Below are 60,948 nucleotides of genomic sequence, written 5' to 3'. Positions count from 1 at the left end.
TATCCAAAAACAAGCAGAAAATTACTCTATTACTATAGTTTAGAGAATGGCATTACAATAAACAACTATTGGGCAATGAACACAATTATTTGTCACTTTCAGAAGGCATTGCTGAATTATCTTTTATGTCCTCTATCTTTCTAATTCTAAAAGCAACATTATTCAATCTATTCATTTATTTTGATCATTTACAATGTGAAGAGTGGTATGCTCTGCAAACTGCTTTGATCTGACAATTCTTTTACACTGATGGATGGAGATCAGTTAAGATTTCCTTTCTACTATTGCACAAATAATCATAATGACATTCAAGGAAATTAAATTTTATCAATTTTTTTCCTGGATATAATTTTGCCAGCTTTTCTAACAGAATCTAAACCTATAGGCATTTTAAAACATGGTATGGCCCATCTGTTTATCCCTGCTGTTGCTTAAGGAAAGATTCTGTAGACAAGACAGTTTCCAGAGTTTGTGCAAAGCACTTTATGATTTGTGCAATGTCTAGCTATTGCTGTTTTTCAGCAAAATGATTAGGTGGTAGTTTTAAAATTTGCAAATATGTCCTGAAGCTTCAGCAATAGAAACACACATCTAAATAACTAAATTTAAGAATATGCTAAAAATCTTCACTTCTGAAGGATGCTTCTTTTTCCTTTTGCCAGTTGCTCAGAGTGCAAAAAGATATTTTATTATATATGATTCAGTGGCACTCATCTATAAAAGGATGATGATACACCATTTCTGCATTCTTCATTTGAATAAAGTTGTCTGCAGAAGAAAGGCATCCTAGGTTTACACACACAGCTACAAAAACCAGTTACCTTTATCGTGAATTGTTCAACAACACAAATTCTATGGAAATGATTTTAAAGTCGATTTTTGTTTAGCATTTAGTACTACAGAAAGAGAAAACCTTATATAATTCATTCTAATTCCCAAAGTCAATCAGCCAATTGCACAAGTTTCTTACTCTCCAATTCTTTGCTATCAGCAGAATAGTGAATGCTTTAAGAAAAGTTACAGAATAAATCTAATTATGATAAGGTATTGTAAAAGATTGGTTTCTGTTAGCATGCACATCTACGTTATAATTCTGAATGAGTGTTTTGCTATGAGGTATCTGAATAATATTCCTAGTTAGTTAACACAGAGCTCTTCAGATACCCACCAAATGCTTTAACCTTTATTGTAGCTCTTTGTTGCCAAATAATTACATGAAAAGGAAATCTGTCTAAAAATAATAAGAAACATATTTGGTTATGTCTCTGTGTATATGTTGTTTTGTATTTGAGTTATACTTTCATTTTGCTATGAGGTGAAGCTCGGTTGCCTTCAGCAGGGAAGGAAATGTAATCTGCGTAATTCCCATTAGTTCTTCATTGGGCAAATGCATTTTGATATTTTATAGTAGGTTAGTTTGTGGCTAATCATTTTTGTACTTAGCAGCAGGTATTGCTGCTATATTGAAAAAAAATTACACATTTTAGAAATTACGGTTATAATTTAGCCATAAAACACCTAAGTTTCAATATCCATCAGTTCATTAGTTCAGCTCATTGAAAATATAGGAAATACAATTAGTTGGCAATAACATCATTGTTTCATTACCTTGGTTAACCTTTAATACTATCCAGAAACCATTTTAGAAGAGTATTTATTTTTGCTGTTGCTGTTGTGGCATTATAGAACTATATGGCATCACAGACTCAGAAGGAACTTTATTTTCTACATCTTGGTTTGGAGAAACTTTAAAGAAAGGGCACTATTATTAACAGATGAAAGCATAAGATGTTGGAAACATTTTGTCTTATGGGTTTTGGCTAAGATTTAAAAAAATTAAATTAAAAAATTTTATTTAAAAGGTTCATTTAAAAGTGGATTACGCTGGATTTCAAAGTAATAACCCCTTAATAAAATTTAAAATTGGATGAATTTATAATTGCAAGCATGAACTATTCGTGTTTATGAGTTAAAGTGCCTATTTTTTTTTTTTATCCTGTTCCTCAGACCTTCAGGGGTATGATCTAGGAAAGTCACAGAACAACTTCTGTTTTCTCATTTCCAAGAAAAGAGAAAATGATAGACCTATCTGCCTAAAAGATTTGTGAGGTTTGAATGAGAAAAAGGAATTAATATTGCTTTGAAAAAGTGTCAATTTGCCAGATAAATATAAATTTCTATTGTTATTGTGTTATTAATCCAGATCTCTTTGTCATATTTGGGACAATAGTCATTCAGCTAAAGGCTGAGTTTCCGGAATTCAGTTGCCTAGTTCCTTCACATTGTTGTTCTCCTTATGGACAGAGTAGACTTTACCAAGTGACTTTACTTTCCTGTACCTCATTAGATAATGATACCTGAATCATAAGGTTATTGGGAGAACTAAATGAAGTAATATATATACTTTTAAAGTCCTGAGAACATAAGACTAAAAAGCTGTTTTATTGTTTTTGTTGTTACTGTTGACATTATTAGCCCATGATCCAGCCATAATAGTAATAGTTGACCATATTCTTTTTTATTTCACTCAAATTCTTGTGATGTAAGCTTCAGCCAGTGACAAAAGAAAAATGGTTAAAATAGGCTCTCCAAATAGGTTTTAAAAACATAATTCTTATTTGCCTGCATAGTACTGAACTCTTTTTCAACAATAGATGCCTCAACAGGAAAATGGAAATTTGAAGTAAAATTCATTATGGCTGTTCCACAAAATACACATTTCTTCCTCCAAATGTTTAGTGAATGGATTATTTGTTTCCTGGGAAGTAACTTTATAATTAGGGCAATTCTAACCTTGTGGCCTGTATCTATCAATGAATGTGAAGTTAATTTGTTCTTCGCAAGGTTCTAATGTTAGTCAAAACTGTACCATCTAGAAAAGGTAGGTGAATCAAGAAAACTGAAACGTGGTTAAGAAGTAATTCTGATGAAATGTAGTCACCTCATTAGCTGTTGTCCTCTAGTCAATTGATAGATAAATCAGGATTATCAGACTTTCTGCTGAGACAGGAAATCTACCAATGTAGTTTACTGTGAATGCCCTTGAAATTTATTTATCCACAACTTTACTTTGCTAATGTCTTCTGGTCAAATGCATGGCCTTTTTTTTCCCTTGTGGTTTTTGATATTCCTTTCATTTTTAATATTAAATGTTATAGTGACCAGAAAGTTCTTACGGGTAAAAATCAAGGATAATGGAATTATCTCTTATGTTAAATATGTATTTTTTCCCAAACCAACTTTCTTTTCCTAGAAATTTGTACCTCCTCCATATACTTGAGAGTGGAAAGGGCTGACATCTTGGGAATTATTTTAATTTTTCAAGAGTATAGAAAATCACATTTCAACTTTCCACTGGAAAAAAATCTAATTTGTTTTTTCAGTTCTAAATAAAGGAAGATTTTTTCTAAGATGTATATTTAATTTCACTGTTGATAGCCCTGCAAATCTATCCAGTGGTAAAACAGGGAACATTTAGAATAGTGGACAAAGGTAATTGATCAACAAAGTTATGGTCACAGGTAAATAAGATGGGAAAATAACAACCTCATTGAAAATTGTAGAGACTGACTCTAGTTTCCAGCAAGTAAGAAGAAAAACCTTATCTTTCTGGTGACTTACAAGTGTTTCTTTCATTGCATCAAAGGAGGGGAGGAAAGATGAAATTCTTAAATATTAATCATGTAATTGAGTTGTAATATTTAATTACTAGGCTTTATCTGTTAAGATTTAGAAATAAAAATAAAAGACAATTTTAATAGCATAGGTTTATTTAAATATTTCTAAAATGCTCTTAAGTTTGTAAACTCACAGAAAATTTTAGATTCTTACACAGGTATACCTCAGAGATATCGAGGGTTTGGTTCTATACTGAATATCATAACAAAAATAAGTTATAGATTTTTTTTGTTTTCACAGTGCATGTAAAAGTTATGTATATACTATACTGTAGTCTATTACACGTGCAATAAGATTATGCCCAAAAAATAGACACACCATACTTTAAGAAGTACTTTAGTGCTAAAAAATGCTAATACTCTTCTGAGGCTTCAGTGAGTGATAATCTTTTTGCTTGCGGAGGGTCTTGCCTCAGTGTTGATGGCTGGCTGCTGACTGATCAGGGTGGTGGTAGCTTGAAGGTTACAGTGGCTATGGCAATTTCTTAAAACACCATAACAACAAAGTGTGCTGGATTGATGAACTCTTCATTTCATGAAAAGACTTCTCTCTGGTATATGATGCTGTTTCATAGCATTTTACCCATTGTAGAAATTCTTTCAAAATTAGAGCCATTGCTTTATTAACTACGTTTATGGAATGTCCTAAATCCTTTGTCGAAATAATGACCTAAACAGTGTTCACAGCATCTTTGTCAGGAGTAGATTACATTCCATGAAACCACATTCTTTGCTCATTCATAAAAAGCAAATTCTCATCCATTAAGTTTTATCATGAGAATGCAGCAATTCAGTCACATCTTTAGGCTTCACTTCTAATTCTAACTCTCTGGCTAATTCCTCCATATCTGCAGTTACCCCTCAAAGTCATTCATGAGGGTTGAAATCAGCTTCTTTCAAACTCATGTTAATTTTGATGATATTTTGACCTCTTCTCATGAATCAGGAATGTTATTAATGACATCTAGAATGGTGAATCTTTACTAGAAGGTTTTTAATTTACTTTGCCCAGATCCATCAGAGGAGTCATTATTTATGGCAGCTAGAGCCTTATAAAAAGTATTACTTAAATAATTAGGCTTAAAGTTGACAATATTCCTTGATCTATGGGCTACGAAATGGATGTTGTGTTAGCAGGCATACAAACGACATCAATCTCCTAGTGCATCTCCATCAGAGCTCTTGAATGACCAGGTACATTGTTCATGAGCAGTGACACTCTGAAGGAAATATTTTCTGAGTAGTAGTTCTCAACTGTGGGCTTAAAATATTCAGTTAACCCTGCTGTAAACAGATATTTTGTAATCCAAGCTTTGTTGTTCTATTTATAGGGCGCAGGCAGAGTAGATTTAGCACAATTCTTAAGGGTCCTAGGATTTCTGCAATGGTAAATGAGCCTTGGTTTCAACTTAAAGTCAACAGCTGCATTAGCCCCTAACAAGACAGTCAACCTGTGTTTTGAAGCTTTGAAGCTAGACACTGACTTCTCCTCCCTAGTTGCAAAAGCCCTAGATGGCATCTTCTTCCAAAGTAGATGTAAAGTTGTTTCATCTACATTGAAAATCAGTTGTTAGCATAGCCACCTTCATCAATGATCTTAACTAGGTCTTCTGAATAACTTGCTGCAGCTTCTCCATCAGCACTTCTTTCTTTACCTTACACTTTTATGTTACGGAGATGGTGTTTTTCCTTAAACTTCATTAACTAACTTTTGCTAGCTTCTAACTTTTCTTCTGCAGCATCCTCACCTCTGTCAGCCTTCATAGAATTGAAGAGAGTTAGAATATTTTTTCTGGATTAGGCTTTGGCTTTTAAGGGAATGTTCAGACTAGTTTGATCTACTCAAACTACTGAAACTTTTCTCCACATCATCAATAAGGCTCTTTTGCTTTTTTTAATTATTAATGTGTTCACTGGGGTAGCACTTTTAATTTCCTTCAAGAACTTTTCCTTTGCATTTACAACTTGACTAACTGACACATAAGTCTTATTTTTTGGTCTATGTCAGCTTTTGTCATGTCTTCCTCACTAAGCTTAATCACGTCTACCTTTGATTTAGAGTGAGAGACATGCATCTCTTTCACTTGAATACTTGGAGGCCACTGTAGTGCTTTTAATTGGCCTGATTTTAATATTGCTGTGTCTTAGGGAATAGGGGTATCTAAGGAAAGGGAGAGAGATGGAGGAATGGGCAGTGAGTGGAGTGCTCAGAACACACACAATATTTATCTATTCAGTTTTCTGTCTTACGTGGGTATGGTTTGTGGTGCCCCAAAGTAGTTATAATAGTAACATCCAAGATCACTGATCACAGATTATCATAACAGCTATAATAACAATGAAAACATTTGAAATACTGTGAGAATTACCAAAATGTGGCACAGAAACACAAAGGGAGCACATGTAGTTTGAAAAAATGGCACCCAAAGAATTGCTAGTCACAAGGTTACTATAATTCCTCCAATTTGTTAAAAAAGTAATATCTGTGAAGTAAAATTTAAACAAAAATAAAGCACAATAAAATGAGATATGCTTGTGTACACTTTTCAGAATATTGTCTGTGGCATCTCTGCATTCAGTGTAGAGCAAAGACAGCTTATAATATTTATTAATTTTTTTAGCACAAAAATGTCATCTATTCCTTTTTTTGAGATAAATTATTTCAATAATCCATCTACCACAATGTTTCAAAAGTCAAGCAGATACATCAGGAATAGGACAGGTGAAAAGGTAGTCACTGAAGGAACTTCAATGGCTGGGGAAAGGAGGAGAGCTCTCTACGAGCATTGCAGGTAAGTTGTCTCATTAACATTTATCACAATAAAATTAACCGATTGTATTAGTACAGAGCATTTTCCAAAGCTTCTCGCTGCATGTGGCTTACTTATTTGTTTTTATTATAACAACTCTGGAAGGCAATTACCCATAATGCTGCACAAAGAGAAAGGCACTTGTTTAACCTTGCCAAATGGAAATTGCAAGCAGAAGGAGTTAGAAGGAATAGGAACAAATACAGGGGCCAAGACTCTTGCCTTCCACAGAGAATTTATGTCCAGTCATTCAAATTGAATCAGGGTCATTATGACACAAATAAACAGAAGTAAGTCAGGTGCGGTGGCTCACCCCTATAATCCCAGCACCTGAGGTCAGGAGTTCGAGACCAATCTGGCCAACATTGTGAAACCCCATCTGTACTAAAAATACAAAAAATTAGCTGGGCATGGTGGCCGGTACCTATAGTCCCAGTTACTCGGGATGCTGAGGCAGGAACATCACTTGAACCCGGGAGGCAAGGGTTGCAGTGAGCCAAGATTGCGCCATTGAACTCCAGCCTGAGCAACAAGAGCAAGACTCCATCTCAGTAATAATAATAATAATCAGAAGTAAAAATCTCACCTATTATTCTAGAAAAGATTTCTTCTTTTTATTTGGGACAAAAATGTTTATTGAAATAAAAATAAGTTAATTTTTTAAAGTACTAATTCTCAGCACTAAGGAATAATGTTTATGTTACCAATGATCACAAGTACAATTCAATTATGTGTTTTTATTCTGTGAGCATTTAAAAATTACTAACACACCAGAAAAAAAGTTATTAACTGTCATTTTCAGCTGTGTGTTTCACATATACGTTTTCTTTAATTTTCATAAGAGCCTTATTAATTGGGAAGCAATATCTATATTTTACAGACTAACCATAGTTCTGTTAATCAAACACATATCACTTGATTCCTAAATTCGTGCTCTCATCCTTCTCAGCCTTCAGACTATATTTAAAAATAAAAGAGCAATGAATATACAAACTGTTGTGGAAAGTTGTGTTCCTGGAAAATCCACTAGTTTTATTACAATTTTTCATTGAATGAGATTCTATTTTTGACTACTCTCCTCTTCCTCCAAACCATGTTGTCTTTTCTTTAAATGCACTCAATACAAAACAATTTTCTTAATAAAAGTAATTATGTTACCTTTACTTAGAAATAAAATTCTTCAATTGTATGCTTCAGTCTAAGAGAAATCCCCAGGAAACATACGTTAATAAGTCATTTTATTAAGTTAGGCGTTTTTGTTATAATTTTTTTTTAAAAAAAATATGTTCTGCCTACTCTGTTTTCATCTACAATTGAAAATTAAATTTTATAAATTTTATTCTGCATACCTTGATAGAAGCATAATGTGTCTTTCTTCTTGGATTTTAAATTTGTTTGTTCAAAGAAAAATCAATATAAACCGCAAGCTAAGTGAGATTGTTACAGCTCACTTAACTTGTGGAGTAGGAACAAAGATATTCCATTGCCTCATTACTTAGGCACTCACAGCCATAAAGGGACACGTTTTAGATCAGCTTATAGGTGAGCATGTCCCTATTACAAATAATGCATACAGGAACTTCTTTTTTTTTCACAGACACTTTGAAAGAAAAAGATATGATTTAGATATTAAAATGAAGTTTAGTTCACATTCCATTCTACTTTGAAAATAAAATATATGTGGAGTGTACAAAGATATTCAATGACAAGCCTTAATTTCTTTTATCAATATTCTTTTACACTCTATTGGTTTATTTGTGTTTAGTTGAAACATATGAAATACAATTTGCAAAGAAATACTGTTATAACTGCAGCCACAAGCCTCCCTGTGACAGCATCGTCATCCATGAATCTTGCTGGGCTCTGATCTCAAACTCAACCTATAAAACCCTTGAATGTTTACTTAATTATTGCCAAGTAAAAGTTTAATTTGCTTCAAAATTGCATGGTGAATACAGTTATAATTAAGTTTATATTAGAAATTGGCACTAGAGGGAGCTAAGTAATTGTATCATTTATGTGTTTAGGGACAAATTGAACATTCATTTAAAAACTTGTATTTTTTTCCAGAACCTGCTGATTTCACAAATATGGCAGCTATGCCTCAGCAAATTATAAGCAATAATGAATTAGTTAATTTTCTTTAGTGAAAACTGCTATGGTAAGATTATTAAATTACTGTATTTCTACTTAGTGAAAGTAGCTACCAGTCAGTAAATTAGGATTTCTAAGACTCTTTGGGGAAAGAGATTATTACTATTATCCATGTTTATCATTATTTTGGCCCTAACAGAATTAAAATGTTTATAGTACCTGTTAGAATACGATATTTTGTTCTCAAATGTATAGTTTGATAAGAAAATGGCCTTATTGAATAGGATCTCAGTGAAGATTAGAAAACAATTTTACTCTTATGGAATATTCTAGGAGTTTAGTTGGTTTGATTACTTTGAAGGACTGACTCAACTGAACAACAGTATTATTTTCCAGCAAGCAGAACCTACTATAAGTTGAATGAAATTACGTTATTTTCCACTTTTACAGTTGTATCTAAAATGAACAAAAGCTAAACGCTGCAGGACATTTTTATTTACAAAAACTAAAGAATTAAAGAGCAAATATACAATCTCATGCATTGTGCATGTTTAGTCCCAGGAAAGGTTCACAGTTAAACAGAGCTTGCATGAAGTCAATGCTGGTGCCTGTGGCGGGTGTGGGAATGGGAACTTTTACTCTCCCCATTGCCTCATTACTTAGGCACTCACAGCCAAAAAGGGACATGTTTTAGATCAGCTTATAGGTGAACATTTCCCTATTACAAATAATGCGTACAGGAACTTCTTTTTTTTTCCACAGACACTTTGAAAGAAAAAGATATGATTTAAATATTAAAATGAAGTTTAGTTCACATTCCATTCTACTTTGAAAATAAAATGATGTTGGAAATATTTAAATAATACCCATTATCTTCTGTGGTAAAATCCTCTTAGTTGATTTTCAGTTATTTGAATTTATGCACCAATGTCCAAAAGAAAGTTTCTTGCTTTTCTTCTAATGCTTTGAGTGAGGAACCCATCTGCCGTTAACTACATGTGATTAGGTTTAGATTTAATATAGAAGTGAATTTCAGGGAAAATAAAGTACAAAGTAGAAAAAAAAATTACAGTCAGGCAATATATTATTTGTTAAACCACAAAACTGATTTCTACCTGTTGGCCTCATTTATTTTTCCATAAAATTGAAACATTCCTTAACTTTTATATTAATATTTTATTTTTACTGTTTGAATAATTAGCACATTTTCTCTCAAAGGAGTGCTATAATCCAGGTTAGCCTTGCAAATGACGTTAGCAAGTGATATTTCAAAGACAGGACTTGGGGAAAAAGAGAGGGTTTTTAATACTGAATATAACTAGAACATCTTTCAGGTCTCCAAATTAGTGTTTCACAAACTTTAATGTACTTGCTAATCACCTGAGGTTTGTTAAAATACAGATTCTAACTCAGAAGATGCAGGATTATTCTGCATTTCTAACAAGCTCCCAGGTGATGCTGTTGTTGCTGTCTGTGGTCCACACTTTGAATAGCAACACTCATCATTTTCTTTAATGCTGCTAAGGTTCTCTGGCTTGAAATTAGACTTGAAAGCAAAAGAAAAGTAAGAGTTAGGGCAAAGTAATTTCAATCTTGGAAACCTGAGATGCCGACTATGTTTGTTCTTGCCCATCCTGAGCTGTGTTAGATGCTCAACATTGTCCCGGTACAGAAACAGTGTAATTCATTCTGCAAGCAGGGCCAGAATGTAATGTCCTGAGCCTCAGTTTCATTATCTGTAAAATGGAAATATAATACCTATCTCCTAGGTTTGTAGTTTGCTTAATTGTTATCATTTCTCATTTGCTTGGCATTGATCACTGAGCTCCTAGAATTTTGATACACCTTATTTAGCATCAGAATGTGTGCATATGGCATACTCTAGTGAGTACCAGCTGTCATTACTACAATTATTACCAGCAAATTGGGATATTGGGCCATCAGTAGTTGAATATAGATGGAATAAGTTGTTTGTGAGATGATAAGATGAGCAAGAACGCTAGAAAGAGACAGGGAATACTTCCAACAACACTATTCACAACAGCGAAGACATGGAATCAACCTAAATACCAATTAATGATAGAATGGATAAAGAAAATGCGGTACATATACACCATGGAATACTATGCAGCTGTTAAAAAGAAGATTAGCCTCAGTGTGTGTTGTTCCCACAATCCATGTGATCTCATTATTAGCTCCCACTTACAAGTGAGAACGTGCGGTATTTGGTTTTCTGTTCCCATATTAGTTTGCTAAGGATATTGGCCTCTAGTTCCATCCATGTCCCCTCAAAGGAAACAATCTTCTTTTTAAGAAGAAGGTTAGGAGGAGGGAGAGGCTCAGGAAAAATAACTAATGAGTAATAGGCTTAATACAAGGATGATGAAATAATCTGTACAATAAACCCCCATGACACATGGTCACCAACCTGTACATTCACCCCTGAACTAAAAAAGTTTAAAAAAAGAGGAGGCCAAGTGCTGTGGCTCATGCCTATAATCTCCAAACTTTGAGAGGCTAAGGTTACAGATCTCTTGTGCCCAGGAGCAGGAGTTTGAGGTAAGCCTGGACAGCAAGGCAAAATCTCATGTCTACCAAAAATACAAAAAATTAGTCCAGTGTGGTGGTGTGTGCCTGTAGTCCCAGCCACTCAGGAGGCTGAGGTGGGGGTATCTCTTAAGCCTGGGAGGTGAAGGTTGCAGTGAGCCAAGATTGCACCACTGTACTCCAGCCTGGGTGAGAGAGAGAGATTCTGTAAAAAAAAAAAAAAAAAAAAAAAAAAAAAAAAAGGATAAGATAACAAAAGGGTTTAAATCTACGCTAGGAATTTGAAATTTATTATTTAAAAAATGGTGAACTACAAGAAGGACGGGCGGAGACACCGCCTGATCATCAACGAGGCCACGCTGGAGGACACGGGGCACTACGCGTTGCGCACCAGCGGGGGCCAGGCGCTGGCTGAGCTCATCGTGCAGGAAAAGAAGCTGGAGGTGTACCAGAGCATCGCAGACCTGACGGTGGGCGCCAAGGACCAGGCAGTGTTCAAGTGTGAAGTCTCAGATGAGAATGTGCGGGGCGTGTGGCTGAAGAACGGGAAGGAGCTGGTGCCCGACAGCCGCATAAAGGTGTCCCACATCGGGCGGGTCCACAAACTGACCATTGATGACGTCACACCTGCCGACGAGGCTGACTACAGCTTTGTGCCCGAGGGCTTCGCCTGCAACCTGTCAGCCAAGCTCCACTTCATGGAGGTCAAGATTGACTTCGTACCCAGGCAGGAACCTCCCAAGATCCACCTGGACTGCCCGGGCCGCATACCAGACACCATTGTGGTTGTAGCTGGAAATAAGCTACGTCTGGACGTCCCTATCTCTGGGGACCCTGCTCCCACCGTGATCTGGCAGAAGGCCATCACGCAGCTGCTGTGTGAGACCGAGGGCCGGGTCCGTGTGGAGACCACCAATGACCGCAGCATCTTCACCGTCGAGGGGGCAGAGAAGGAAGATGAGGGCGTCTACACGGTCACGGTGAAGAACCCTGTGGGCGAGGACCAGGTCAACCTCACAGTCAAGGTCATCGACGTGCCAGACGCACCTGCGGCCCCCAAGGTCAGCAACGTGGGAGAGGACTCCTGCACCGTTCAGTGGGAGCCGCCTGCCTACGACGGCGGGCAGCCGGTCCTGGGCTACATCCTGGAGCGCAAGAAGAAGAAGAGCTACCGGTGGATGCGGCTGAACTTCGACCTGATTCAGGAGCTGAGCCACGAAGCGCGGCGCATGATCGAGGGCGTGGTGTACGAGATTCGCGTCTACGCCGTCAACGCCATTGGCATGTCCAGGCCCAGCCCTGCCTCCCAGCCCTTCATGCCCATCGGTCCCCCCAGCGAACCCACCCACCTGGCAATAGAGGACATTTCTGACGCCACGGTCTCCCTCAAGTGGCGGCCCCCAGAGCGCGTGGGAGCAGGAGGCCTGGATGGCTACAGCGTGGAGTACTGCCCAGAGGGCGGCTCAGAGTGGGTGGCTGCCCTGTGGGGGCTGACAGAGCACACGTCAATACGGGTGAAGGACCTGCCCACGGGGGCCCGGCTGCTCTTCCGAGTGCGTGCACACAATATGGCAGGGCCCGGAGCCCCTCTTACCACCACGGAGCCGGTGACGGTGCAGGAGATCCTGCAACGGCCACGGCTCCAGCTGCCCAGGCACCTGCGTCAGACCATTCAGAAGAAGGTCAGGGAGCCTGTGAACCTCCTCATCCCTTTCCAGGGCAAGCCCTGGCCTCAGGTGACCTGGACCAAAGAGGGGCAGCCCCTGGCAGGCGAGGAAGTGAGCGTCCGCAACAGCCCCACAGACACCATCCTGTTCATCCGGGCCGCTTGCCACGCGCATTCAGGCACTTACCAAGTGACCGTGCGCATTGAGAACATGGAGGACAAGGCCACCCTGGTGCTGCAGGTTGTCGACAAGCCAAGTCCTCCCCAGGATCTCCGGGTCACTGAGGCCTGGGGTCTTAATGTGGCTCTGGAGTGGAAGCCACCCCAGGATGATGGCAACACGGAGCTCTGGGGGTACACAGCGCAGAAGGCCGACAAGAAGACCATGGAGTGGTTCACCGTCTTGGAGCATTACCGCCGCACCCACTGAGTGGTGCCAGAGCTCATCATTGGCAATGGCTACTACTTTCGTGTCTTCAGCCAGAATATGGTTGGTTCCAGTGACACAGCGGCCACCACCAAGGAGCCTGTCTTTATCCCCAGACCAGGCATCACCTATGAGCCACCCAACTATAAGGCCCTGGACTTCTCTGAGGCCCCAAGCTTCACCCAGCCCCTGGTGAACCGCTGGGTCATCGCAGGCTACACCACTATGCTCTGCTGTGCTGTCCGGGGTAGCCCCAAGCCCAAGATTTCCTGGTTCAAGAATGGCCTGGACCTGGGAGAGGATGCCCGCTTCCGCATGTTCAGCAAGCAGGGAGTGTTGACTCTGGAGATTAGAAAGCCCTGCCCCTTTGACGGAGGCATCTATGTCTGCAGGGCCACCAACTTACAGGGCGAGGAACAGTGTGAGTGCCGCCTGGAGGTGCGAGTGCCTCAGTGACCAGGCTGGCTCCTGGGGATGGCCAGGTACAAGATGCCAGCCTCATACCAGGAGCCTGGAGGGAAGTTGGGGAAACTGCTCCCTGCTGTTGGATGTGTGTGTGACAAGTGTGTCTCCTGGGCTGTGGTGGGGGATCAGCAGGACAGCTATGTTGGGCAGGCCTGAGTGGGTGTTGCACAGACTGGTCCACAGGGCTCCTGAAGGAAGCTCCTGGATCTTTGGGGTAAAAGGAGGGTGACCTCAAGAAAGGATGTCTGGGGACAGGCCTTTCTGGCCTGCTGTGTCTTCCCAATGTGTACTGGGCAATAAAAGATTAATGCAGTCACAGAAAAAAAAAATGATGAACTATTAGAAGACTGAAAATTGAAGAGTAGTAGAAACAAAATAGTATGTCTTTTTTGAATTGGAAAATGGTTTAGATGGGACTCAACAATTTCTTCTGTGGTCCTGGTTAAGAGAGCATGACAGCTTGGGCCAAAATAGGGGAAACAGAAAGGGATAAATTGAACAATTATTTGCAAATCAAATTTGCAAGGATAAGTGACCATTTGAACATGGGTATACGAGTTAGGATATCTTCAGCCAACTCGGCAGACTTTAGGAAATTTATTATATTTCACATAACAAGAAGTGCAACAGAGAGTGATGCTAGTTTTTCTGTGATTCTTTTGGTTTAGTTTGCAGATAGCTGTACATCCAGACATAACCATCCCCAGAGACAGCATAAAAGATGATCTCTTCCTGTGTCTCCTTTCCAAAGTAAGCTTCCTAGAAGCTCCCCAGCCAACATTTTAGGTCTTGCCTAGAATTATATCCTAAGATTAGTCATAAACCAATCACTGGCAAAGAGACCACTAGAGATGACTGTGTCTCTAAGAACCCTCCTCCTGATACACCAAATAGAGACAGGCTTTCCCACAGTATATGGCTTGGAAAAGAGTGGATTGCTCTTTAGAGTTCTTTAAGAAGGTCTGGGGCTATGTTTGAAGGAGTGGTGAAAGAGGGGTGTGTGTGTGTGTGTGTGTTTGTGTGTGTGTGTGTGTGTGTAAAAGAGAGAATGTTGAAAAGGTAACCAAGAGTGGAGGAAAGTTATATGCTAATAATTATCTAATTATTGATAAGTCAGTATATATTTAATGTCTCTTTCTAGAATAGACTATAACATATGAGAACTGGGAACATATAAAACCCTGTATATTTTAAAATTGATTATTCTATCATCTAGAGCAGTTTCAAACTGATGGTTTTCCAGAAAATTGTATCTGACAAACTACTCTTGAAGCTCATAGGGCTCCTATATACATAATACATTGGCTTCTCTTAGCAATATTTCTTTCTCCATGCTCAAGTATTTCTAGAACCAAAAAAAAAAAAAAAAGTCCTCCTAATGCCTAGTTCCTTCTTGTTTTTAGTTTTAATTTTATATATTCCCTCTATTATTAAACAGAATAACAGATAACAGGATAACAATTCTGTTATCTAAATTATTTTTATTTTAGTAACTTTCATAGCCCCAGTATAGTTTTAATAATTAGTAAATAGCAATAGTATGTATGGATGTAGCAAAATATAGGTATCTGTGTGCTTTTCATGAGGACAGTTTATGTCTCTATTTTCTTCACCAGTGTACCTGTGGGTCTCAGTAGAGTACATTGCACTTACCTGTGGTCTATCAATATTTGCTCAGGGAACAATGTGGTTGGAGATCTTTATTTCTAGATTAAGTGACTTAGAGAATGTTCTTAACTTGTTTTGAAATTTTAGAAAAGGTGGCATTTTAAATGGAAGCTGATGAAACACTAAATTCAGATACCAGTGAGAATAAAGCAGAACTCATTCCAGAATTTTAAAAATTTGGGTCTGTAGCGCAAGAGAGAGAAAATGATAATGGAATGGAGCTCTGGCTAACAGAATCTATGCCTTCATAGAACTAAATTATTTGAGCAAAACATAAGTTGGTATGGTATTGCAGTCAAGAGTATTTTGTGAGCCTTATGCTGTATTTGTATAGTGTTTATTTATTTGAGTGTCTGAGTTTCTGAAAATTTTAAGTCTATGAACTTCATGAGGAGTTCACATGTTTTTTTAGGTGATGTTGAAAATGAGCAGGAACCACAGATTTTGACTTTGGTGTCATTGTAATAAGGATATACAGGTGTTAAGGAATGATTTTCAAAAGGTTAAAAGGCTTGGCTGTTCTGCAAATATAAAATGAGCACATGGCAAGGATTTTATTCAACTTATTAATTAATGAGATGAGGTAGTAAGCTGTTGAAACAGTTCAAAACTTTTTTTAGAAACCAGATAAAAAGCAATACTATGATACATTTGTAGATTACATATAAAACTGGCTGATGTCTTCCAGGGTATTCTAACTTTGAGGTTTTCTATTCCACCAGATAGGAATTATTTGCATCTCTACTGGACAACAATCTACAAGTTGACTGCTGCCCCTAAAGTGTATAAAATTGATGATCAATAGCAAGGTAAGCCTAGCATGGCACTGAAAGAGTGAATAGGGTGTGTGTGTGTGTGTGTGTGTGTGTGTGTGTGTGTGTTTCCAGTGTTTGAATAATTTTTCTGACAGAGTAAGGAGAATAATAGATTTCATTAAAGAAAATAACCCTCTGTGCATGTGTGTGTCTGTAAGAGAGAAGTTAATAATGACTTTTGCTGCTAACATACACAATTCACAATTGCAAAAATATGGAACCAGCCCAAATGCCCATCAATCAATGAGTGCAAAAAGAAATGTGGTATGTATATACCATGGGATACTACTCAATCAGAAAAGGGAATGAAATAATGATATTTGCAGCAACCTGGATGGAATTGGAGATCATTATTCTAAGTGAATATTCCCAGTATTCTCAGGAATGGAAAAACATCATATGTTCTCACTCACAAGTGGGAGCTAAGCTATGAGGTTGCAAAGGGATAAGAATAATACATTGGACTTTGGGGACTTGGGGGAAAGAGTAGGGGGCAGGTGAGGTACAAAAGACTACACATCGGGTACAGTGTACACTGCTCAGGTGATGGGTGTACCAAAATCTCAGAAATTAAAAAAAACTCTCAGACATTGAATCTTAAAATTCCAAAAAAGAATTTTGCTGCCAATGAATAACTCTCCCAGTCATATATCCTACAATGTAGATCTTTGGAATGCGCTACAACATTTTTATAATTTTAAGAAAATAAGAAAACCAGACATAACTGGCCAAAGTATTTTTAAAAAGATTTTGGTGACAAATAAAATGTCTATAGATTTAAATGATAGATATTATCTACATATCATAGATTCTTTTCCAAGATAAATCTAAGATTGAGTGTTTATGAAGAAATGTAGTTGAATCTATGTAGGTGCTCCAACATACCCTTATTTAATTTTCAGGGGAATGAAAGAATTTCAAAACTGGAGCTACCTACATTAAAACAGTGTTAATGACCCAGTGTCCTTTTTGTTATTGTTTCATTCACTGCCCTTTAGGCTGTTGGACTGGATTGTTTCTTTGATGAGAAATTGGTGAAGCTCTACCAGGGTAATGTGGCATTGATAGGTAACATAGTCTTTCTAGAATAATAGATGATATGTGGTGAGTTCTTATTGACACAGTGACACAGTTCAGATGTAATATATGTCATTTAGCCCATGCAATAAGAACTTTGAGGTAGATACTATTTTATAGATAAGAAATCAAGGTTTAGGGGGATTAAATAATTTGCAGAAGGTCCCATAACCATTAGATAATGGGATCTATATCTATCCCAATCTAATTGAAGCTGCAGTCCAGTCTTTAGTTGTGATTTTTTTTTATCCTTAAAATAATTGCTTTATTATGAATACTTTTTTTCAGGGATCCCTAAGACCCAGAAGTTTATTCCTTCCCTAGCTATATTATTTTTATAGGAATTTAGTTATAGTAGTAACATTAATATAGCTAATAGTTATTAAGCATCTACTTCTCTCTAATATTTTTATCTTATATAATTTATAACGGTAATGTCCTACGGTAAGTTTTGTTATTCTAAATTTATATTTTGGCAAATTGAAGTTAAACAAATGTGCGAAATTGCCCATTAAGTGGCCAGGTCTTTCCAACTTTCCTGCTTATCTCCGTCTCTACTGTGATCATGTTCCTGACCCTGGGGAAGGAATTCAGAGATTGTTAGTGACTTCCTTACAATACTCCTGCTTTCTTCATTGAAGTCCCCTTCATGGCCTCTCAGGGTGAGCTAAGCATGTTTCTAGACATGGATACTACTCTTTGTATTGGAGGGGAACATACACTCTCCGGCATTTCTCCATTAGCCTTCTTGTGCTGTTGTATATAGAACTCCTATATTTATAGCTCCAATTTAAACTATCCATATGCCTGTATCCCCTTCTATAAAAAACAACATCTTCTAAGGTTGGATCAGAAAACATGTGAGGGGTGCACCCAAGTGTGCTATTCAAAATTCTACCTATAGAAAAGAAGGATTAATAGAGGGATATATTATGTGGTAAAACAAATGTCACAAAATGTTAAATAAAGAATCTAGATGTTAGATTATGTTAGGCATATGGGCAAAACGGAAAAAATATTTCACTTTTCTACATTTGAACACTCCCATAATGAAAGGCCATGTCTACCTCCTATGAACTTGAAGCTTATTTATTGTGTGTTGGCTTGCACTCTTTGATAAAAATAGAAGTTCCAAGACCTGAAGTCTTCATCTCTTCTGTTCAGAGATGTGCCCCAAATGCCTATAAACAATGCCTGGCACATGATGGGCCCCTAATCAATATTTGCTTAATTAAAGAGTTTACTGAGAAAAAAAAAATGCAATGAAGACTTAAAAATTATTGCTTGTAGTAAGATTTTCACACACTGGGATTAAAGGTTCCAAAGAAGAAGGTAGGGCAGGGGGTAAAAGGACAAACCCATTCCCTAAAGTTTGAGCTGAGAATTCATCATCAAATAACGAACAAACAAAAAACCAAAAACCTTCTGAATTTTAAAGTACTGTTCTGGGACACTACATGATATCCTGGGAAAGTAAAAAACAAAAACAGAATTAGGGGAATCCAAAATGTCTCAATCCTTCAAATAGATCTCCCGTGTGTGTGCATCAAACAGGAATCTGAGGCTCCATCTTACACTTCATTTCATTTTCCCTTTCCTGTAGGGGAAAGGTACCTAGCAGAACCCAGTGTAGACCCACTTATTCACAGATGCTTTGGAGTTCAGAAAACTTCGGTACTGCTCTGCAGTGCAGAAGACATTTTCCATATCAGGAAGAAGCACATATTTGGGTCTCCAGTGAGAATGCAAATCCTAGAGAGATAGCTGGTGGGGCAGTGACTGGTTTGTTTTATTCCTCCAATACGTTATTACAATTCTGAGAAGAAATAGCATTCCAGCCACAGGAAGATGCAGCCTGAAAGTTAGGAATTGTTGAGAAGGGAACAAACACCGTTTCTACTTCTGCAGAATGTGCTGGGGAGCAGCTTTTCTGGCCCTCCAGGCCACCCTTCTGACAACCTCCAGGGAGAGAGAGACAAGGTCACGTGGGTCACTTCCTTCTGGAAGTTGCAGATAAGTGGGGAGTGAAGTCTTGTATGAACATGTGAGGCGGTGGTGGTGTATGTCTGTCTTTACTCAATGTTGCTTTCTTGAGGCATGTTGGCAGGTTTTCCAGATGCATCTACAGTCTAGGTTCCCCCTAGTACCTTCATTACTATGACATTGTTGGTGTCTATACTGCCTCTTGACTGGACTGCAAACTGGACTAATTTTTAAACATGTTATTCTGGAAATTTTGAGACAAACACAGAAACAGAGGGATCGGTATAAAAAAATCTCATGGAATAAAATTATTATCCAATGTACAAGCCACTAAATTAAATCTGTAATGTTCACTTTATTAAGTAAAACCATTCACCTGTTCCTAGCACCTTTTTCTCCTCTTAAACTGACCTACTGCTATTTTTGCAGTCATTAAATTCTATTTCTTCAATCTACATGTTTACGACCCTGTGCTAACTTAAACTTTACACGCTGGAATCTGACCTTATAATCTGGCCAATTTCATTGTCCTCAGATACGATCTTCTACTGTTGAATCTGAACCACTGGAATGTAAATTAGTTCAGCCACTGTAGAAAGCAGTTTGGAGATTTCTGAAAGAGCTTAAAACAGAACTACCATTTGACCCATCAAACCTATTACTGGGTATATAAGCAAAGGAAAATAAACTGCCCTGCCAAAAAGATACATGCACTCCTGTGTTAATCACAGCACCATTCACAATATCAACCTAGATTCCATCAACAGCGAATTGGATAAATTAAACGTGGTACCTATGCACCACAGAATACTACTCAGCCATAAACAAGAACAAAATCATGTCCTTTGCAGGAACATGGAAGGAGATGGAGGCCATTATCCTAAGCAAACTAAGACAGGAACAGAAAACCAAATACCAAATGCTTTCACTTATAAGTGGGAGCTAAACGTTGAGTACACATGGACGTGAAGATAGTAACAGTAGACACTGGGAACTACTAGAGAGGGGAGGATAAGAGAGGGATGAGGGTGGAAAAACTAACTATTGGGTACTGTGTTCACTACTTGGGTGATGGGACCATTCACACACCAAACCTCAGCAACATGCAATTTACCCATAGAACAAACCTGCATCTGTACCCCCGAGCCTAAAATAAAAGTGGAAAAAAAATCTAAATAACTATTATTGAATTCTAAGTTTCCATCACCTATCAAATAAGATTTTTTTTGTCTTCAACATATTAATAGCCATTTCTGCTCAGAAACTTTTAGCCATGCTATTGCTCTAACATAAAAGCTTCTCCCATTCCCACCTCCATGTCCACATCCGAACTTCTCTACAAAATCCCGTCCCACTTCCATCTACTCCAAGCAGGCATTCCTGATCACACCTGACCTCAGTCTAAGTTCCTAAGCACTGGAGTATATATACCAAATGTGGTTATATAATTAGATATCATAGCTTATATTTGTCCTAATGTTTTGATATGTATTCATTTTGCATTTTCTTTAGTAGCATCATGTCAACGAGGTCAGGAAATATGTCTTGTATTTCTTTGGAAGCTCCTGTGACTGTAAGTCTCAATTCTAGCTGCATATCGGACTTACATGGGATCTTTATACAAAACAGGACAAAACAAAAATCTTAGTTATGCCATGTAAGATTTACTTAGGATGGAGTTTGATAAATTATATATTTCCTGATTTTTCAGGTGATTTCATTTATATCTATTCCAGTGTGAATTCATGGACATACATTTGGGATCCTCAGTTAATGAAAATATTATCAGAACTGTGCTTATAAAACACACCTAATTCATACATATTTGTTTACTAACTTAACAGGCTTTGCAGTCTAACATTAGTCATTTTTATGATATTAGCTTAACGTGCATATAAAAACTATAAAATGAAACTGATTTTTTCAATGACTGCAAAACAAATATTGTCATCTATACTGAATTATCTCATATTAGTAATCTTTCTTTGATGATGCCCCCAAATAAGCCAATTATGCTACAGTTATTTAACATCCATCTTTCTAGTGTACTTTGTTTACTAGAAATCTGTAGAACATATTTTTCTTATGTTTCCATACTTATTCACCACATACTTTTTGAGTGTCATCTATAATCTAGGTCTAAAATTAAATTTGTAAATTATAGCTCTGTTTGGCATATAAATGCTTATTTTCACTTTGAATAAATTAGTAATATTTATAGATTATAGACATTTTACATAAAATATTTAGATTTATAGATTCTACTAGAAATGAGAAGATCTGGAAATACCCAACACGTATTCTCACATGACTGTGATTGACCAACACTGAGTAATGCGTGTCCTCTTTGAATATTGCAGAAAATGGCCAATGTACTCCAGACATTATTATTCTCTGTTTTTTTTTAATACACTTAAGACTTGCCTGGTCATTTCAACATTCACCTCTCTGTTCTATCTATGATAAAGTACACAAGTAATTTATAATAATAAAAGTTGAATTAATAATAGCTTCATTCAATTTTCAAAATTGACTAGAATGTGAGGAGGAAATCACAATGTATTATTCTTTATAATCTTGTTATCTGTCAGAATACAAGTTAATACATATTTGTAAAGAAATATGTCTGTTTAAAGCAGTAAGGAAGAGAAAGAGAATTCTATCCCTTCGCCCATGCCAATCTCAAGAGGAGACAGAGTCAGTATGATTGTGACATTGCAAATTATTCATTAGGCTACAGTAATGAGTGGGTGGGATTCATATATTTCAATAGACTACACCTTTACATTCTGCCCTCTTCTGTTTTTCTTACTTCCTTCTTGCAACTGGTTATATAAATTGAGTGAGGGACACTTGTTTGGATTGTAGGGCAGTAGGTAAGTCATGGCCATTAGGCTTTGGCCAGGCTAAAACGTCTCTGCCATTTTGCTATCATTTTTTAAAGTATATATCCCTGGAAGCAACCTCTGTGATGAAGGATTAATTGACAGAACAAGATATGAACCTTCTTATGTCATCTATCCAAAGGTCATCCTAACCTCATGTCCTCATGATAGGCTCCTATACATGAGAGGACTCAGTAAGAGGCACTTACCTATCTTATTCACCCATTCTTGGCATCAGAATCTTGACATAATAATCAAAAGCCTCCTTTAGAGAAGAACATGTCTGTAACATGAAACGTTATCAGGTTGTCAAATCAGGTAGTGAGAAAAAATGAACCCTTAACTCTTCAATGAGATGTATTTATTTTTGTTCTGTTATAAATTTACACTTACTCATCGCTAAAGATCTGATGATAGTTCATCTAAGAAAGAAAGAGTATATCAAGGTACAATCTACATTATTTTTTGTCTTATGCCTTTCTGTGCAAAGCTGGCTTCTTACTTTAAGGACCTCATTACTAATTGCAGAACATGTCTTAGGCTTTGCTTATTATTCACTTGCTCAAAGAATGATCTTTCATTACTAGGTTTTGAATAGATTGATTTCTATGCTACGTTTGCTTTCTTTTAATATTCTCTGCAAAATTGTGTCTTCCTCTTTTCCTAATGAAAGAAAACTGAGAAGAGCTGTTTTGGCTCTCTCTCTCTGTCTCTCTTTTTTCCTCCCAGGACATGCCACTGTTTTATTTGCTACTATATTCTTTTTGCCATTTATCAGAATTCTTTTCTTAGCTGTGGCATAGGGAGGGTCATTTAAAAACTATTATTTGGGAAGAACGAACTGCTGCTTGGGTACTGTCAGGACACTCTCTGTAAAACATTATAAATCTCCTCATGGGCAATCATTTAGGAGGGCTCATGGATATTATCATACCCAATGTTGTGAAGGGTAACAGTGCTCAGTAAAGGCTTATTAAATGAATCAATGAATACAAGAATCTGGTTCCTTGAAATGACATTCAGAATTTTGTTTGCATATCTAAAATAAGATATGAGCAATAAGAAAACATTGATGCTGAAAATTGCTATATATTTAAAACAATGCCTTAATTAAAAAAAAATCCGCATGCAGACTTGTTTAGTGGTTCTAGAAGATTTCTTAGGATGACTAGAATTTTAGTGTTTGTTTTATTCCTTATTAGAAATTTGATCCCAGGGTAATGAAGAAAAAAGTCTATACAAAGTTGTTTGCTAGTACTATTGTTGCGCATTAATTTTTAAAAAATAGAATAGTAAAATAATTTATAAGAAATATGGCTTAAATTAGAAAAATGTGAATTGTATTCTATTTGGCTTATAATGTAAACCATATTGTTAATGACACTGCTCTAACCAGTCCCCAAACTTGAGACTAATTTTAGTAGTCAAGGCTGAATTATTTTTTAATTGATATTTAAAGCTCAGGGGAAATAAAAACTATTGTATAACTTTACCCATTGATAATCTCTGATAACATTTGGTGTATATTCTTCTAGAAATTTACTTTTTCCAATTGAAGTTATACTTTAATATTTCTGCCTCTTGTTTCACATATGTACATTGTGTGAATATGCAATTTAATAAGGGGTCAAGTCTCTGCTACTTGTTGATGCCTTAGCCTTCCTCAGTTTTGTATGGTTGCAGTCTTATAATTTTTGAACTCTATTCAATGACAGATTTGGGGAATGTATCCCACTAAGAATCACACAATGTAAGAGTAAGAGGAGACTTTAGAAGCCACTTCCACCAACATTGCATTTTACATAAAAGGTAAATGAGGATCAGAGAAGTTAAATGACTTATGCAACGTGACATAACTAGTTGGTTGCAGAGTTGAGAATAGACTACATCAAAAGCGATTTTGATCTTATGGTTATCTTGATACATAGAGTTGGATTATAAATAATTATTCTAAAATGACTTGTGTTTAATTTTTATCTGGTAAAAATTTGTTGTTTATTGCAACATCAATAAAAATTCTGTGAATATACAGAGCCAAAAGATGAATAAATCTAATAAATTTTTTTCTTATGAAGTACAATTGAATGGTACACTAAAGAAAGATTACTGTTGTTAGCTAATTTTGCAACTATATAGGCCAAAGAAATCTATAATGACAGAGCTTTGAAGCATGAGTGATGTGGAAGAGTTATGGATATTAATTCAGTCTTTCATGTGGTGTTCAGTGAAATATTAAGCTTTACAGTCTGTGTGGGAGTGTATCTAAATATACTTGTTGTTTTGCATTTTTATTCTGCAGTTTCTCAGACACGTTCGTGGCAGGGAAGAAAAAAAATATCCACTGCAAAGACGTGATTCTCAATAGGATGCTGTGAAGTCATATCTTCACAGCCAAACCACGGCTTAGCCAGAAGCAAAAACTATGCTTGGTTCTCTTCTGATTTGGTCTTCCCAATTCTTTCTTCCTTGACATGATCTGGGTGGTTCCATATGTATATTTTTCTAGAGATGACAGCTGCCATGAAAAATTCTTGCGTAGACTGTAATTGATTGATTTGACTTAAAATTATGATTGATCCATTCTCTGACTGCCCTGTCAACAATCTGGGGTGCTGGCGGGGTGATGGAGGTTAATGTTTAAAAGCTCTTGATTGAAAATTGGAAACCTTTGAGCCAAGAATTCAGATTTGACCCAAGAATATATTTGGTTTGACAGACACACTATTTTAACGCTTTAGATTTTTAAATGTTTTTAGGCAGATCTATGTATTCTTTATCATTCCCCCTTGTTTTTCATAACACACAGTTTTACACATTGATTTTATTTGCCTGATATTGAATCCTGGTTTTGCAACCCCTGCTTACATGGCCATGCCATCCCAAGTTGTACATAACTGAATCATAGAATTATAGGAAGAACTTGAGGTCATCCAAACTAAGCCGCTGGTTTTTCAGATAAAGAAATGGGTCCAGAGAGGTGGAGCAATTTATACAAGATGAGACACAAGTAAGAGAAAAAACAGCAAGTAACATTTGTAATAAACCTGAAATATATCAGGTAGGGAGCTAGGCGCTTTGCTCCCATTCTCACAATTAATTCTAACATTTATAGATGAAAAAATGATGCTTATGAAGTCACATTGTTAAAGGGAATGAAAATCAGACTTGGGAGTCAAATACTGGTCAGCTTAACTCAGAAGCACAGTCTTCTACACATAAACAATCTTCTGGTTCTTTTCTCAGTGAACATTCAATTATATCATGTTGCCAGTCAATTAGACAAGTTATTTTGAATACTTAATTATGCTTACAGTTTAAAAATGCACCCATGTGGTAAACTTGCTACATGTTTGCCTAACTACATTTTTGCTTAACATTCAGGAACATTTCAGAAGGAATCCCAAAATGAAATCCATTTGACCTCCTGGTACTTATCCTCTCTTCCAATATGTCATCTAAAAGTTAGTGAAACATAAAAATAAAAAGACAGATACATCATTTTCATGTGGATTAGATTTATTTCTGCCATTTATTAGCTTCTGGATTCAGCAGAATATTATAGGGTTCCACTGCTTGAAGGCCACATAAGACAATTCTTACTTTCCAGTCTTCCTGATCATCTTGGAACATCTGTTTTTCTGGTGTACATAAGGTACTATGGACCTAAGATTAGCTTGAGGAACACCAAGTCACTTCTTAACTCTCATCAGCAAGTTATGCTTTTGCAAGCATTATCAGCATTCATATAGAACCATGGCAATTCCTGAGAATTTTTTCCTAGGCCTCACATCATTTGATGATACACAGCTGAACACTTACGACTTCTTTTATTTTAATGTGTGTGTCAGAAGATTGTCACCGTATGCAGAGCTGATGATTTGTTAAACTTAAGACAAAAATGAAAGTCTGCAAGCCACTCTTGCTAGTCACCTTCTGAGTCGATGTTAGACTTGAAATTTCTCCTAGAAGATATGTCTAGAGGGTTCGTCAGAATCACTTATGAACCACATTTATTATTTAATACAATAATAGAAAGACTTATTATCTGTTGAGTCTTGGAATATAACCAGTCAAAAGTGATGCTAGTTGGACTAGACTTATGAAATGAGCTATTAATGAGAGATGAATTGGTCAGTAGACACACACATATGAGGTGCATTATGAGGGCCTCGGGAGACAAATCAACCTGGATCACAGTACTCAAATATGTAGAGGATTTTTTTTTTAAATAAAAAGTATTGGAAAGCCTGTTGGCTTAAATAAAAAATGAAAACTCTTGCCTCCAACTACTGAACATGCACAAATTCATTTTTGAAAGATATCCTCACATTGTTCTTTTCAGCTACACAGACACACAGAGATGAAGGATACTAGTTTCACACATGTACCCAATTATTATGACATGTCATTGATCTTTAACTTCATGTAAGACATATATATATATATATATTATATACTGAACTAATCACAAGGTTGCTGTTGATGCCTCTCATTAAAAGTCTTAATTTACAAGTAGGTTAAACCAGTTAAGTGTGTGTGTGGGGGGTGTGTGTGTGTGTGTATATATATACATAGAGAGAGAGAGAGAGATTAGATAAATTTAACTTATCTACCTATCTACATATTTTAAAATTATGCATAAGCTAAATTGTGATTTTAATGAAAGAGTTCTAGAGTACTTATATTTGTAATATAAATGTTCCTGTGTGCATACAAACACATAAGTGCGCACACACACACACAACACACCCCTAACTGATCTAACTTGCATTGTAAATGAAGACTTTTAATGATAAGCATTGGCATCAGCCTCATGAGTAGGTAAATATGGTTGTCTATGTTTTGTCACTCTGACCCACACTTTTGTCTTATCCTGGGATTTATCTGATATCTCCCTCTCATAAGCATTAAGTTATGGTTAACACTGGTATTTTCCCCTTGGAATCTGTGTCAGGTTTGGTGGAAGGCTGCTACTTGCCTGTATTCTGGAGAGTAAGGAGAAGATCTAAGAGGTGGGCTTGAGGAAAAGTCAAATTAATATCTATGTAGACTGTCTAGGTGATTTCTCCTTATGATAGAATTGGCAGAAAAAGATAATTTTGGTGAAATCCAATGAGTTAGAACTGGGTAAATAGGATGACTAGAAGTGAAAGGTGAAAGAGAGAGTCTAGAGAAATTTTTGAATTCATAAAGGAAGGGCTATGCAGCTTTTTGAGAAATATATCCATCTTCAGAGTAGCATGGAGAAAGCTGTTAAAGCCACTGGCCTAGTAAGATAATTTATTCACAGCAGGGCAGGTCATTAGAAAGGGGAAGCATGCCACTAGATCAAGGATGGCAAACAGCTTTCATCTTGGCTGCCAAGTCTAGCTGATTTGTAGTGGCTGCTTGGAAAGATGTGAACAAAAGGACTCTAAGATCTTATCTAAACCCAACAGTTTCGTGTCTTGTGATTGATTAGTGATGTCTACATGGGCACACAAATGTGAGTTATTGACACAGATCATGTAATTTTTTTTCATTCCTGAATTAAATATCCTTGTATAATTGGATAATTATAAGGGTCTATATCTGACTAATGGAAGTTTAGCTCATCTATTAAGTAACTTCGTCAGTGCTTAACCAAACTAAAGAATCTTTACAACCCTAGCAACTAGTTGGTCCAAATGGTTGAAGTTTATTGTACGGGGTTTCCTGACAGGTTCTTGCACAGGATTTGGGAATACAGGTTTGTGGTACTCAAGACCACTAGGCAGGCTGATGGTTAACATTTTTCTTTAGTTTGTTCACAAAAACCAAGTTTGAAAACATGGCACCTAGAATTCATTATCAAAATTCAGAACAAAACAAGAAATACTAGCATGAGGCAGGGTTTTATTCTTTGAAAAGAGTTTATCAGTTATGAGAAAATGAATGTCTTATGGGTACTGGTCCTATGAACTGGCCTTTGGCACTTGAGCACAGATAATTTTCTTTATCAGAGTTTCAAAAAGGCACACCAAACAGGGAGGAGAACAAAACAATAAGACTTCTTATATTGGAGATTAAGTATGGACTTTGAGGCCACTTCTTTAAATAGTAGTACTCAATGTAGTACTCAAATAGTATATTTTACCCTCTGTTATTAACAAGAGTATATCATTAGGTGTACATTGGCCCAATAATTGGTGATATATAGGTGAACCATCAAATAAAGAAATCAGAAGGCCTAGCTGTGGGAATACTTGGTAAAGTCACGAGAGGGAAATAAAGAGAATGCTTGGCCTGCTGGATTTTCTAATGCATGAAATTATATAATTGGAGTTTTGGTGTTTACCCATAGATTAGATTTTCCCTCTTCAAATTCAAATGTTAAGTTTTAAAATTCTGGCAACAATGTTAATTAAGTATTAGCAGACATTTAGACTTTACCATGAATGAGTCTATGAGATGCTTTCCTAAATACGTACTTTTTTGTAAATGTCGAGAAGCTAGGAGGGAGGATAGAAGTGGGGTAAGCCAGACAAAATGAGAAGGGGGCTCTGAAAAAAGGGAGATAGATTTCACACCAATGATTTCTTGAACGAGGAACTTATTGCTGGAAATGGAAAAGAGAAAAGCCCTTAATAATATTTAATAGAAATAGTGGTTGATCAAAATTATTCATGACATAATTCTTAATGAGACTTATTGGCCATCCCAGAACTGCCCTTGGGAAGCGTATAAAATTACCAGATAATCTCAAATTGTCTATGACTTTCCTGATTTTAGTAGTGAAGTTCCCTGTTCCAGGATTGCCCCTACTCCCAGGCAAAATAGGATGGTTAGTTACTCTCAAACAGAAAGGTGAAATGTAGCCATTTTCTAGGGAGGGGTAGGCAGGGCTTTCAGAAAACGTTTCATTACCCGAAGCTGATCCTTGCTTGAAAGGGACTTTAGCAGGCTACAGGGTCTTTTTTCCCTGAATCTGTGAAAGAATCTGAGAATGAACTTCTGACCCATTCTGTTCCATCTATTAGAAGGGATGCCTGGGTGTATGTGGGGGTGTGTGTGTGCATGTGTGTGTGTATGTTTGTCTGTAGGAGTTGTTTCCATTTTTAAGGCTTCTTTCTCTAGGGAAGCAAGTAAGACTACCTCTTCTTTGTTAGGAACAACTAAAGTTAATTTTTGCAAAACCATTTCACCTCTCTTATTCAAGGAGTTTCATGATTAAATTTGATTAATATTCTAACATACGTGTTAGGGCTATTGTTTTTCAGGAGTAAGGACTCATCTTTATTATAATCATTGTGTAAATCTTGAACTGGATTTTTGGGTTTTATTGTAAGTGCATTTTTGCCCTTTTGTACCATTAAAATTGTTTCTTAATGTAAAACAAGAATCACACTGGCCACCTTATATTTGACCTCTTTATTGTTTCTTTATTTTTAATTGACAAATAAAAATTGTATATCATTATACTGTATAACATGATGGTTTGATTTATGAATACGTTGTGGAATCACTAAATCAAGCTTTTTAACATTTGCATTACTCACATACTGATCAAAATTCTACGTATTTTTGAAGATTGAAATAAAACATCATTCCTCTGAAATTTCTCTGATCACATCACATCTGAAAATTTCCTTCTTCAACTATCCTGCAGCATTTATTAGGTCTTTTCTAGCATGTCTTCCTCTTGATTTGCATTATTTGTATTTGTATAGTTTACTTAATCTCACTTAGAAAATTGTAAGCTACTTAAAGTGTTAAAATAAAAGAAATTTTTGTCTCTGTTTAATTTTATCTTCTGCATTACATTTGTCTTTGTATTGATAACAGCTCTCTGACCTTAACTCATACACTTCCATGGGTATTATAACATGAGAAGATAAGCAAATCATATTTTACCATCTGTTATGAACAAGAATACATCATTAGAAAGTGCCATGAAACTTAATCTACAGGAACATTTTTAGCAAGTAGTTAATGCAGATATTACTATACATTTCAATTTAAGTGTTTAGATTTGGACTTGGGATATTTGATAAATATTTGATGAATACATTTAAATTTACATATTAAAAATAATCCTCATTATTGAGTGAACTAATTAATGACAAAAATCTTGGGAGCCAATCTTTTTTGCCCTTTTAGTAGACAGCAGAACCTGCTTGCTTCTACCATAATTGCTACTACTACTGCTACTAATAATAATAATTTTGAAACATAAAAACAGGTTATTTATAAAATATTACTATTTGTTGTGCCTATTGTCACATAATAAACGATTTTATATTTTATTCTACCTTATGAACATACAGCTCCATGTCAGAAACAAAGTATCACAATACAAGTTACCAGTAGAAACACTGAATATATGTAATTTTCCCATAGCGATCTCCCCCTTGTCATAGTGAAACATTTAGCTTGACTCTAATGTATTTCTGTGATCTCTCCTCATTAATGGATTCTGTTCATACGCCGATTGTTAAAGGGAGTGTGATTGCATTTCAAGAAAACAATGATGCTTCCCCAAAAGAAGTATGATATTGTTAGGGTTTCAGAAGGTAAAAAGCAGTTACTTTTTTCAGCTTCTACATTAGCTGTTCTCTGCTCTTAAAAAGTTTTGCAGGAAGTGAATTAATGTAATAGTTTTTACAGTCTGTATAGTATAAAATAGACTCAGATTAAGCTAGCAGACTTGTTATTTGACAGTTTATAAAATATTTTAGTATCTTTTTGGCAGTAGCAGTTTGAATGTTGGCAAATGTACACATTGCTTGCAGTTTCAAAACCTTGTAATGAGTATTTTCCACTGTAATAGCAGAGAGCTGAAATTTGGATAAACCACTTAGACTTGTGAACTCTGACATGCATGGTAACAATGTCTTTGTAAAAGAATTTTGTCAAGTATTGGAGCTCCTACTAATAGCACATCCATCTTTCTGCACACCATAAATCTTAAGAAAATTTCTATTACTCTGCAATTTGTCTGGCTTATGCTATTTATTAGCCATTTTATTCTGCTGCTTTAAGAAGTAATGTGATGTTCATTTTATTGCTGGTTCAATAAATTGTTAATTATAATGCAGTGATTGCAGCTGACGTGATTTAAAAGCCGCATTAGCACTATAGCATTAAGTTTTAACTATTTTACCCTTCAATTCCCTGTTTATACAATAGTAAAAGGAAAATAGCCTTGGACTAATTTAAAAAATGAAGGTACTTATATCTATTGATCACACGACACATTAGAAACTTTTTAAATAAAGGTCACACTTTTAAGAAAGACGGAAACATGGGTGAATAATACATAAAGGAACACTTATGAGAAAAGTATGTGCTTCTAAGGTAGAATGCAAGTGAAGTTAGCCATATCTATGTATTTAATATTATAGTTCTTGTATGAACTATTAAATAGGAAGGCACAGAGGTCACGCTAATTTTGTAAATATTTTTCTTCCAGAATTAAAAAAAAAAGAAATGATACTAGAAACTATGCTAGGTGACTTATGAAGAACATTTTTAAATTTTATACCCAAATGGTCAAACATGAAGCAACATAAACACTCCTCCTCCTCTGTTTCTTTCCAGGCTCAAACTAACCTAGAACTTTCTCACTTACCTAAAATATGTGCATACCCGTCTCATAGTATATATTCTTAGAGATCTATTAAATCACACTTTTCTGAACAAGAAAAGTGTGGTGCTCACAGTAGCATCTATGTAAGCAGCTAATTATGTACTGCTCAATATAATTTCAGAGTGCAAATTCTGCCTTTTGTCCACTGACTTCAGCTCATCGAAATTAAGGATTTTGTACCAAGCTTGTTGCCCTCTCTCTCAGAATTTTGCAAAACTTCAGACCTAGTGTAAACTCTTCAAATAAATGCTGGCTGCTTCCAGAACATTCTTCTAATGCTGAATTTGAACATTTTGAGTGTTGGATGATCTATGATATACAGCGTCTGTTACACTGGTGAGTGAGTGGCTGGTGCACATGTAAAATAAACCTGACTTTCTATAAATTTTGGAATTCAGCTGACAAAACAGGGAAAAAAGCATGTAGGCAATGATTTGGATTGCTTTATGCTCCCATTCTCTTGCCCTGAGCAACTGTTTGAATTTGGGCAAATCAATAAATTGTTTTATGATTTGGTTTTAACTTTGTGATATTTTACTCTACAGACACATGTTGAGAATCTTTCATGTACCAGGCATTTTACTACATAGCAGGGGTAAATTTTAGATACCTTTGCAGAGTTTACTTTTTAGTATGGGATGGGCAACATTCCTTCGATTTTTTTCCTCCTGTAATTAAGTGTTAATCGAACAATTTATAAATTATTATTGTGTGGTTTCTTTAGCATTGAAGTTTCTTCCTTCCTTCTCTTATTTAAAAATATGTAACATGGATGTAATCCATAAGTGCTTGTTTAAATGGAGAATTTTATAATTAAATATTTTATAGTACCATAGAATATTAGAGACAAAAAAAAATTTAAGGCCACTTAGTAATTCTACTACAGCAAGAAAATTTGAAGTTTCAAATCATACAGATCATTTGGCCCCACTTCTAAAATTCTCATTTAATAGCTTAGGTGGGGCCCTGGAATCTGTACAGATCAATGGATATAAGAGTAAAAGTTTGCTTTTATCACTAATAAGGCCATAATGCCTTTATTTGCAATTTACGGTTGTTTTCCACAGCTGGCTATTTTAAAAGTTGCTTTGTCCAAAGTGTTCCTTTTTTAGTTGATATATTGCAAAGTGTTCATTTTTTAGTTGAGAAATTGTGCCCCAGGCTACAGAGTCTAAATGTCTTGCCTAGGGACATGTATAATTAGAGGCTTCATTAGAAGAATTAAAGTATTTTATCTGTTAATCCAGTGGTCTCTTTCCTATATAAACTTAGCCTCTATTTTAAATAATTATGTTGTTTTACTGACTTACTTAGGTTATTTCCTCCAATCTCTTTTTACTTTTGAATTTAAGGAAATTGCTTTTGTTCACAAAGAGGAAATGTCTGGTAACACTCTCTGTTTAAGCATTTCGTTGTATACGTGACTACTAAAGAAAAAAATCTTGTCTATTTTTGAATTTCTAACATATCTGTTTTCTCTGGGCCTGCATATGCATAAAGCAATTGGTGCTCATTCCTATCTCTTTTTCTTTTTTTTTTTTTTTTTTTTTTTTGAGAGGGAGTCTTGCTGTGTTGCCCAGGCTGGAGTGCAGTGGTGCGATTTTGGCTCACCGCAAGCTCCGGTTCCTGGGTTCACGCCATTCTCCTGCCTCAGCCTCCAGAGTAGCTGGGACTACAGGCGCCTGACAGCACGCCTGGCTAATTTTTTGTAGTTTTAGTAGAGACGGAGTTTCACCATGTTAGCCAGGATGGTCTTGCTCTCCTGATCTCGTGATCCGCCCGCCTCAGCCGCCCAAAGTGCTGGGATACAGGCGTGAACCACTGCGCCCGGCCTCTCTCTCTTTGAAAGAAGAAACTTTCATTCCTCTCAAAGGGAAGGTGTATTTCATTTTCAGTAGGGCGTTACTCTTTATAAAGAATCAGTCTCTGAAGATTCTGTATTACAACAATGTAGATTCAATCTTAACATTTATTTTCTTAAAATTTCTTTTCTAATAGCCCACTTTAAAAACTCAGCCAACCATCTGATAACTTGAATCTTTACATTGATTTAGAAAACCTTTTATTTAGACAATCTTTTAGTTGTATATTTAATATGCAATCAGACTTCATTTGTGTTTTTCTACCTCTACTCAGGCTTTTCTGTTCACAACATGAGAATTGGTCAAGTTATAATATTTTCAATGTATTGCCTATGCAGCACTGGGAAAAGGAGACCAGAAGAATGAATAAAGAAAAGAACCTCCTCTCCTCCATCGCTTGCTCACAACACAAATCTGAGTTTTAGAATCTGTTTATTCACGTATGGTCCCATTTAACGTGGCCAGTACACAAGCAGATTATACAACTGGCACAACATTGAAAGAAATGCCCAGGGTTAACGTGTGTTAAGATTGTAGACATTTAATTCTAAAACAAATTGTACACAATGCCGGCAAGCAAGAACACTTCAGAATTTTTTAATATATCATTTCCAGTAAAATGTTTAACTTATATTAAGACTTAAATGTCTGAAATACTCAGAAATATGCATAGATTTCTTTTCTTTCATTAGTCCATTTCAGAAGTTTTTAACCATAGAGGCACATCTCAGACTGATTTACTCAGATCCTGTATGGGTGTGTTACTGTACCAAACAGAGGGTCGCGCTGCTATTTCTTGTGGCCCAATAACGAGATGCAGATGAACTGGGGCAGAAGAGAGCTTTTATTTCTGTAACTGGTTACAGGGAGAAGGCCTGGAAATTATGACCTGACCAACTCAAAATTACAAAGTTTTCCAGAGCTTATATACCTTCTAAGCTATGTGTCTATATGTAAGTGTGCATTCATCTGAAGACATAAGTGATTAACTTCTTTTAATCTATAACTAAGGTCTGAGCCCTGAAGACCTTCTTCTGGTGCCTCAGTAAATTTACTTAATCTAAATGGGTCCAGGTGCTGGAGTGATTACCCTTATCTTGTCTTCTGCTAAATCATGGAGGTTTGGGGAGTTCCTTTAGACCCCCAATAAACTTGTTTGTGGAGGCCTGGGGAGTTTCTTCAGACCCACAATAAAACTTGTTTAATCCTAAATGAGTCCGGTTAGGAATTCCTTTGTTATTTTGTCATGCTTTAAGGCCCAGGAAAGGCCTAGGCAAAACCCTTGATGGGCTTTTGTTACATCCCAGCCTTTGTATGAGTTTACTGGCTTTTAATATTTAACTAAACCACTCAATTGGTACTGAAACAGTTGTTATGGAGGCCTGCATTAGTGAGTCCTGACACAGGTGGGTCCCAAGTGACCATAATTTTTTAAAGTTTCCAGTTTATACCAATAGACTATTAGACTAGAAAACCACTAACTTACTAATTATTTTAGGACATCACCCTACAACTTCACCAGATTAGAATCTCCTTTCTTCTCTTGTACAGAAAGTTAGATAACAGAGAATTTTAGAAGAATTGTGACGCATGAAGGTCCTGAGTGTTGTAAAATACTAAAGGAGCTATTTATCAAGAAATGATCATCTTTAATATCACAAATAGCAGTTCTGTGCACTACTTAAACCCTATTCAAAATATGTCCCTTTGAGATGGACTTTAGGAAAATGATGGGTAATATATGTTTCTGAATTACTATAAATAGGCTTAAAAATTGTCTAGCTTTCCTTAGGTCGACTAAAGGCCATGCTTGCTGTGGAGAAGGGAAGGTGTGCCTCAAATCTATAGTAGCCAATGTCCTATTGCTATTCAGTTGGTCTGTACATAGGATTCACTCTGATTTCTATTTTTTTCTGTATTTTAACTTTATTTTTCTGTTTATGATTTCCTCCCCTCTCCTAGGTGTGACATGCATTATTTCACTGTTTCTGATCTCCAAATTTCCACCCTGAGTGTATTACCTCATTCCTCTTTCAAAACTGCATACACTTGTTTTCAGCTACTTAAGATATATACCTCATATGTTCTTATCTAAGCCCTCAGGATTCTAAGCCTTAGTGGAAGACTTGGTGGAAACTTCTTGGTATTGAGAGTATTATCATGTTCTCATAGGAACTATGACCATATCAGGGAATATTGACGCTGAATACATTATTTGCCTTACATGTTATCTAGTGGAAGCATTGGTTTTTAGAATGATCACTTTTTTTCCTTCTCCTACGTTATGTCTGTTTTGCTTGCTAGACTGCCATCTTAAAAATATTCAGCAGGCATTTATTTTCACTATTCAATTAGAAGATTTATTTTCCAAGAAAGACCATCTGAGTCCCAAATTTTGGTTATGTTGATAATTACTATATATTACTTTGATTATTACCCTTTCTCCCCAAATCTGCCTGTCAGCTATGCACATGCTCAAAATCTTTTCAGAACATTATTAGTTCACCTGTTCACTTGATAATAGCATTATATTAAGAAGCTATAGAAATCAAGAAAGACTTACTCATTCTTTCACTAGTATGACATTTCACCTCGATGTCTCAAAGCATCTCAACTTTAATGTGTTCCACCTTGAATCTGTGTTTTATAACCTTCCCTTCCTGAAATCTTTTCTTCTGTCTCTACCTTTGTAAATGGCATCAACATTTTCCCAGTTGCTCCTATAAGAAATACAGTAGTCATTCTTTATTCTCTCATATCTCATAGTCAATCCATCAGACAATCCTATATATTTTACATCCCAATTACATCTAATTTCAAGTACTTTCTTCATTTTCACACCCATAGATTTTTCTTTGATATTGTCATAACTTACATGTTATCTAACCAACTTAATTTCTTACCCTCTCTTCATTCATAATCCATTCTTTTTATAGAAACGAGAATGATGTTTTAAGATAATAAATAAGACTTATCTTTATTATTGTTTATTTATGTGTTCTACAATATTGTACACAAACTAGTCCACCTTTCATTGCTTATTTCATGTTGAGTCATCCCTCACCACCCCTCACTGCATGCCAACAAATTGTCTTCTGTTCTAAAACCTCACTGAGGTCTTTGCCAATTTAGCACCTTAGCAAATGCTGTTTCTTTTGCTTGAAATGTTTTTCCCCTTTACTCTTTTTAGCCAGCTGTTTCCATTCTTTTAGATAATTTTGACTTATGTGCATAGAATGGATCAGAGGAAGAACAAACTACAGGAAAAGAAATGATTATTTTTCCTGTTATGGGTGTTATTAGCAAAACTAAACTGATTAAGAATATATTCTAAAGCTAGACTTAATAGGATTTGACAAGAATTGAAGTTGTGAAAAAGAGAAAGAAAAGTATAAGGCATAATTTCAATTTTTTGGATGGAATACATTATAACAGTCACTGAAACCAGAAGGCCTAAAGGAAAAGATTTAGGTCATGTTAGTGGGCAGAGAGAGGCAGTAAGGACTTTTTCCAAACTCATTGTGAGGAAAACCAACATTCAATTTTGACATATTGGATGTGGGAGGTGTAGGTGATGGAGAATTCAAAGATGACTCTCATGTCTGGCTTCAGTAAGATGCCATGTTGTGAGGAAAATATTGAGCTTGGAGACACTGTAGGAGAAGCAGATCTGAGAGGAAATGATAAATCAGCCAGCTATGAAAACCCAGAATTACAAAGAGAGGTTAGGGTTAGCAATAGAAACATACATTTGAGAGTTGTCAGTTTACAGATAATAACTGAAGCCAAGGAAATAGGAAACACTATTTAGAATGTAAAGGTGCTTAGGATAAAAGCAGAGAAATTGAGGATAAAACCAGAGAAGCATCCAGCGAACAAGATTAAGGTATTACTCCAGAAATACTAGGATAGTGTCCCAAGGAGGTGGTATAAAAGAGGGTGGGGGAAAGAAGAAAAAAAGTGAGGGCTTCCCTTGAAGCAATTACACCCTAGATAGGTATTGAGAATTCACCACATAAGAGATTTGATGAAAGGGCTTTCTTTCTTATGATATGTGACAGATAACATTACTTTTTATGGGCCACAGTCTTGATAAGCTTAGTTTGCTCTAAGTGGAAATGCCCTACAAATTCTGAATTCTGGTGACCATATGGAGGCAAGGTATGATGAGCCTTAGTAGCTCATAAAAATGTTTATAAAAAGAACTGGCTGCTTAAATGAAATACCTTAAATAAAAAGACAGATTTTTGGGCCAGCTTTGTGCTAGATACTGGGCTTAAATAATAAGTAACTCAAACTTTCTATTTTTCAAGAGTCTAGTTTAATGAGAGGGGTTAGCAGATAACATTTATAAGCAATGAACTAAAAATACAATATAATAACTTTTGTAAAAAAGTTTTGAACAAACAGCTATTCAAATATATATGCTTAATTCTGCCTTTGATAGGGAAAAGCAAATTTTATAGCAGAGATAATATATTGGCTGGCATTCTGTGTAGTGAGATATACTCTTCTTTTGTGTTAAAGTGTTGCTTAACCTACAGAGATATTTCTTAATCTTTGGGGGTAACACACTCCTTTAAAATCTGTTTAAAATAATCCCTCTCTAGAGAAAGGAGACATATGCACCAATTCACAATATTTCAAATATTCACTAACTTCTTGGGCAAATATGGTATTTCAAAACTGAAGGTAAATATGATATTACAAAAACCAATGTGTGGTTCTAATTATTAACTAATTCTAGACTTTAAGGTCTAGAATATTACATAAGAATGACATCTGAATAGATACAATTTGCACTGTTCTTTTCTACATTTCTGACATTGCTTCCCTTTTATAATTTACACATCTCTTCAGGTTAATTTTCCAATAAGACCACTTGGAATATATCAAGACATTTTCCTGTTAGATGGAGATATATCTCCATTATTACATGAAGTCCAAACTTCTACATCTTGCTTTTATAGCTCACTATAATTTCCCCCTTTCCTATAATTCAAAGATTATTAAATTATGCTTGTCCCAATTCATTATCACTTTCATTGTAATTCATCAAACTGTTATTGAGCATCTATTCCATGCCAGGCAATATGCTGCTATTAGAAATTCAGTACAGAATAAAGCAAAAATTGTTCCTGGGCTCAGGAAATACATTTCTAATGAAAGATACACAAAGAATATGTTCCTGAGATAATCTAGGCAAATTGTTGTTCTTTAAATTTTCTTGATTCTGTGGTGTCACTCTGTGGGTGAAGTGAGTTCTAACATGGGCTGTCCCCATGTCCTTCCTTACATGTTTTCAAATTCTGAGCCATTCAAGTTTCTTCTCAATGTTTTAGGAAGTCTTCTTTGATCATCCCAGTTGGATCAAGGGCTTCTCTACATCCTAGAGCCTACACTGCTAGATGTTACTTATACCAATAACTACGGGACAAGTCAACATATTATAATTTTTCTAAAATTTATATTATAATGTATAATTATAACATATAAGGAGTGATATGGTTTGGCTGTTTTCCCACCCAAATCTTATCTTGAATTGTAATCTCCACAATCCCCACATGTTGAGGGAGGATTCTGGTGGGAGTTGATTGGGCATAGGGGCAGTTTCCCTAATGCTGTTCTCGGGATAGTGAGTGAGATCTGATGGTTTTATAAATGTCTGGCATTTCCCCTGCTTGCTCTTCTCTCCCCTGCTGCCATGTGAAGAAGGTGCCTGCTTCTCCTTCTGCCATGTTGTAAGTCTCCAGAGGTTTCCCAGCAAGTGGAACTGTGAGTCAATTAAACCTCTTTCCTTTACAAATTAACCAGTCTTGAGTATTTCTTTATATCAGGATGAGAACCAACTAATGTAGTTAAATGGTACCACAGAGAGTGGGGTACTGCTATATAGATACCTGAAAATGTGGAATTGACTTTGGAACTGGGTAACAGGCAGAGGTTGGGACAGTTTGGAGAGCTCAGAAGAATACAAGAAGATGTGGGAAAGTTTGGAATTTCATAGAGAGTTGTTGAATGATTCTGACCAAAATGCTGACAATAATGTGAACAATGACGTGTAGGCTGATGTGGTCTCAGATGGAAATGAGGAACTTATTGGGCACTGGAGTAAAGGTAACTTTTGCTGTGCTCTAGCAAAGAGACTGGCAGCATTTTGCCCCTGACTTAGAAATCTGTGGAACTTTGAACTTGAGAGAGAGATGACCTGAAATTGGAACTTACATTTAAAAGGGAAGCAGATCCTGAAAGTTTGGAAAATTTGAAGCCTGACAATGTGATAGAAAAGAAAAACCCATCTTTGGGGGAGAAATTCAAGCTGGCTGTAGATATTTGCATAAACAATCAGGAGCCAAATATTATTTGCCAAGACAATAGGGAAAAGTCTTCAGGGTATGTCAGAGATCTTGGCAGCAGCCCCTCCTATCACAGACCTGGAGGTCTAAGAGGGAAAAATTGTTCCATAGGCCAGGCCCAGGGCCTCCTGCTCTATGCAGCCTCAGGACTCAGTACACTGTGTCCTAGGTGCTCCAGCTCCAGCTGTGGCAAAAAGGGGCCAAGGTACTACTTGTGCCATTGCTTCAGAGGGTGCAAGTTCCAAGCTTTGGTAGTTTCCATGAGGTGTTGGGCTTGTGGGTTCACAGAAGTCAATAATTGATGTTTGGGAACCTCTGCCTAGATTTCAGAGGATGTATGGAAACATCTGGAGGTCTAGGAAGAAGTCTGCTGCAGGGCTGAAGCCCTCATGGAGAACCTCTTTTAGGACAGTGCAAAGGAGAAAAGTGGGGTCGAACCCCCTACACAGAGTCCCCACTGGGGCACTGTTTGGTGGACCTGTCAGAAGAGGGCCATCATCTTCCAGACCCCAGAATGATAGATCCACCAACAACTTGCACTGTGCACCTGGAAAAGCCACAAACACCCAATGCCAGCCATGAAAGTGTCTGGGCCAGGGAGCTGTACCCTGCAAAGCCACAGAAGCAGAGCTGCCCAAGGCTATGGGAGGCCACTCTTAGCATCAATGTGCCTTGGATGTGAGACGTGGAGTCAATGAAGATTATCTTGGAGCTTTAAGATTTAATGGCTACCCCGCTGGATTTCGAATTCACATGAGGCCCGTAGCCCCTTTGTTTTGGCTAATTTCTCCCATGTGGAGTGAGAGCATTTATCCAATGCCTGCACCCCCATTGTGTCTTGGAATGAACTAACTTGCTTTTGATTTTACAGACTCCTAGGTGGAAGGGACTTGTTTATCTCAGATGAGACTTTAGATGTGAAGTTTTTGGTTAATGGTGGAATCAGTTAAGACTTTGGGGGGTTGTTGGGAAGGCATGATTGTGTTTTGAAATGTGAGGACATGAGATTTGGAAGGGACTGAATCAGAATATATATGGTTTGGCTGTGTTCCTACCTAAATCTCATCTTGAATTGTAATTCCCATAATCCCCACATGTTGAGGAAGGATCCTGGTGGGAGGTGATTGGATCATGGGGGCAGTTTCCCGCATGCTGTACTCATGACAGTGAGTGAGTCCTCATGAGATCTGATGGTTTTATAAGCATCTGGCATGTCCTCTTCTTGCTCTTCTCTCTCTTGCCACCATATGAAGAAGGTGCATGCTTCACCTTCCACCATGAGGCTGAGGCTTCCCCAGCCACGTGGAACTGTGAGTCAATGAAACGTCTTTCCTTTACAGATTACCCAGTCCTGGGTATTTCTTTATAGTAGTGAGAGAAAGGACTAATACAAGGGGTAAAATAGCATTTTGCACTCCTGCACAATAACTATCCTAGGGCTTCAGACCAAAATATAAATAAATGAATTTGTGAAAGTGGGACAGTTACAGCTACGTTATGTTCAAAATCATGATCCAGAAACATTTCCACCAGAAAGTGAGTTATTTGAGGAGAGGCAGCATGACATCCATTTCTATTTTACCCATATAACCTGGTACAGATACATAAATATTGAATAAATGAATACATTAATTAATGTGTGAATGAATACTTCACTCTTTAAAAGATTATTCTAGGCTATAAGTTTCTGCTTAAATAGATTCCACCTGATGCTTCTGTGAAAATAAATATTTTCCCTTTAGGAACTTCTTGTTCTACTCATGACAAGTCTTTGGTGTTTTTAAAATAATCCTTCCAAATATAAGTCTTCCTACTTCTGTCCTTGGTTTATGAAGATCAGAGGAGTGCAATGGGTAGAAACTTTTGTTTTCTGGCCGTGGTTTAAGTCCATGGCAAAAATCCTCTTGGGCCAGCTGCAATCTAATCTGGTACCTCTAATATTTGTAACAAGACATTCACCACAAAGTAGTCTATTTTATAGAAAAAGTTAGTTGTGTATCTACTCCCCTGGATCTTTATATACCACTCTCTTTTCTTCTCTATATTATATAGAATCAGATATACAGTATGAAGAAAAATCCAGCTGTCTCATGAGATCACTAATGTGGTTTCTGTAGAAAACGTCTATCATTGTTATAATTCACTTTTTAAATATGTTTGTAAAGCAAGGAATTGCTGTTTCCTTGATATGTCCTCTCCTTCCTTGGAGAGGGAGATTGTGTGTGTGTGTGTGTGTGTGTGTGTGTGTGTGTGTGTGTGTGTTTATGCTTCTCTGTAGATACTTTGGGTGACTTTGCATATTTTTCTATGGAAAATCGATGTGGAGAAACATCTGGGAATATATATGGTTATCCAAATTGCTTCAGTGTACAAAATGAGAATGGGGAAGTTTTTAAGGATGAACTGTTGTAAGATTCCTGACCCTCTGTTTTTCTGTGCTGAAATGAAAAAGCACAAGATGTGAATATCTTGAAGTTCAGCCCTGCCAAGGTTGTCATTGTTCATTGGATAAACTATTTCTTCCAAAAGTGGGGGAAAATAATATTGATCCAGAAAAACCTGTAAATTGGACTCTAGCTCTTAATCAAGGAACCTATTTTAGAGAATTAAGGAGCATTGTTCCTTTTCATGTATTTTCTTCTGCCCAAAAGTGGAAACTAGGTACAAATGAAGAGTTGAGAGGGAAATGAAACAAAAATGAAGTTTACTAAATACAGATAAGAATGATATGCAGCAAAGGATAATAAAAAGTGACAGAAATGTATTTATTCAATAAATAATTATTAGGGAGGCAGTACTGGGTAGAAGCTAAGAGTGGAATCTCTACCCTCACGGTTCAAATTCTGACTTTACCGGTTACTAGATTATTGTGGACAAATGACTTCACCTGTCTGTGTCTTAATTTCTTTGGTGAAAGGCAATGCACTATCTAACTCATAAGTTTGTACTGAGGACTAAATGAGAAACTCTTTGAAAAGTCCATAAGGGTCAATGTGTTGAAGGGCAACAAAAGTTACATTATTATTTTATTTTAAGTAGAATAAGGAGCACACCAAACAAAATGTGAATAGTGTGATACATGAAAAATTTAAAAATACTTATACCAATGCCTAACATACAAGGTTTTGAGAAACTAAGGCACAATTTAAATGCTAGTAATGGCAATAAATATTATTCTAGGCAATATACTAGGGGTCATGAATATGTAATGATGAGTAGTAAGACAAATGCAATTCCTACTTTCATAGAGTTTGTAGTTTAGCAAGGAAGACATAATTTAAAAAGCAACATCATAAAATACACTGTTTTCTGGTATGAAAGCTATTAAGATAAATAGGGTGTGATCTGACTGGCCATAAAATAATGTGACTTCTAATTCTGTATTGCTCTATCCTTTGGATATATTTAAGGCAAAATTTTGTTATGAGCAAAACTTACGGCAATTTTGGAGCAATAAAAATATTTTACTTCAAACTATTTATTTTACAAAACTAAGGAGATAAGAACTGACTTATCCAATATTGCACAGTTGACAGAGGCCTAACATTATTCCTTTCATAGTAACATATAGCAGAAGTAAACTACCACTTTTTATAACCAATATTCAGAAGCATTTATAATTGAAGCTTTTATAAACTTGACACTTCCCTGGATTAAAGGCAGAAAGTTAAAAAGATTTCCCAACTTCCTAGAAACAAATGCTTCTCTAAGGTAAACAAAGATGACAGATGAAGAGCTATTTAAAGCGATGCATGAGTTAAATTGGTCATGGAATAGACACATACATAATTTGATTTCTATGAATTAAAAGTGATACCCTATAAAATGTTGTACCTTTATGAAAATGCCTTAAGGATAGAGTTGATAGAATTGACACACTACTCATAATAATATGTAAAACATTAGTAGGGACAACAATTAGCATTCTGACTTGCTTTACTGTAAGAAAGAAAGAGAGAGAGAGGACTTAAGTATTGTCATAGTCATTATAAATAGTAGGATAGATGATATTGCTAAGTTCTTATGTATTGAAATGATTATGTATAGGAGCCATTTCTAAATTATTTCTTCCTGTGGTTGCTAGTAAATTATACACCTCATTGGCCCAAATAACAAATACAGAAACAATAAGTAGATTAAATTCCTTGGAGACAGATCAATGGGAGAAATTAAACATGTTTCAGTCACTTTGCTGTGATTTGAAGCTGACTTTATGGAGAACAATTCTGAGCTTTTATAGTTTAGATATGTTGTTATATCTTTCTCTGCATTTAGTGCTTTTCCCACTTCTAACAATGCTATGATTTTATCTAATGCACAGTCCCTTCTTCCACTCTCATTCTGTTCTCTTGGAGGATTTCACTGATGGGCATGGGATTCAGGCAATGTCAGGCAAAATATCCAGTCCCTCAGCCACAATAATTGATATGCAAAGGGATGGGGACTGTACAACAGTCACCCACTTTGTTGCTAGCTTTTTTCTTATGTTGATATTTAATGTAGGTATGCTGAAATGAATAGATTTTAAATATGCAGTTTGATAAGTTTTGGCCATTGCATATACCATTTAATTAACATTCTTATCAAAATACAGAATATCTTTATCATCCAAAAAAATGCCCTTTGTTCTTTCAGTGAATCCAAGTTCCTCAAAGAGGCACCAGTTTTACAATTTAATCCGCTGTTGAATTTTGGCTTGTTCTAGATTTTTTTTTTTTTTTTTTTTACAACTTTCTAGATCACCTAGATATCACATAACAAACTATCTATTTCTAGGTCATCACATAAATGAAACCATACCATAAATACTCTTTTGCCTGGCTTCTTTAACTCAATATAATGTTTTTGAGTTTTATCTGTATGGTGTTACATGTTTCACTAATTCATTTCTTTTTATTGCTCAGTATATATCACAAGTTGTTTATTTCTTCTGTTGATGGACACACGTTTGTTTGGGCTTTTATTTTTAAAAAGCTGTTATTCTTCATACTCTTTATTACAATTTTTCTGGACATATGTTTTCCTTTACCTTAAATTGACTCAGAAGTGGGATTGCTAAGTTATAGAGTAGGTACACAATTTACTTTATAAGAAATTGCCAGAAAAAAATTTCCAAAGACAGTGCATCATTTTATGCTCTCACAAGTGATGCATGAGTGTTGTGAGTGACCCTCATCCTCACCAGCATTTGCTGTTGTCACTGTCAAATTTGAGCCATACTAGTGTGAATGTGGTTTTAATTTGCACATCTCTGATGACTAATGATATTCAGCACTCGTTCATGTGCTTATTGGCCAATTCTATGTACTCTTGTGGGAAGCCTTTTTCAAGCAAAAACTCTTACAACCATATTCTTCCATTTCTCACCTCTCATTTTTTGTTCTACCATTATACATTCTACTTCTAGATATATTATTAACCTCACAAAGTAGTGTTATGTTCGCTGTCAACTGTCAATTAGCTTTGAAAACTAGAAACTCGAGGAAAAAAAATTTATCTTTCAACTTAGTTAATATTTGAGCTTTCCAGTGCTTTTCCTTTCTTTTGGCATTCCAAGCTTCTATTGGTATTAGTTTTCTTCTATCTAAATGACTACTTTTCTCATTTTTTGTTGTTTTAACCTGCTGGTGGCACATTATCTTGCCTTTTGTTGGTCTAGATAAGTCTTCTTGGAAGTATTTTTCTTTTGGTTAAATTTAGAAATTTAGATTTTTTTTTTCTTTTAGCACTTTAAAATTGCCATTCCATTACTGTCTATTTTGCATTGGTTCTGATGAGAAATCTGTTTTTTAATTGTTCTCTTGTATGTGACATATCTTTTATTTTGTCTGCTTTTAAGCGGTTTTTATTTTTCATTGTTCAAACTTTTAATTATGACATTTTCTGATTATCCCTGTTGCATTTATGAGGATTTCTGGGTCTGTAGTTTATAATTTCTGGGTCTGGGTTTATAATTTTTTTTTAATCAAATTTAGAATATTTTCAACTATGGTTTTTTTGAACTTTTTTTTTCTTCTGTAACTTTCCTCCTCATTTTGGTACTTCAGTTATATGGATTTCTAGTTGTTTTATGTTTCCAATTTTTCTCAGTCTTTTTGTTTTCTCTTGTTAAATTTGGATAGTTCCTTTTTTCTTGGTTTCAAATACACTCACTTTTTATTAGTGAGTAATTTACCAAAATTGGCATTCATGATCCACTGACATTTTCATTATAGATATTGTGATATTAAGTTTTGGAATATCTATTTTGTGGTTTTTTATAGTTTGTTGATAAACATATTGATATACTATTAATATTTGCTATTTTTCTTTATTATATTAATATTTAAGTCCTTGAATATATTCATGACTGCTATTTAAATTGCTTTATATTCTAATTCCATCATCTTTGACATTTCCAACTTGATTTTTATTAATTGCTGTTTTTTTCTTCTGGTTATTTGTCCTATTTTTCTATTGGTTTATTTAATATCTAGTAGCTTTTGAATGCATATTAGATATTATAGAGCCTATATTATTATGTGTCTAGATTGTTCTCTATTCATTAACAGAGAATTTAATTTTATTACAGCATGTAGTTAATTTACTTGCAAATCAGCTTGTTTCCTTTAAGAGTTCTTTTTACCTTATTAGAGTTTATATAGAGTAGCCTTTCTCCTTGGGCATTATTACGCCAACTTTTAAGATATGGCATTTCTGAGATCTCTACTGAATGTCCAAAGCATGTAAGAAAATCTTGCCCTTTGGCTGTTGGAACTAAATGTTTTCAAGGCTGTGTGAACTCCACTGGTTATTCAGCTCATGCTACCCTACCAGTTCTCCATTCTCCAGTCATACTTGTTTCACCAATTGTTCTTCTGTACCTGGCCTTGTGGAATTTTACCCTAAGTATGTACGGTTTAGTATGTAGCCAAAGTCGTAAGGGCAGCGCTGTGTAAATTTCTGGAGCTACTTCTCTCCCGACCTCCCTGCTCTGCAGCATGCTGCCCCATGAAACCCATTCCCTTTAATAGCACCAAACTCTGGTCTCCGTTTTCTCATGTCATTGATATTGATGGACTGTGCTTGTTCTTCCACCCTCTGTGTCATGATCCAGAAATTGTCACCAAGAAAAAATCCAGGGATTGTTGGGTTTCCCCTGTTTGTTTCCCTTTTCTAAAAAATCATAATCTTACACAGTTTCTAATATTATATATGTATATATGTGTATATATATACATATACATACACATACATATATCTCCTATGTTTTATCCAGTTATGTAGCTTTTGGCAGGAGGGCTATTCCTTCATCACTGGGAGTAGAAAATAAAATAGGTTTTAATTCCAATGGATTTGCTTTGACTCTTGGAAAAAGAAACCTCCTTTCTTTTCCTTCTTTTCTTCTCTCCTTCCTTTTCTCCCTGCCTCTCTCCCTTTTTCCTTTCCTTCTTTTCTCACTCCCTCTTTCCCTCCTTTCTTTTCTTTTCTTTCTGTTCCTTCTTTTGTTTTTCAGCTCAATTTGAACCTTGAAGAATACAAGCCTAGAGGTGCTTTTATCACTCTTCCTACCACATGAAGTTTAAGAGTGAAACAACACGACAGATAACTGAGACAAAAGATAAAAGGAGACTACAACCTGGCTTTTAGATTTCATTGAACCTAGCTCTACTTGATGCAGATTATGTGCGATAATAAATTGTAGCATTTTGTCAGGCATAGTTTATTCAGTATATTTTGGTTTCCTTGCAACCCGAATAATTCTGACACATCTTTCAAAAGGCAGTATTTTCTACCAGTGCCCTATGCAAAGTGTTAATATTTTAATTAATATCAATTGATTCTGTACCATAGATTAGATGCTGTGATCATTGTTAGCATTAGTTACTAAGTTAGATCATTTTATTTGATAAAATGTGATAATTTGTATCATCTTTGGCTTTATAATAATAAAATTATTCAACTATCAATAAATGAGGTTAATTTTCTAAAATTGATGGTTACAAAATAATTAGGAAAACAAAGAAGTTGCAGTTTAATACTAAATATCGGTTTGGCACTATTTGTAATATACTTTCTCAATGAAATTAAAAATCTTAACATACTGTTTTAGCTTAGATTAGTATCAGTGAAGGAAATAAACTATTACATTGAGACATAAACATCAACTCTTACACCATCTATTATTTTTTCTTATTGATAACTTTAGCTTGATACATATATATGTATATATGTAACATTATATGTTTAGATAGCATTTCCATGCCACTTTTCAGAAGTTTCTTGTTTAGTGGATATATAAGAGTTTCAAAAGCAGATATTTCAAGTAGAAAACAACAAGAATCAACAAGATTTTTGGAATAACATGTCTTTGTCTTTTTATAAATGTAGTTTGGAAGGATACACTTAAAATTACAGTTAATATTCAGAGTCAATCAATTTAGAACATGGATCTGATCTAGAAATAAAAGTAAGCAATGGACATTTTTGTGGTAAATATAATCCCAGTGAATAAATGCAGGAGATGTGTATACTGGTTTTAAGATTTTGGTTCCTGGAATGCTTGAAAGCAAAGAGTTAGGCCGAAAAGAAGAATAGACCAGGCTTCACTAGAAATGAAAAATATCTTATTCAGTGGAAACATATTCAATACATTTTCTGTGTAAAGCACAAGAGGCAGAAATAGGTTATTGAAATACATATGAATATAAATTGTATATTAGTTAGAAAGCTACCAAAAATTGTTTATGTGATGAGTACTTTGTTACTCTTCGATTTTCTGTTCCCTGTTTTGTTATTTACTTCTTACAATTTCTCACTAAGGTGCTTTCTTGGGCACCCACAAGATGACATATGCCATTATCTGACTCTAAATTTTAAAATTGACTTAATCTTTTTTTCTCCTTTATTAAAAGAATCTAGAAGAGAACTTATGGTTTTTATCCTTTCTTCAAAGCCAATAATTAATTGCTCTTTTCCCCTGGAATTATAATGTAAGGAAGAAAGCAACACACCACAACAAATGTGCAGATTTCTACTATTAAAAATCCAAAAGGCACAGAGAATAATAAAAGGTTTATTTTCAAATCAGGTCCCTGATAAGACTGGCATGGGAAATAATTAAGAAAGCTTAATTACTATAACTTGTCCATTATAGAAAAATGCAACATCTCATATTTCCATTGTTATCAAACATCTTATATTTTCATTGTTATCCAAGAATGAGGATAAAAACTTTTGGGATAATTAGGCATCAAAAAGTTTTATGACTTATGACATGGTTTTCTTTAGCAGGTGTGACCTCAAATACTGTTTCTTCACTTTAAAACTAGAAGTACTTAATTTATTTGGTCAGTAAATATCTGAATGCATACTATGAGCCAGATGCTAGTTATACCTTTATGAACAAAGCAACATAGTTCCTCTCCTCATGAAAACATAGTCTAATGAGAGAGACGTATGCTAAAAATATAAACAAATAGACAACTAATAATTGCAATCCATGGAAAGTGTTATTATAAAAACCAATAGAATGTTTGATAATTAAGTGATTCAGGGAGGTCTCAACAATTACGTGATGCTAGATGAGACTTGAAAGATAAGAAGTTACCAGAGGTCAAATATTGAGGGAAAGAATATCCTAGCAGAGGAAACACCATATGTACAAAGGTCTAAGGTAGAAATAACTGGGTTTGTGTGTGAATCTGTGGTCCCCAGAAGCTAACTGTGAGATGAGAGCTCACGTGCAAGTGATTTATGAAGGAAATGCTCCTAGAAGATCTCAGTATAGGAATGCCAAGAGGGGAAAGGGATGAGAAAAAGCCAAGCAAGAGTGCAATTTCAGCCCTAGCTTCAGCCTCAGCCTCAGCCTGATCTAGCTGTGAAGCCATAGAGTATGAATTACAGCTCGGAGCAATTTCTGCATGAAGCTATGGAGCTGGCTTTCAACCTCGTTACACCGGCCAGTCACTGGTTAACAACCCGTCTAGGAGGATACTAACTCCAAGTCTTTGGATGTCCAGGAAAATAACTCCAGTAGGTGACCAAAAGTAATATTCCACAAAGAGCTGCATGTATGGGAGGTTAGAAGCACAAGCACACAGAAGCTAGAGGAGGGGTGCGGAGTATGGTAAAAGGGACTTTAAAAATCTCTGTGGAGCCCCAACAGTGTCTACTACAGCTTGTTAGAGAGAAACCAAAAGGACACTAGAGTGGCTCTGTCATAGTAAGAGAGACAGAGATGGGTCCAACCAGCGCATGTAGAGAGAAAGAAGACAGGTCTTGGAGGATTGAAAAGGCTATTGTATAGAGTTGACATTTTATTCTGCCAACAAATGGAAACCAATGCAGAAAAACGGCACAAACTGATTTGTATTCAGAAAAACATCTTTAATTATTACACAGACACTTGAGGAGTGTAATAAGGGAGCTAGGGTTATTTTATTTATTTTTGTAGTACTTTGTTAATTTTTTTAAAAAATGTATTATTTGTACACATTTATGGGATACATGTGGAATTTTGTTACATATATATAAAATGTGGTGATCAAGTCAGGATATTTAAATGAGTCCATTGCTTGAATACAATACATTTTTGTTAGCTGTAGTCACCCTGCTCTACTATCTAACACTGAAATTATTCATTCTATCTAACTATATGCTTGCACCCTTTAACCCACTTGTCTTCATCCTTCTCCTTTCTCCCTATTCATTCTTCCCAGTCTCTGTTATCTATCTTTCCACTCTCTACCTCCATGTGATCAAATTTTTTAGCTCTCAATAACATGTCCAATTTGTCTTTTTGTGCCTGGCTTATTTAACTTAAAATAATGTCCTCCAGTTCCATCCATGTTGCTGCAAATGACATGGTTTTATTCTCTTCTTATGGCTGAATAGTATCCCAATGTGTATATAGGCCACATTTTCTTTATCCACTCATCCACTGATGGACACTTAGGTTGATTCTGTATCTTTACTATTGTGAATAATGGGGCAATAAACATGTGAGCACAAGTATTTCCTTACCTGTGGATAAATTTAGAAATCATTATATCAAAGTGATACCTGTGCTCTCATGCGTTATTTTAGTAGATCTGGACATAAATGATGGCAACCTGGATTAGAGTGGTTGTAATTAAGAAAGATAGAAGTGAACACACTTAAGAAATATTTAGGAGTGGAAAAATATTGGACTTAATAATGGATAGGATATGGAGATCATATAGAAAATGAGTTCATGTGAGAGTTTTTAGAGACATAATAATAATGACACCTAACAATAAGAAAATACCCTCTGACAAGAGAAAAATAACTACCAAAATAAGCTAAGTTGACCTTAACCCTAACCCTGAGAAAGTCAAACCTTCTTCATTACTTCTATGGTTTTCAGGATAATAAAGAGCACAGATCAATTCTATCAATATACAAAGTCCTAGTCATCTGGTTATTTATATAAATGTGAATTTTAATATGTGTATTAATAATGAGCCATGTGTCAAAGTTTAGGAGTACAAAAGAGAACAGAGCATAACATGTTTCCTCAAACATGTACATAACAGACATGAATGTACCTAATTTTGTAAAATTTCAAGAAACTTAAGATTGATACAGTGTCTCTTAGAACACATGGCATCTTTTCTTTCTTCATAACTCAGGCAGAATTATACCAATAGTATACAATACATATTTTACAATCAGTTTCACAATTTGTGAATTAAAATACCATACACATAATTGTTGTGTTTTCTCTAAGAAAAGAGATATACTAGGGACTCTAAGAAAAGAGATATACTAGGGACTCAAAGATATGGGAGATAGAGTCCATGAAGTAAAATAATTCTTAGATATGAGAGGCAAAGGAGATGGGGGTTTGAAGAGTTCTCCTCATTTCCTGAATGGGATAGTTATTTTTATTGATTAAGCTTGAGAATTCACTGAATGAACTCCTAGAATGTTGGGAGAAAGAAAATGCCCTGTTTTTTTGGATATGTTGATTTTAAAAGGCAATATTTGTAAAGATAAAGTATAAACGCCCTATAGTTTGTTGAATACATAGGGCTAATTTCAGAAAAGAAAAGGCTGGAGAGAGAGATTATTACATCATCGGTGTAAATGATGTAAGTGAACTTATAAGCAAAGGTAAGATGGGCTACCAGGGGAAAGTAAGTAAGAGAAGAAAAGAGGGCTAAGAAAAGCATACCAATGTATAGAGTTCAGAATGAGGAGGCTATAACAATTGAGTAGACGACGGAAACAGGAAGAAAATCAGAGGCAATGTACTCATGGGGACTACATAAGGAATAGTATGTAGATGGAACAGGTAGTTATCAAGATTAAATATTGTGGACAGGTTAGCTAAGATTAAAAGCAAAACACACACACACATGTAAGTACACAGTTTGTAGCGATAGACTACTGGAAAATATGTTGAGAAAGTTTTGCAAAAAAACGTTTAGAGGAAAGTAGAATTTTGGTGTGTTTGAAAGTATTATAAATTTAGGTTTCTCTTTCATTTGTTTGCCTAAAATACAGAAAATAAAGCATGACCAGGATGAAACATGATATTAAAGGGAGCTATATTTTAATAGATATTTTTAACAAGATTCTTTATATATTGAATGGAAAGTATTACTAAAGAATACAATTAAGTATTTGAAGTGAAAGGGACTAGTTAATACATCAATTTCCTTGACAAAGTAGGGAGTATATTATCCAGAAAATAAGTGAAAAAATTACCCTGGGACAGAAAATGAAATGCCTGCCCACTGAAATGGGAGAAATGGAGAGAAAAATGGGATTTTATCTAGAAGCATGTATGGTTGGAGGGCAGCAAGTTAAAAGGTTTCTCACCTAATGACCTCTAAATTATCTCTTAAGAGGGAAGAGCCTGGGATGGTGGTGGTCCTAGAGAAGAGCTACAGCTCTGAACTTACACCAGTGGAGAATGGGTGAAGAAACTGACAAAAGAAAAATAAAATATTTGCAGGTACCTCTGCGGGTCAGCTCAGTCTGAGACTACACATTCGCAGTGAACCGATTTCTCCTGCTGGGAGTCCTCCCAATGATTCACGCTTCTCTTATGTGCGCAGGATGCTTCCCAATCATGTGCATGCCACCCTCCTTTCAGTTTTTTCTATTTGGAACTTCTTGTTCAATATCACCCCATTAGAAGCAGGTTTGATTTTCTAAGCCTCCCAAAATAAAAATAAACTGAATGAACAATCTATGTTAGGAGGTCAAGGAAAGAGGGATAGAAGGATTATTTGTTTTCTGAAGGATGGCTGAGGATAACAGATTACGTTTTTCTTTTTGTACCTACTTTTCAAATTTAACACAGAGTTTTGTAACTTACCGAAAAAAGTGACAAGCCGGTGGCATCCTGTTTGATATATGGTGACATGCCTCAAATGACAATAGTGAAGGGCCACCGGCTCTGCTTCTGTCCAGTGGCTGTAAAGCTGAATCCCAAGGAGCCTAATGTTACAGATTATCTTGCTTTGGTAATTCAATTAAATTGATAAAATCAGAATGTTTTCTACTTAGAATGATTTAGCATACTAGGAAATTAAAATAAACAGCAAGAAAAGTCTTTATAAAAACATTAACTATGGTTCTTAATGCGCATGGTGTGCTTTTCATTTTCTTGCACAGTACATTCTTTTCCTATTCCTTGACATGTCAGAGGAGGCCAGTAGTCAGCAATTACTTGTCTACTTTACAGCTGCCTAAGCTTAAAACACCTCCAAACTAGAACATTAAGGGAATAGATAGAGTGGTTTAGATGGTGATAACATTTTTTATTTTCAGGCAGTGTTAATACTTATTCTCTGGTGAGTTGGAGTTTCTGGTCTGTGTGTAGGAAATGGCAAATGCCGAGAAGCACAATCCTTCACACTTGGTACCTACCCTCCTTTAATTGTCTAACGACAGACACTATTCTGGAAATTGTTTACTTTTTTTTCAGATCATCAGAATTTACAAGTATACAGTGAGCAAGTTAGCCATATGCAGCTCTGAGGGAAGTGCTGGGCACCTACATGATGCCAGACATCAGAGGCAAGCTTTCATATGAAGGGCATGTGTGAGCTGGATATTTTGGAAGCATGATGCCAAGTATCTGGATATTTGCAAATCTCCCACTCATTCCCTGGCTTTTTAATGTTCATGGAAATACTGTGTTTTCTGTATATATAGTCACAAACAGTACTCTTGAAAGCAATGTCATGATTTTTATTTTTCATAAAATTTGAAACTATGCAGCATAGACAATGCCATTAGATTACTGCTTCTCAAACTTTAAACGTTCATTTGAAATCAACTGGAGAGTTTGCCAATAAGTGTTCTGATTCAGGGCATCCTGATTCTACATTTCTAACAGGATCCCTGGTGATGGTGGTGCCACTGGTCCCCAGATCACACTTTGGGTGGGAAGCCTCTAGACCTGTCCTGTCCAACACTTACGACATGTGGCTGTTTCAACTTAAATGGTTTAAATTAATAAAAGTGAAAATCCAGTTTCTCAGTTTTATTTGGCACATTTCAAATACTCAGTTGCCAAATATAGAATATTTCCATGCAGACATCATACTGGACAATGTTGCTCTGGATGAATTATCTCATTATTTTGTCCATTCACAAAAACTTATAAAAATTATTTACATTTTGCTTGTAACTATATCCTATTTAAAATCACAGAACAATTCCTACAAAGGTGGCATTCACGGTTGAGCACAACACCAGAGATCACAGTTTTGAGGTCTAGAACTTTATGTTGAAAATATTTTGAGCAGCTACAGACACTAAAATTTGCCTAAATTAAAATAGATATTTTGAAAATGACTACTTGTTGCATTAAATTCAACTAATGCATTAAATATAATTTATTTGTTCTTATAGTTCATGATAGTACAAACTCTGATTGCATATAGTCATTTATATTTTTTACTTTTTCATTGTTTTACATTTCTACTCCCTCTATTATTATTATTATTATTGCTATTAGTGTTTCTTTTAGGTATTGGTACATATGTATCTATCGGTATTACTCTTCTTAGACTTCCAAGCATCAATAGGGTCCAAAATAAATAAAGAAGTCATTAATGCTAATTCATGCAATGAGATACTTGATCGAAGTATCTAGATTTTAAGCATAATTCCAGGTTATGAGTCCTTTGTCTGACTTTGTCTATGACTTTGAGTAAATCACAAGGGCTTTTCAAAGCTCAGTTTCCTCATCTGTAAAGGATATCTGATTCATAAAGATCAATCAATTAATGTAAATATTTCTTAAATACCAAATAAGCACTGTGCAAATACATTATTAGCAGCAAATGATTTTTTATGATAATTTATAATGGCAATACCCAAATGTTTTAGTATTAGGTTAAAATCTAAAGGTAATTGGGAAGATAACTATTACTAAAATATTTCATACTATGTAGTCCTATCAACAACATAATCAACTCAAAAATGTAAGATTTAATTTATAGACCTCAACTTGGAGAGGTCTATAATTTCTATGATTTATATAAGATGTCTTTAATTTATGGTCTTAAATTTTGAGATTTTAATTACCAGTTACAAGCTTCTTTTTATGCTAGAACCGTTTATAGATAGTTATTAACATTAGGCAAATCCAGGCAGAAAAGTTTGATTTACATATACACATGTATTCTATTTAACAAGTATAAACAATTATCTCAGTTTGTAAATTCATGAGGGTTTGAGCAACTGATGAGGCCATTTTTTTCTGCTAGTTTTATTCAAACAAATTACGTTTCTCTCTTCTCTCTTCTTTGTTTCTCTCTTTTGTTACTCCCTGTCTTCACAGTTGTTTTGTAGTTTTAGTGCAGCTTCTCTCCAAGGTTAGCTTTCTTATTAAGTACTCAGTTGCTCTAAAATTTGTTTATAATTATATCCAACCTAAAATCACAGAAGAATCCCTGCAGAGGTGAATTTCAAGGTTTTGTAAAATATAGAAGATCACAGTTTTGAGGTCTAGCACAAATTAAATGGCAACATAGATTTACCTTTTATCTGATACACACTGATGTTCTCTGAAATAGAGTCCCTCATGAGCATAATTTTCAAAGTAAAGTAGGCCATGTAGGATAATTAGTTGCACAATTTACATTGTCCTGAAATTTTCTTTCAGTGCTAACTAGAGGTTTGTCGTGAACCATGAATAAATTTGACACATTGTTTATTCTTAAGATTCAAACCAGTTTCAGTCAAAATGTTGCAAGACTTCTGCTTAAGAATGTCATGACCTAGCTGGGCATAGTGGCACACCTGTAATCCCAGCTACTTGGAGGCTGAGGCAGGAGAATCACTTGAACACAGGAGGTGGAGGTTGCAGTGAGCTGAGATCGCACCACTGCACTCGGCCTGGGTGATAGAGTGACACTGTCCTAAAACAAACAAACAAACAAAAAGTCATGACATTTTCTCCTTTTTCTTCCAATTTTGATTTTGTGTGGTATTTAGTTGCACACTGATCTTTATATTAAACGCTTTACAAATCACAGCCACTGATTATCTAAAACAATTACAGGGATTTAAAATAGACTTGCTTATCCATTTCTCATGGCTGCTTGCAAAGCCCTTTTAGAGTCCTTCATTCTCCTTCTCTGACTGCCTGCAGCTTTGATCTGGTGAGTGTGAACATCATCGTATTTTATTCTCTTAATCAACACCTGGTGAAACCTGGAATGTCCAGCAAAATATGTTTTAAAACAACCCACAGAATGGGGTTGTAGAGATGTCTACAAAACCTGGAATTTCCACAAAGATATCTAATTTTTAAGATTCAAGCAGTCAGCATTGAAATTAAGCTTCCAGGAGGCAGATTGATCATTTGAATCCAATAGCTCAATAGCTCAAGTTAAAATTCAAGCTTGAGACTGGTGCCTGCATTGGTTCCCATGTAACTGAGTGTGGCCCCCAGTCCAGGAAACTGGTGATGTGTTAGAGTCAAGTAAGATTCATAGTGCTCCAAATAGAAGGATTAGCCTATAGATTGTTGAGTATAATTTAAGACCTACTGTAGGCCACAAGATAGAATCTCTGTATGCAGGAAGACCAGGTGGATTAGGAACCTGAAAGCAGGACCATGGAAGATGGGCTGCAGATGAACTCTGGTTCCCTGATGCTGACAATGTTTGGGACTGAAGTCTAGAAAGAGGAGTGAACTCGTCCTGCCTTTCACTCTCGGAGCTAACTTTATGTTCCAGAGTAGTTATCTCAGCAGATATCACCTTGTTTTGATCTTCATTCTGTTGATGCTGCTGTGGTTGGAGTAACTTGAAACCACATCTACACATTGAGCTTTGGAACTTGATTTTCAGTACTGCCTTTCACTGCATGATGATATCTATTAATGTATTCCAGCCTTGGCAAACAGTGTTTCCAGCATGCTTAGTTGCATGTGAGTTAACCTGGTGCTTTCCTGTGCTATTTCTCAAGAATGGAGAAGTAACAGTCAGATGCAGGGTTTTGATTAAGATGAGACATCATGCTAAGAGTTAAAGAAGCAAAGTCAGCTCAAATGGGGGAACTGAGGCATAAGATTTTGTTTTACAGGGGGTAGACATATTTAGGATCCCGGTAAGAGAATTTGAGTTGGCGGATGGCAAAACATCCGGGTTGGCAGGCAGGTAGGTACAGGGACAGACAGACAAATAAGTTCTGAAGGCTGGCAGGAAGCTTGTTAGAAATTCTGAATTTAAATTAGAATCACAGGAATCTCATAATGACACTTCCCTGAATTTCTAAGAAGAAAGGGTACACATTTGTAGTGCAAGTTTATTTTCTGATTAATTTTGAGGTATAGAGGAACTGCAAGAGATTTCCAGTTTTCAGAAATTTGGGTTTGTAGCAGCTGCAGCAGAGTTCCTTCCTTCCTCTGGCTGCTTTTACACTTTTAATAAATTGAGTTTCAGTAGTTGAAAAGGGTGAGTAAAAACGTAAGGTTAAAAAAATGCTAGTATTTTTTCATGTAATCTAATATTAAAATTCTATAAATTCTCAAGAAAAATTATAGCAACTGTAGAAATTTAGGCAGCCACCTATTAGTGAAAAATGAAGAACTGAATACAATGTAATGTGCTTAATAATTTACACATTTTGAATTAGGGTCTGGCAGAAAACCTAATGGAATTATATAAATGATGGCTTCATTTGTTTTAAATAAAAGTATTTTTAGATTTATGTTTTGACATTTTATTGACATTACATTTTCATCCCAGTTGTTGACATTAGAAAGCTTTCCTAATCCCTCCAAAAAAAGGTTAAGAGTAGAGAATTTGTCATTAAGCATATATTTTGGAAACCATAATAAACCCTTTAAAATTTATACAATTATTCCCTTTTAAAAAACACATTTTGAATGACATTCATGCTCTCTACTTAAGGAATGGCTTTGAAAAGCAGAAAATAGAATTATTTAGATACGAATGCACTTCTCCATGCTTCTCACTTATAGTTGTAATTTAGGATTAAGGTGACCATGAAACTCATTGTTCAAACTTGAACACTTTTGAGAGTGATATAGGATGCGTTGCTGGGACAAATGGCATAAATTGGGCAACCAGAACATATGGGCACCCTCTCCAGAAGATTATTTTTGAATACATATCAACAGACTGTGAATACATTCGTATTTTACCTTCTCTGCTGCTCACTCCAGGAGTAAGGAACAAACAGAAAAACTTGCAGAAACACAAAAAGCATTAAAAAAGGAAGTAGGCTGATTTCTAAAGGATTGGTTGGCAGCTAAAATTATGCTTTTTGACTCACAGATCTTTGTAACAAAGATCTGGGGCAGGTAGTCTTTCTCTTTATTAGAATGACAAAGGGTTCCCATTAAAAATTCATATTGATGCCTTGCTTTAGACCTAGCATATCAGAATGACTGAGATTTGGGGCCCAAGATTCTGCATTTTTATATACTCCCCACGTGGTTCTCAGGCACAATTTTTTTTTTTTTTTTTGAGATGGAGTCTTGCTCTGTTGCCCAGGCTGGATGGAGTGCAGTGGCAAGATCTCAGCTCAATGCAACCTCTGCCTCCCTGGTTCACGACATTCTCCTGCCTCAGCCTCCTGAGTAGCTGGGAATACAGGTGTGTGCCACCACGCCCGGCTAATGTTTGTATTTTTAGTAGAGACAGGGTCTCACCATCTTGGCCAGGCTGGCCTCGAACTCCTGACCTCATGATCCACCCGCCTCGGCCTCCCAGAGTGCTGGGATTACAGGTACATTATTTATTTATTTATTTGAAACAAGGTCTCCTGTCACCCTGGCTGGAGTAGAGTACAGTGATCATGGTTCACTGCAGCATCAAACTCCTAGTCTCAAAGCATCCTCCTGCCTCACCTTCCTGAGTATCTAGTACTATAGTCATGCACCGTCATGCCCACTTTATTTTTTCATATTTATTTTTGTTGAGACAGGGTCTTGCTATGTTCACAAGGCTGATCTTGAACCCCTGACATCAAAAGATCCTTCCACCTTGGCCTCCCCAGAATGTTGAGACTATAGGCGTGAGCCACCAAACCTGGCCACCATATGCATTTAAATGTTGGCTTAAGTAGAGGAGAGGATTTGTTCTATCTAGAATGTCTCTAAAATCAGAATCTTACTCTTTTCATCACATGGTCAATCATGTTAAAAATTGTACTGCTTTTACTAAACTACCTAGATGTGAACAATGAAAATAAAATGATTCAATGCAAAAATTTTAGACATATTAAATTTTTATTTCTGGATGATGGCATTAGTAAGCCTGTTCATTTTCTTACTCCCACCAAATGGAAGAGGTAAATTAAATGAGGGCTTGCTTTGAGGAAGGACAGGCTTTATCCTGGGACTCTTGCTGTCTCTTCACCTGCATCTGGTCCTTGAGCAAGGCTGACTCATTCCGAGTCTACCTGCCTGTGCTCTCTGTAGAAAAGCGTAACATCTACTGGGATTCAAGGCAAATTGCCAAGGATTTCCCTTAATTTTTTTTTTCCCAATCTGGTTTCAAGATGGATGTTATTTTATGAAACAACAGTGAATGCCAAATACTGATGCCAAAGCATTTGGGGAATGCCCAGGGTTGCAAGCATTCATCTGGAGGTGGTTTAGAAGACAAGCAGGTTACTAACAGGGATGCAAGGATTACACTTAACCCTGAATGCTTCCACAGTTGCCAACTAAATAAATAGCTGTGCTAACCCTTCACAACGTTCTTATAGTTTCCCAAAAAAAACTTGTATGAAGAGTGAGATTGTTAGTACCCCAGAGCATACCTGGGCAAAATAGAGAGCCATGAAACCCCATCTTCTTTTCTGTAGCCTCCCAGTCCCAGGCATGTAGTCTCTCTAGCTGTCCTTTATGACACTCAGCTCTCTCCTTCTTGTTGCTGTGGGACACACATTATGCTCTATGCTGATAGAAAAGCAAGGAATCATATGTTGTATCTGCTCTGATGAAGGATTTTATAATTTGCTTTATGTTCTAACCTTAAATACACAGAAGCATATGCGGTCATACACATGCAGATAGCCCTACCTAGCACTAAGATCAAGAAAATCAGTATCAAGAAAATTTTCTAGATGGGAATTCACTTTGGGTTTCTAGGGCTGGTAAGATTTAGACAGGTAAAGTGGAATTTAGTTAGGGTGTATTTTTCTTTTTAAAAGGATTATGTCCTCAAAGAAAAAGGTTTGAACTTAGTAGACTATCAAGAATTTACCACTAAGAGATAATTTGAGAGATTACTCAGCCTTTCCTCTCCCAGTAGTCTCCCTAGGTGTGTATTTTCTTGGATATAGAGTTGGCGCTACTTGGTCTTTGAGATCCAGAGCCTCTTATGGTGTGTACTCCTTTCCGTGTTTCTGCTGTGCATTGTGTGGTATCTTCCATGTAGTTCAAAAATGTTTATAATCAGAATAAATCTACAGTGGTGTACTATGAAACTATTTCTTAAATATTAAGGTGCAAATGGGCCTCCTGGGGAGCCTATAAAAATGTAGATTCTTATATAGCAG

General features: G+C 36.0%; 3 long non-coding RNA genes and 1 pseudogene across 3 annotated transcripts in view; 3 read left to right on the top strand and 1 right to left on the bottom strand.

Annotated features, from left to right (window-relative positions):
• The first annotated feature begins 11,410 nt into the window (after nucleotides 1-11,410).
• Nucleotides 11,411-14,009, top strand: LOC105492724 (myosin-binding protein C, cardiac-type pseudogene; annotated as a pseudogene).
• Nucleotides 14,010-14,352: 343 nt separating this feature from the next.
• LOC139357105 (uncharacterized) lies at nucleotides 14,353-17,253 on the top strand. Its single transcript, XR_011609749.1, has 3 exons — nucleotides 14,353-14,436; nucleotides 16,077-16,163; nucleotides 17,168-17,253. It is a non-coding gene; the product is annotated as an uncharacterized lncRNA (long non-coding RNA).
• Nucleotides 17,254-19,667: 2,414 nt separating this feature from the next.
• On the top strand, nucleotides 19,668-24,728 carry LOC105492716 (uncharacterized). Its single transcript, XR_011609541.1, has 3 exons — nucleotides 19,668-20,802; nucleotides 23,830-23,923; nucleotides 24,414-24,728. It is a non-coding gene; the product is annotated as an uncharacterized lncRNA (long non-coding RNA).
• A 26,835-nt stretch (nucleotides 24,729-51,563) lies between these two features.
• LOC105492715 (uncharacterized) overlaps nucleotides 51,564-60,948 on the bottom strand; it is a 13,362-nt gene continuing 3,977 nt past the window's right edge. The window contains exons 2-3 of the long non-coding RNA XR_011609748.1: nucleotides 60,208-60,346; nucleotides 51,564-56,327 (exon numbers count right to left, since the gene is read on the bottom strand). This is a non-coding gene — a long non-coding RNA (uncharacterized lncRNA). The remainder of the gene's footprint in view (nucleotides 56,328-60,207; nucleotides 60,347-60,948) is intronic.

Source organism: Macaca nemestrina, chromosome 11 (assembly GCF_043159975.1).
Source record: "Macaca nemestrina isolate mMacNem1 chromosome 11, mMacNem.hap1, whole genome shotgun sequence".
Classification (NCBI taxonomy): domain Eukaryota; kingdom Metazoa; phylum Chordata; class Mammalia; order Primates; family Cercopithecidae; genus Macaca; species Macaca nemestrina.
Note: the sequence above shows the minus strand (reverse complement) of the source record. Positions and strands in the feature narration are given on the sequence as shown.